At 39.2% G+C, this 72,089-nt stretch overlaps 1 protein-coding gene, 2 non-coding genes and 1 pseudogene across 3 annotated transcripts; 2 read left to right on the forward strand and 2 right to left on the reverse strand.

The window, feature by feature from the left end:
• Positions 1-18,473: 18,473 nt before the first annotated feature.
• On the reverse strand, positions 18,474-19,230 carry LOC145051772 (dehydrodolichyl diphosphate synthase 2 pseudogene; annotated as a pseudogene).
• Positions 19,231-19,377: 147 nt separating this feature from the next.
• TRNAH-GUG (transfer RNA histidin (anticodon GUG)) lies at positions 19,378-19,449 on the reverse strand. Its single transcript has one exon. It is a non-coding gene; the product is annotated as a tRNA-His (tRNA).
• Positions 19,450-19,527: 78 nt separating this feature from the next.
• On the forward strand, positions 19,528-22,044 carry NPU (ATP-dependent helicase/deoxyribonuclease subunit B). Its single transcript, XM_079003115.1, has 9 exons — positions 19,528-19,756; positions 19,875-19,937; positions 20,056-20,111; positions 20,934-21,027; positions 21,131-21,191; positions 21,300-21,381; positions 21,526-21,581; positions 21,710-21,773; positions 21,884-22,044. The coding sequence occupies exons 1-9, from the start codon at positions 19,613-19,615 to the stop codon at positions 21,942-21,944; spliced, it is 681 nt and encodes a 226-aa protein (XP_078859241.1). The 5' UTR covers positions 19,528-19,612; the 3' UTR covers positions 21,945-22,044.
• A 19,290-nt stretch (positions 22,045-41,334) lies between these two features.
• Positions 41,335-41,441, forward strand: LOC145055873 (small nucleolar RNA R71). Its single transcript, XR_013685421.1, has one exon. It is a non-coding gene; the product is annotated as a small nucleolar RNA R71 (small nucleolar RNA).
• The last annotated feature ends 30,648 nt before the right edge of the window (positions 41,442-72,089 follow it).

Consider the following 72,089-nt stretch of genomic DNA (forward strand, 5'->3'; position numbering starts at 1 on the left):
AAGCATAAACAGAACTTACATTTATTTACACTAGTGATCTACATCTTTTTAATCTCTTAGTGGAATGTGACTTCATATCAACACATGTGATATAAATAAACTGAGTGGGTCAGGTTGGGAAACTTGGTGAGTACATAGGGTTTTCAACCGACAATAATATAATTATTATGTTTAAACAATCAACCCAATTACCCATCCCCATTATCTTATTTACTCTTAAGGATATGTCCTAAGAGTCATCTATCCTGCATTCGTTTATTCCGAAGTCCCTTGCTTCCAGGGTTATAGGACTGACACTAAATTCATAACTGCCAATGCTCATTCGTAAAGCACTATTTCCATAGCTGCTATAGTTTATTCATCGGGTACTAAATCCATAGCTACCAGTGTTTATCTAATAGGTACTAAGTCCATAACTACCAATTCCTAACAGGTACTAAGTCCATAGCTACTAGTGTTTGTCCAATAGGCACTAAGTCCATAGCTGCCGATGTTTATTAGGCACTAAGTCTATAGCTGCCAATGTTTACTCACATCATCTTTTATCTCTCATCATTCATCTACCCATGTCATACCCAACATATTAGTATATATAAAATACGTATACAGTTTAAATCTTTTAAAACATGTATAAAATGTTCATTCAGCATAGACAACAAGTATTCAGATAATATGCACATATATCATGTAGTTTATATAAAATACTTCATATCTATGTGTAAGATGAAAGTAACTATGCACTCACTTGAAAGGTGGTGACTCAGCACTCGAACAACGCTTCGATACTCTCAAAACAATTTCCTTCGATAAAACCTGGTATCAATACCACTAGGGTTTAGTCTAACGTTAACCGCGACTAATTAATACTCTAGCTATTATTATTATTATTATTTAAGCGTTAAACAACACTCTATATAACTCATAATAATAGCCCAAATAATTATTTTAAGGACCTAATAACATTACTATAATTATTTGAAAGCTATATTAAAAATTGCGTAAGCGTAGCTCACTTACAGCGCGTTTTAAAGAAAATTGGGCTTTGCTCGGAGCAGCATTTCGAAACCGAAAGACCATTTTTCTCAGGACTCTAGGAGCCTCGGGGCTTCCTTAGGTGCTTGGTAATTTTCCTAGGGCTTAGGGGTGGTTTGTGGAGCTAAATAGAGAAAGAAACTAGAGAGAGAATGAGAAATGGTGCAAGAAAACCGGCTGCCTTCGCAACTTATTTATAGGCGCCCCTCCTCGGAACACTGGGCGTACTCCTCGAAGTACGCTGGGCATAGTGGATGCGTGTCGCAGCTTTGGTGGTGCATCATGGACAGCTTCGGATCGCACAAGTCAGCAAACCGATGGGCGTACGAGCCTTGGTACGCGAGGCGTACTCGGACGCTGGGCATCTTCGGATTACACGGGGCATATGCGAGGACATGTGTCACCCATCCGAAGCGAGGCGTGGGCAACAAGGGACGGCTGAGATTCGGCCATGTCATCAACTTCGCAATCAGCTTCGCAAATTCACACTCCGACTTCTAAAAATCATAACTCTCGCATACGAACTTTGTTTTTGACGTTCTTTATATCCACGCGAAGGCGGGAGCATAATCTACAACTTTCGTTTAGACTTCGTTGGCTAATTTTGACTTTATTTTAAAAGTTATATTTTTAACAGGCCGGGACACGATTGGTCCGTTAAAAATTCATAACTTCTTCATCCAACGTCCGTTTTCGTCAGTCTTTTTCTCGTTATGCTAATATTAACGAGATCTTCGATTCTCGTTTAGGTTGTGTCGGCTAAAAACCGTTCGATCTAATATTCGAATTTCGGGTTGTACACTGTTGAGCCGAAACTTCGAAAAATCATAATTTCCTCATACGAAGTCAGATTTGCGCGTTCTTTTTATGGACGCTCTGAGTTTAACATATTCTATGACTTTCGTTTAGATTGCTAAGGCTAAATATCACTATATCGTAAATTCACTATTTACGTTTCTCGATATTGTGTCGGTTCCGTCGCGAAACATTGACGGGTCATAACTTCTTCGTTATAACTAGGATTTCGACGGTATTTATATGTACGGAAACCTTGTAACATATACTAAAACTTGGTTAAGATTATTTATTCTAAATAATATTTTGCTGAAAAGTCATTTTCGACACTTATTGCCTCTAATTTGACTAGCCCGGATCTACAGACGTTACAATGTAATGGTTATGTTTACTTTGATTACTATAATGCAATTGTTGTGATACTACACATGATGTTATCCACCCCTGAACGTTTCCGCCATTTCGATTTTGGGTGTGACACCATAATTGTTTTAGTTTCATGTAATATTTGGACAAAGAACAATGATCTTGATTGATTAAAACAATTTTTCGTTAGAGCTGGTAAATGAGTGGACCATTCATGTAACGACATAAATTTCAAACATTTTTTCAAATTTTAGAAACACACTTTCATTCATAATTGTTATAAAAATGTCAATGTATCACAGAACAATCCATAACATCACATCCCAAGATCATAACATAAAAACTCCTCATAAGTGTGTATTGATCAAGCTGGCGCCTTCCCACGATCATCACTGGTACCTGAAACACATCACAAAACACTGTAAGCATAAATGCTTAGCGAGTTCCCCACAATACCACATTCAACACATACGCCTTTCCAGGCCATAACTCTGTGGAACCTTCCGGTCCAAGTGTCTCAGGGGACTTCTGTCCTGAATCCCGGTAGACCTTCTGGTCCTACCCGTATCGACCTTCCGGTCCGTAACCTCATGACCTTCCGGTCCATGTCCTCTTGACCTTCCGGTCCATATCATTTTAACCTTCCGGTCCTTATCATACATAGCATAACACATACATATCACATATTAGCATATAGCACATATATCTCATAACATACAAGGCCTTCCAGTCACACATATGTACCCTTCCAGGTACAGTATAATGAGAAGACTCACCTCGGTATCTCGGATAGTCTCGCACTCGATCACACTGGTCTAGCCCCCGCCTAAACACATAACAATACTCTCAAATAAATAACGGCTCTCAAAGGCTAGATCAAATCCATTCTACAAATTCCACAGAAGGGTAAAAGACCATTTTACCCCTCCCTGACCCAAAAGTCCAAAGGTTCACCAAAACCCTAAAAGTCAACGATGGTCAACAGAAGGCAGTACACGGCGCGTACCTTCTCTATACGCGGGGCGTACGCCAGCGAACCAAAATCGGGGCTTCCACCCCTTACGTTGCGCGTACTGAGAGTTACGCCCAGCGTAAGTCCCAGTTCAGCCATTTCACAGATTTTGGTCTTAAACGGTTAAGACGATTCTTCAACTTCCAGATCTGACTTTCTTACAACCTCTTATTCCATAAAGTTAGAACCTTTAAGCCTTTGCATGGCTGTAAAGGTCCCTTCACCCTCAAACACCTTTCCTTTCTCCTCCAAAGGTCTAGATCTCATGCATGGTATCATATTTATTTCAAAGATTGCATTTTTATGAGTACAAAACACTTATAGTCCTGAAATATGACAGATCTAGGCCAATGGAGACCATTTTCTCATAAAGTCTCCATCTTGGGACCAAAAACCCTAGAAATTGGTCCAAGAAGCACACAACACAAATAACAAGACAAGATTTGAGCTTTTTACCTCAGGAAGAAGCTCCAATCTCTGAGAAGCTCATATCTAATCTTTCCCATAAGCTTCTAGCCTCCAAAATAGCCTTCTCTTCTCTTCCACCACCTTGAAATGACACTTAGTAGTTTAGAATACCAATACTCTAGCTAGAAACGAAGGAGAGCACTCTTTTAGGGTTTCACTCTCTGGAATGGAGGATGAGGTCCATGCCATAGAATTCCTTTTAGAGTGCACAAGCCCCAAATTAGGGTTTACACCTGGGCTCGCTACGCCCAGCGTAACCTTGGGTATGCCCAGCATACCCAGGCGAGTCCACGTCCAAAATAAGCGCACAAGTATGCGCATGGTACTCACAAGCCTAATATTTCCCTTAAGGGACTTGGTTTGACAACTTGGGAAAGGAGAAGGGTTAAATGGCTTTACCTGAATTTCAGGATGTTACAATTCTCCCCCACTAGAACCAGACTTCGTCCTCGAAGTCTCATGCTGAAAACAACTCCGGATATTGCTCCCATATTTCCGACTCTGGCTCTCAAGTTAGCTCGGACCCCCTACGATGTTGCCACTGGACCTAAACCAGGGGCACCTTCTTGTTCCTCAGAACCTTGATCTTCCGATCCAAGATTGTGATCGGCCTCTCAAAATAATTCAGACTCGCATCCACCTGGATATCCTCCAACGGTACCATTGTCGACTCGTCGGCTATACACTTCCTCAGCTGAGACACGTGGAAGGTATCATGAATCTGGCTCAACTCCGCAGGTACCTCGAAACGATATGCTACTCTGCCCACCCTCGCGATCACCTTAAACGACCTAATATATCAGGGCCCCAGCTTGCCCCTCTTTCTAAATCGAATCACTCCTTTCCAAGGAGACACTTTCAGGAGTACAAAATGCCTGACCTGAAACTCGAGCTCGGATCATCGCCTATCCGCGTAACTTTTCTGGCGACTCTGAGTTGTCAAAAATCTCTGCCTGACCTAATGTATTTGCTCTGTCCTCTGAAGCACTATCTTAGTGCTTCCCATCACTCATTTTCCTACCTCTCCCCAACAGATGGGAGTCCGACACCTCCTCCCATACAACAACTCAAAGGGAGGTACACCAATGCTCGAATGGTGGCTATTGTTAAAAGAAAATGCAGCCAAAGACAGATACGTGTCCCAACTCCCTCCGAAGTCCAACACACATGCCCGAAGCATGTCTTTGAGCGTCTGAATTGTCCGCTCACTCTGTCTGTCCATTTGCGGGTGGTAAGCGGTACTGAAATGCAGCCTCATACCCAACTCCTCGTGGAACTTCTTCCAGAACCTGGAAGTAAAACGTACATCCCGATCTGATACAATCGAGATCGGCACTCCATGCCGCGATACCACCTCCCTCACATACAGCTCTGCCAGTCTCTCAACAGAAGAGCTCTCACTGATAGCAAGGAAATGAGCGCTCTTCGTCAGTCAGTCGACGATCACCCAAATTGCGTCAACACCCCTCGCGGTACTCGGCAACTTGGTGATGAAATCCATAGAAATATGTTCCCACTTCCATTGGGGAACCTCAAGTGGCTGCAAAAGGCCATGCGGCCACTGGTTCTCGGCCTTAACCCTGCGACAGGTTAAACACCTCTCCACAAACCATGCTACATCCCTCTTCATACATGGCCACCAATAATCCTTCTTCAAATCCAAATACATCTTAGTGGCCACGGGATGGATCGAAAATCTCGACTTATGCGCCTCCTCCATCAAGATGGTGCGCGCTCTGCCTGTATACGGCACCCAAATCCGACCCTGAAGGATCATCAGCCCACGACCATCAGTAATGAACTTCGGCACCTGCCGATCACTCGCTCCCTCTTCCGGTTCTCTGGTTCCACAGCCTCTGCCTGGGCCTCCCGAATGGTGTCCAACACCGGAGTCATCACTTTCAACCACATACAAATATTCCGAATCGGGGCACTCTCCGCCTTACGGCTCAGGGCGTCAGCTACAACATTAGCCTTGCCTAGGTGGTACAGGATCTCACAATCATAATCCTTTACTACATCTAGCCATATTCTCTGCCACATATTTAGATTGGGCTGGTCCATCAAATACTTCAAACTCTTGTGGTCCGTGTAAATGGTACACCGAACCCCATACAAATAGTGACGCCAGATCTTGAGGGCGAACACCACTGCCCCTAACTCCAAATCGTGGGTGGGGTACCTCGTCTCATGAGGCTTCAGCTGCCTCGACGCATACGCTATTACATGCCCCATCTGCATAAGTACTGCACCCAACCCCGATATCGATGCGTCACAATACACTACAAAATCCTCCATCCCTTCCGGGAGGGCTAGCACCGGGGCTTCGCACAATCTCTGGCGAAGTGTCTCAAACGAGGTCTGCAGCTCCGGACCCCATGAAAAAGCAACACCCTTCCGGGTCAACCTGGTGAGAGGCACGACTATCTTGGAGAAATCCCTGATAAATCTCCGATAATAGTCGGCCAACCCTAGAAAGCTTCTAATATCGATGGGCGATCTCGGCACCTCCCATCTCATAACCGCCTCAATCTTGGCCGGATCGACCAATATCCCATCCTGGTTAACGAGGTGTCCTAAGAACTGGACCTATCGTAACCAAAAATCACACTTAGTGAATTTGGCGAAAAGCCTCTCCAATCTCAATACCCCGAAAATCTCTCTTAGATGCTCCTCGTGCTGCTCTCTAGATCTCGAATACACCAAAATATCATCAATGAACACGATCACCGACCGATCCAGCATCGGCCTGCACACCCTGTTCATGAGATCCATGAACCCTGTCGGTGCATTGGTGAGCCTAAAAGGCATCACCACGAACTCGTAATGCCCATAACGAGTTCTGAACGCCGTCTTCCGGATATCTTCATCCCGAACCCTCATCTGATGATATCCTGACCTCTAGTCTATCTTGGAGAACCAAGACGCCCCCTGCAACTAATCGAACAGATCGTTGATCCTCAGTAACAGATAACGGTTCTTGACCGTCAACTTGTTCAACTCTCGGTAATCAATGCACATACGGTGTGAACCATCCTTTTTCTTGACAAAAAGGATCGGCGCTCCCCAAGGTGACCTACTCTGTCTAATGAACCCCTTCCCCAACAGCTCCTGAAGCTGCGAGGATAACTCCTGCATCTCTGGTGGTGCAAGACGATAAGGCGCCTTGGCGATAGGTGCTGCTCCCGGAACCAAATCGATATGGAACTCTACTTGTCTCTCGGGAGGCACACCCTGACAATTCCTCGGAAAAAACATTCGGGAACTCGCACACTATCGGAACCTCATCAATCGAACATGGCCTCTCAACGGCCACTTGTGTGTCCATCACATAGGCTATGAACCCACTGCAACCCTGCTGCAAACTCTGTCTCGCTCTGGCAGCCGAACAAAACGCTGACCCACTTCGGGTACCCTCGCCGTACACCGTAAGTACTCCCCCACTAGGGTATCGTATCGTCACCAACTGATGCTCGCAGTCTATAACAGCTCCAAATCGGCTCAACCAATCCATGCCCACTGTGACACATACGTCCCCCATCGCAATTGGGACTAGATCTATAGGGAACTCCACACCAAAGATCTCAAGTATACATCCTCGAATCACATCCGTAGCATACACCGCTCGCTCGTCAGCTATAGAAACTCGCAAAGGTCGACTCAACGCCCCTCGTCGGATACTACTGTGCTGACTAAATGCCAAGGAAACAAATGACCGACTCGCACCCGAGTCAAATAACACCAAAGCAGGTACAGAATTCACAAGAAAAGTACCTACGCATATCATAATATAAGCACTACACCTCAAGCTCAATCATAAATAAATGAAAGAATACATACCAGCCACGACATCAGGCGCTGCACGGACCTCCTCCGCTGTCAACTGGAAGGCTCTCCCACGAGCCTTCGGTGCCTCGGCCTTCACCGGCCGAACCTCAGTAGCGCGCACGGCGGCAGGGGCAGATCCCTGTTGTGCTCCCTGTGCTGTCCCCCGCAGCTGCGGACACTCAGCCTTCTGATGGCCCGTCTGGTTGCAATGGAAGCAAACCATGAATCCCTTGGGGCAGTCCTTGGCTATATGCCCCTCCTTGCCACATTTGTAGCAAGCACCAGATCAACAAAATCCATCATGTCCCTTGCCGCACTTTCCGCAAGTGCGGCCCTTCTGGCCTCTAGATCTCGAATCGGTGGGTTTTGCCTGCTTGGTTGCCGGCTGAGACTGTGTCGGCCGCCTGTCCATCCCCTGAGACTCGGCCTCCTCCCTGGCCTGCGTCTCCAACTCAATCTCCCTCTTCCGGGCATTTTCCTGAAGCTCTGCAAATGTCCGGTAAGTCGAGTTCGATACGAACTCCCGAAGATCCCTCCTCAAAATGCTCAAATATCGGCTCATGCATGCCTGCTCAGTAGACACTTGATCAGGGCAGAATATCTCCCTCTCATGAAACTTCCTGGTAATCACAGTAACCGAATCAGTACCCTGCTTGAGGGTTAAGAACTCCCATGCCAACCGCTACCTCTCCACAGGGGGAACATGTCACACCCCGAAACCGAAGGCGGAAACGTCTTGGGGCGGAGGTGACTTCATGTGAATCATAACCAATGTACATAGTAAGCGAAGTAAAACACAAAACATTACATTACATAGATTTCATTACATCAGTTGAAAAGTAAAGTAGTACAAGTTTCATAGATATATAGTTTAAACAAAAGAAAGACGATTCTTCTACGCACTCCGTCTTTACCAAAAGAGATCGTCGGGTACCTGTCTAAAGTGGACCTGAGAATACAAGCGGTTTGAAAATCAACATAAAGCTGGTGAGTTCATAAGCGGTTTATTTTATGAAAAGAACGAGTTCCTTTAGTTTCCTGAAAAAGTGGTTAACCAAGAAAATCCCATATTTTCTTAAGTGTTAGATACCAAATCCAAATTGTAATGTAAAAGATGTACAATGAAAACATGATTGTTCTTATGATTTGTAAAGTTTAGTTATTTAACTTATTACACTTATCTGGTTACAAACTACTGTTACTCAGGAAAATCCTATACTTTCTATATGTGTAAGTGTGAACTATTACTGGTTCTGTGTGAGCTAACTGATACTGATTCCGATTATGTTCATTATTATTCATAGGAAAACCCCATGTTTTCCTGAATGTGTGTGTGTGTACTATTACCAATTCGGTGTATGCTAACTGTTACCGATTCTGATTATGTTCATTGTTATCCATAGGAAAACCCCATGTTTTCCTGAATATGTGTGTGTGCATCATTACCGATTTTGGTTATGTTCAGTGTTCTCCCCAGGAAAACCCCATGTTTTCCTGAATGTGTGTATGTGTGTGCCTGTCATCCTTGAACGTACATTAGCTTTACTACGTACATAAAGCTAGAAAATGAGTCTAAAACATTAATAATCTAGATTGCGAGTCCTTAACCATACTCAGACTAGATATGACTCGAGTCGTGGCCAGTATCCTTTTTATGACTTTCGTCACCCTTGAACCTTTCGGTTCGGCTGTAGCTAGCAGCCAAGTGCGGGATTGTCAGTCCCGTATAGATCTATACACTCAATTCACGCTCTCCTACGTTCGGAGATTCTAGTTACAGAGTTAGTCCTCCACTATCTCATGTCGAGGAAGTGTTACAAGGACGTGTCTCCAATCTTTAAAATTTCTCATTACTTCTTGCCTAGGAGAAGTAGTATCTACGACTAACTAAGTTCTAATGAGCCCGTCCATTACACTCGGGCCTAGGTGTTATTATTAAGGACATTACAAATGTTCTATGTTTTCTAATGACGACTATCCATTTACACTCGAGCCGAGGTGCATTATTAAAGACATTACAATGTTCTATATTATCAAATGACTGATGTCCTTTATACTCGAGCCTAGGTGTATTATTAATGACATACCGAAGTTTTATGTGTTCTTTATGGTGTCTGACTTTTATACTCGTTCCTATGGTATTTTATTACAGACTTTACAATGTTTTATGTTTTCTATCAATATAAGTTTGAACAATCAAATGTGAAGTATACAATATGACAGTATATATTAAGCATTGAAAATCGGTTTTTAAACAAATAACTCTGCAAGTTAAAACAGTTTGTTAAAAGGGTTTTCAATCCTTAAAAATGTACAAGTATGAAACCATTTAACTAAAATCATAAGTTTAAGTACAAGATATTCTTGTACTCTTGCTTGTATTCCCCCCTGAAAACATTGAAAAACCATTGAAAAAGGGTAGGGGTATGAACTCACCGGACGCGGAAAGTGTCGAATGGGATGCTAAACGTCGAACCGAGGCTTGAATACGAGCGATGTTCCTATGTAATATTAAATAATACACAATATATATCTAATTAGATTTAAATAACTAATTAGATACACTTGAACATTCTAAGACGCGAAAACACTCCAAAATGAGCGTTTGAAGTGACCCGGGTGGCGTTTCAGGACATGAATGGCTAGGATATAGAGTTTACTCTCCAAGAGTAAACTCTAGGGAGTGTTCACGGCCTTAAACACCTCATCCCCATGAGTTTACGGCCGTAAACTCATGGTGGGGTGTTTTATGTGCTAAATGGCCTTAAATCAAATGAAGGGTGTTGCTAGGTTTGGTTCTAGGGCATTATCAAGGAATTAACTCAACCATAAGGACCAATTTATGAGTTTACGGAAGTAAACTAAGTGTTTACGGCCGTAAACTCTCACCCACATCATTCTTAATTATTTTGAAGGCCAAGGATTAATCACAAGTGATTCAACTAATTTTTACAAGGCTTAGGGTGAGTTTAGGGCTTCAAATGGCATCCATCTAGGAGTTTACGTCCCTGGAGCATATGCTCTGGCCGTAAACTCTCAATTAGAGAGTTTATGATATGATTAAGGCCCCTAAATGATTTTTGGTTGGTTCCATAATTTATTCCAAAGCCTAAGGGGTGTGTAAGTTGCATTTTAACACCCAAAAGAGGAGTTTACCACCCATTTATATGAGTTTACGGCCCAAGCTTGTTCTTGGGTAGTAAACTCTTGTTTACTCCTTAAAATTGACATTCAAGGTGTTCCAAGTCCATTCCAATAATTCCTTAAGCCTTATCTAAGCTCCTATGGTGATTTGGAAGGGTTTTAAGGCTCAAAAACCCCATTTACATGTGTTCACGGCCTAAGGCTGATCCAGGGCTGTAAACACATGTTTATGGTCTTATCCCATTATTTAAACACGAAAATGAAGCCTAAGGATGTTATACTAGGAGCTAGGATGCTTACCTTGGTGTTTTAAGGCTTGAAATGGTTGATTTTGGCTTAACAATATGGATTTGAGGAGAGAGGTTAGAGAGAGAGTGAAAAAGCTTCAAATGAGGCTTAATCCACTTTAAATATGGTTTGAATTGGATACACGGTGGAATTTTACCCGATACCGACGTTAACCGATGCTTTGGGTCGCACCCGATTAAGTTGTCGTTACCTGATATGGTCGAAACTATAATTTTTCAAATTACTAGTTCGGGACGTTTTCGCATGTTTCCAACATGTTTGGATACTTTACCATGTCAAAATAAAGGTTTTGACTTAATTGACCTAGTTCAAGACGAAATCGGAACAATTCGCTTAAGACGAGTTTTGACGGAACGGTTACCGCGAGGAAGCAAAGTTTCGGGTTGTTACAGAACATACTCGTCTTTGAACATGGTGGTGAACCTCTCCCAGGTCACCTCAGAAATCTCCGCAAGAGTGAAGCTCACTGTCACGAACTTCCACCAATCCTTCGCTCCCAAGAGAAACTGGTTCAGCACGAACCGTACCCTCAAATGCTCTGGACAAGAACACGTGTAGAAGCATCCCTCAATATTAGAAATCCATCTCATCGTAGTGATCGGATCCTACGTCCGATCAAACTCTGGTGGCTTCCTGTTGCTGAACTCCCGAAACAACAACGAGTCACCTCCCTGAGGCCTGGCAGCAGCAACGGCGGCAGTAGCTGCAGCAGCCGCAGCCTCAATCATTGCTGTGTACTGCTCATCGAAAGTCTCAATTAATGTGGTCTTGATAGACCCAAACATCTCTGGAATCTCAGATCTGATGGCAGCAGCCACCTCCCCATGAATCAGTCTGCGGATCTCCTCCTCGGTAACACCACTTCTCTCAAGTGTATGGCGTGTCCCAACCATGATGTCTCTATGAAATACAACATAAAATATCAGAGACCCGCTCGAGCATACTCGCACTCGATAACACATCCCTACTTGTTCCCTGGAACCCTAAGGATTCTTACTTGGACTGTGCACTGATACGGTGTCTTCAGTAGTACGGGCCCTTATACTACCGCCCACACCGCATCAGTATTCACCCCAAGTCCTCCTCCTTGGATCCCAGATCACAAGTACTCTACACCTCGCTATCATAGACTACCCTTCGGTAGATCTCTCATAAGCTCCTCACTGCTATCTACTCACTCTCAAGCAGCAGAAATCTTCCTAGGCTAAGGCATCACAAATCAGGCCACTCTAGTCCTAATATGAATACCTAGCCTACTCTAGCATGCATATCATATCATAACATATCTTGTAACATCCCGAGTTCAGGAGTGCAAGTTCAGGGTTCAAATTGTAAATGTGAAAGGGCAACTCAGCGAGTCCATGGTTGGACTCGGCGAGTAGGGACGCGACTCTGATCGCGTGTTAAGTGGCCAACTCGACGAGTCGGCGGCTGGACTCGGCGAGTTGGTGCTGAGTGGAGAAAACCCTAATTTCGGAGGATGAGCCCTATTTAAAGGACATTATACCCTCTCCCCAACCTCTTTACCCTATCTTGAAGTCCAGAAAACCCTAAGGCGCGTTTGTGAGTGGTTTAAGAGCTTTTGAACCTTGGAGAAGAGATTCTGGAAGAGATTTCGGAAAGCTAAGAGGCTTGGAGCAAGGGGCTTTGCAAGGATTTGGATTTCTCTTCTGTTGGAGCTTTCCTTTCAGTGTTGGCGTTGGCTAGTGGTGGAGATCGTGCCAGTGGTCGGAGCATCTTGGTCTTATCTTTTCAGTCGGCAGTTGCGAGGTGAGTTATCCTCACTATATCGATAGGGTCTACGACACCAAGGCCGACCCTTTATCGGATTGTAATCCGGGTATCGTTATTATGTTATTGCTTTGCTATGTTTGCATCCTGGTAGTTAGGATGGTATATGTTAGAGACCTGGTTAAGGTCGGTATCCTGGTATATAGGATGATGCTATGCTAGTGACCGGTTAGGTTGGTATCCTGGTTAGGATGATGTTATGCTATGTGATCTACTAGATCGGTTTGATTGGATGTGAATTGTTATATGATTGAATGTTTATGTGCACATGGTTGTTGGACTGGGGTTGGGGCGGGTCCTACTTTGTGCTGTAGGCCAACATACCCAGGGCGGTCTGGTTATTCCGAAGGCCCAACGAGCGGTTCGGATAGGCTGTAGGCCCCAAGAGGGCGGACCAGACGTGTCGAGGCTCAGAGAGTGGACCAGGCTGACTGAAGGCCCAATGCGGGCGGACCAGTCATACTGTAGACTCAGAGAGTGGACCAGGTGGATTGAAGGCCCGGTGCGGGCGGGCCAATCACACTGTAGACTCGATGTATATGGCTAGACTCGGAGGGTGGACCAGGTGGACTGAAGGCTGGTGCGGCGGACCAGTCACGCAGTAGACCCCAAGTGCATGGCTGTTCTGTGTTCTGTTATGATATGACATGTTGTGTGTGTATGGTATATGTGGTTGGTATTTTGGGGGTATCTCACTAAGCTTTCGGCTTACAGTTGTGGTTTAATGCTTTTCAGGTTCTTCAGGAGACCGTAGCAAGACAAAGGCGTGATCGTACCGCTCCTCATGATTATGTTTTCGATGTGTTTCTAGGAAGACTCTGATAATAATTATATTGAAAACCTTTTTGTAATAACTTAATGAAACTGGGTTGTTTTTGAAAAGTTTAAATTGGTTGAAATTAAGAGAGCGTTACATATCGCATAACACATAATGTAAGGGTATTTTGGGAAATCACTGTTCGGGCGCTGGCTGATCGTACACACTGCTCCGTTCTGCCTTTTTCCAAAATCTTTTACTTTCTTAGAAAAATTGTTTATTTATGAAAAACTTTCTCAAATCGTAAGTTTGAGTTCAGATACATCCAAAGTTGCACCCGAATCCCTCAAAGCAAGGCTCTGATACCAACTTATAACGACGTAAATTTCAAACAATTTTTCAAATTTTAAAAACACACTTTCATTCATAATTGTTATAAAAATGTCAACGTATCACAAAACAATCCATAACATCACATCCCAAGATCATAACATAAAAACTCCTCATAAGTGTGTACGGATCAAGCCGGCGCCTTCCCGCGATCATCACTGGTACCTGAAACACATCACACAACACTGTAAGCATAAATGCTTAGTGAGTTCCCCAAAATACCACATTCCACACATACGCCTTTCCAGGCCATAGCTCTGTGGAACCTTCCGGTCCAAGTGTCTTAGGGGAGTTCCGTCCCGAATCCCGGTAGACCTTCCGGTCCTACCCGTATCGACCTTCCGGTCCGTAACCTCATGACCTTTCGGTCCATGTCCTCTTGACCTTCCGGTCCATATCATTTTGACCTTCCGGTCCTTATCATACATAGCATAAGACATACATATCACATATTAGCATATATCACATATATCTCATAACATACAAGGCCTTCCGGTCACACATAGTTACCCTTGCAGGTACAGTATAGTGAGAAGACTCACCTCGGTATCTCGGATAGTCTCGCACTCGATCACACCGGTCTAGCCCCCGCCTAAACACATAATAATACTCTCAAATAAATAACGGCTCTCAAAGGCTAGATCAAATCCATTCTACAAATTCCACAGAAGGGTAAAAGACCATTTTACCCCTCCCTGACCCAAAAGTCCAAAGGTTCACCAAAACCCTAAAAGTCAACGATGGTCAACAGAAGGCAGTACACGGCACGTACCTTCTCTGTACGTGGGGCGTACGCCAGCGAACCACAATTGGGGCTTCCACCCCTTACGATGCGCGTACTGAGAGTTACGCCCAACGTAAGTCCCAGTTCAGCCATTTCATAGATTTTGGTCTTAAACGGTTAAGACAATCCTTCAACTTCCAGATCTGACTTTCTTACAACCTCTTATTCCATAAAGTCGGAACCTTTAAGCCTTTGCATGGTTGTAAAGGTCCCTTCACCCTCAAACACCTTTCCTTTCTCCTCCAAAGGTCTAGATCTCATGCATGGTACCCTATTTACGTCCAAGATTGCATTTTTATGAGTACACAACACTTATAGTCCTGAAATATGACAGATCTAGGCCAATGGAGACCATTTGCTCATAAAGTCTCCATCTTGGGACCAAAAACCCTAGAAATTGGTCCAAGAAGCACACAACACAAATAACAAGACAAGATTTGAGCTTTTTACCTCAGGAAGAAGCTCCAATCTCTGAGAAGCTCAGATCTAATCTTTCCCACAAGCTTCTAGCCTCCAAAATAGCATCCTCTTCTCTTCCATCACCTTGAAATGACACTTAGAAGCTTAGAATACCAATACTCTAGCTAGAAACGAAGGAGGGCACTCTTTTAGGGTTTCACTCTCTGGAATGGAGGCTGAGGTCCAGGCCATAGCATTCCTTTTATAGTGCACAAGCCCCAAATTAGGGTTTACACTTGGGCTCGCTACGCCCAACGTAACCCTAGGTACGCCCAGCGTAACCAGGCGAGTCCGCGTCCAAAATAAGCGCGCGAGTATGCACAACGTACTCCTCAGTACGCCCAGCGTACTCACAAGCCTAATATTTCCCTTAAGGGACTTAGTTTGACAAATTGGGAAAGGAGAAGGTTTAAATGGCTTTACCTGAATTTCAGGATGTTACAGTTGCTTTCTTCGAAGTGTTCTTTAATTTCAAGCCATAGATCAGGAGCAGTCGTAGAAAAAAAGAACCAATAATTTCTTTTGAAATTGTGTTCAACAACCATAAATGAACCATACAATCATTATTGATCCATTCATCCAACTTGTTTCCTTGTCTCTTTGAGGCACCATCAACAAAATCTAATTTCTTCGTTTCTCTTAATGCGATTTGAATCAAATACTTCCATTGCGGATAGTTCTCATTTCCACAGAGATGGGTAGATACTAGTGGCGAATCTAGAAGCGAAAACCAAATGGTTCCTTATGTAAATGAAACTGAAAAAAATGAAAGAGTAAAAAATACTAATGGTTACGGGTCAAGTCATACGACTTAAAATATTTAAACATAGCTTCAATAGCTATAATAAAGTTCTTATAGTTGAACTTACGAGGTTCTTATATCTTGAAATGTATTCATAATTATATTGTTATCGATACTTTTTAAAACATCTTTTTTCAATATACGACACTAACCTATCATTCAAAAATCGATCACTCTTTTTGTTGTGTATAGGCCATGAGGGCAGAGTAGGTGGCGCCTTGCTGTGGGGCGACGGTAGCTGGTGGACAATGGGAATGACTGACCAGGCGATAAAATACATCAAGCTTTTAATGTTAGGAGATGTCGATCACGATCAAAGTTCATGAATCTTTTCATGAGCTTTTTCTGATTTTTTTTATTTAATTTTAAATGGGTTAGGTTATTGGGCAATGAATAACTTTTAAGTGGATTGAGTCATTAGGCTACGCTAAGTAGACTAGATTATATAAAATATGAGCTTCATACATTGCTCAACATTATAAGGTAGGTCCTTTATAAATTATAACTCATTTTCTATTTTTTTTATATAATCCTTCTATTATTATTAAGAAAAATAGGTGGGTCTTAAGACCCACCTTCAATCATATTAAGAAAAATAGGTGGGTCCTAGGACCCACCTTCAATCAACATAGCTACACCTCTGGTAGATACCAAAAACAAATTCGTATTATTGTTTTTGGAATTATGTGTTGAATTCGTTAAAAGATTAAAAGCAGAATTGGGATTAATGATAGGATCGGTACTCATTTTAGAAAATATGAATCAATTTTGCAAAAAATTAGGATCTTAAGCTCTAATACCATTCAAATTATTGAAAATTGAGGAACATAGTAAAGAGAAATTGTAGATAGAGTAAATTGTAACTGAAATCGTTACTTGTTTATTGAACAATACATGTTACATACGAATACAAGTAGATTGTTATATACGAATACAAGTAGATTGTTATATCTGTACATCTGACAACTATCTTCTAACTAATTGTAACAAATTCAAACTGACTAACTATTTACAACGCTAACGTGTTAGGCTCATAAACTTAATATATTTTCCGAGCTTATTTTTTTATTTTTTTAATGTAAGTCGTAATAAACTAATAAGTTAGAAAATAAGTGAGAAAAAAATAAACTTATAAAAAATAAACCGAAAAAAAAAGTCTTAATAAAAGCTAAAACAAACACCCTTTTAATTATACTTATCCTTGTGGACCTCTATGTTATAATGGTTTATGATAAATGAGTGCTCTTGTAAAAAGTTTTTGGTAGAAGCATGTGATAGTGATACTATCTAGTTATCATGGTTTGCGATGAAAATTACCTTTCCACCCACTAAAAGGAGAAAGCCCACAAGATTATGTCCGACATTAGGTGGCAATTGGGCTTTGCAAACTTTGCATTGTGTCATAATGGCCATGCTTGGAGGATGCCGTAAAAAGGATGGAAAGTCAAAGTCCAATAAGATTAACATCTAAGCAATGGTATAAATAGTAAAATTCATTTATAATGAGAAAAACTTACTTCTCCGCCATTGGCTCACATGCATTAATGTACATATATATTATTTTGGAATTATTATCACTATAGAGGTACACCATTGTTGTAAGATTTTGGCTATTGAATTCTTCATCTATATTTTTTTCTGATAAAGACAGCATGTTCATGATACTACAACGAAATTGAATTAAATATCAACTAGTATTTGGGCATCCCATAAAAATTAAAAGGAGAAAGAAAATATAATGACTTAAAGGGCAATATTGGGAGTTCCTATTGGCATCATGGTGATGCAATCCCCTAGCTGGTTTAATGCCAATCCTCAAAATATATCAAGGTCTATTATATAAGATAACCACAAGTATGATCAAATTAAATAAGTATAATCAAATTAAACACCATTATTGTTCTATTTGTGAATCAATGTTTAACAAGTCGAATATATATCTAGCAATTTTCTACCAGTTTTGAAGTTGAAAATTATTTCTTTTATTGACAAGTCTTTGTCATGAATATCTGGTCACTTTCAACTGAATTAAAACATCCAAAATAAAATACAAATAACAAATTCAACCTCTCTAAATCGACTATGACATAACCCTTTTGCAAAGAAAAAGAATCACAAAATACAAATGAATAACTTTGAGTTTGTATATAATTAAATAAGCAACATTCAAAAAAATAAAAGACAAAACTTCAAAAATGGTCTTATGGTTTCACAAAATCTGAAATTTGGTCCCTAATTTACAAAAACCTCACGGATCGTCCCTATGGTTTCAAAACTTTTAACATTTGGTCTTTCCGGCTCACTCCGTTACCATTTCGCCGTTAAGTAAAGGGCATTTTTGTCATTTCACTACCCATGGACCATTTATGAGGTTTTCTATTACTTTTTAAATAAATAAATAAATAAAATTTAATATGAAAAGGGTCCCACCCCGTCTCTCTCTCTCTCTCTCACACACATTTCAGCTTATGTCTAGGCTTTAACGATTCCACCGTCAATCCACCCTCTGCCCCCTGTTGGCACAGAACACCACCACAAACACCCACCAACTGTTATCCTTTACTCTTGGACCGTGACTAGCAGCCACCAAGAACCACCCATCGCGACTCATGAGTTACCAAGAATAGGGTTCTCACAATGTGTAATGAAATCTCGTAATGATTGTGGAATCATAGATACGTCTCCAATGACAGAAACTCGGATTTCATCCCTGTTATCGGAATTCCATTTTGAAAATGGATTGAAATTGAACGAAAACTTATTCAAAGCGGTGGAAATTAGTCAATTACCTTGACATAGAAGCAACTTCATCTTTTAATGTGTTTTCAAGCAGTCTCATTAAGAAATCGACTTCGACCTACATAAACACAACCAATCAATCGACTGAACCCACACAGGTATGATGAAATTGGAATCCAATTTCGATATTACACATACTTTGGGTCTTAACCAGTTGTTAGATGAGAAGGCGAAGACTGTAAGAACTTGGATTCCCCACTTACGACACAGATCCACCACGAACTTTAATGCTCCGACACCGGTCAAGTAGCCCGCCTGAGGCATCAATCCTCTTGATCGAGCCCATCTTCTGTTTCCATTAATGATGACTGCAACATGCTTCGGCATTAACTCGTGATGGATTCCCACCGGAGTAACAATCAGTTCCTCCGGTGAAGTGATTCTAGCTCCAACATATTGGTCGTTGGTGATTACATGATGACGGGGGTGTTGGTTGAAAGAGAAATAGGGTTTGAAAGGCAAGAGTAAGGAAAAGGGAAAGAGATAGAATTATGAAAGATGGTTTTCGGTTTTAAGGATACATATTGGATGGAGATGAAAGAACAACCCCACAATCATTTTCACAAGATTTGTGTAGGATTCCTAAGAGAGAGAGAGACACAAGTTTTGAAGTTTTGTCAAAAAAAAAGAAATGTGTTTTGTGTGGCTGCTGGGATTCGAGCCCAGGTCTCCACGGCCACAACGTGGAATTCTTACCACTAAACTACAGCCACAAGATGTTAACATTTTAAATAAAAAGCATTAAATATCCGCGAGAGATTCTATTGTTATAAATGCGGGTTTATTTAGCAAAATCCCGGTAGCTAAACTGCTCGGAAAAGGGCGGATCATATTCGTCCCAAACACATTTTAGGGTTTTTCTGGATCATCTTGGAAATGGCGAGAAATTGCAGATTCATCACAATGATCAGCACGTTTAACGTCTTATTCGCATTATTATTATCCTCGTTGATTTTGGATTGTGCGGCTTATAGACCGGGAGATATCGTTCCGATGAGCAAAATGGGTCAATATCACTCTGTACATACTCTCCGTTTCCATAATTTCTCATTGATTTTGTACTATATATATATGTGATAAAACTCCGAAAATCACAGATCTTATTTGTTTTTGCTGATGCTGCTACTTGATTCAACAGTCGCGAACGGTATGGCATGATATGATTGGTCGTCACTGCCCGATCTTTGGTGTAAATCGTGAGGTAATTTTTCCAGTTTCAGTATGTATCGAATTAGTTTTCATTACACAATCGCGAATGCCCTTAGAATTCTTAAACTTCTATAAATTTTCATTGGCGTTATTGTTTGGAATGATTTTAGGTATTGGTTCCTATATCTAAACCAACTGGTTTCACCGGAGCTGATCCTTACAAAATGTGAGATTCCTTTGAATCAATTGTATGGATATGGTATTCTTTCATTTGTGTTGCAAATTTCTTTGACTAGGAGATGATTAGCATATATAAGCAGGGTGTTGAAGAGAACTGTTTGCTCATAGAGTCTTCCATTTTTGAAACTGAGAAAAGTATATATAGGAACACTGGAAAAACTGATATCCAATTAGTAAGGAATGCTATGTGGAGATTACCAGAGGTCTTATGCTTAAAGACATGATATAACCAGAGGAGTAACACATATAAGGCTGCATTTGTTACACTGAATAGGACTGGACTGTGACACTTTCTAGGGCTATTTCCAATGATTTTGATGATGATGAGGGCATTCATGTCTTTTGTCCCTGTCCAACCTTTGTTTCACCTTGTTTGATTTTGATGGACATTTTTGTATCCAAATACATGCATATAGAGAACCTAAACAAGAATTCTTTTATCATTGATTTCATAAACTAAATGAGGCATCCAACTCTCATTTCTATTTCTTTTTCCATTCTTGGCACATTGTAAATCCAGTTTATGCCTCCATTTATCTGCTTTCATTGTCTTTGACTCTTTATTTAATCATTAAACACACACAAGACAATTGGATTATTCCTCTTCATTTTAGTAAAATCATTCAACACTTGTAGCATGAGATTCTCCACTAAGTAATAACATAGTTTTGTTAGTCATATTCATCACAAACCATCTATACAAAAACAGGACAAAATTATCTCGGGTCAACCCGACCCAACCCATTTTGACCCGTTTCAGAAAGTAGAATTACCCGATTTAACCTTTTGAATGAATAAATAAATGCAGATCATTTCAAGTTGGAAAAGAGAAGTATTATATCCCATGGCTACTTGTTATAAACCGTAAAAGTTCTGAGGTCCCAATGATTGATGTGCATTTGGTAAGCTTCTTCTTTAACATGTAATTAAAATATAATAAATAAAACATTATTATTTATCTTTTTTAATATATGATCATGGAATTTTACTTTGCATTTCATTCAGAGGTACTCAGGAAGTGATTTTCTTGGTGTCACAGCTAAAGTTCTAGACATGCCACATAACTGTAAGTTCCCTTCATCTTTTATCTCACATTTTTTATAAAAAATAATATTATTTAAATTTATGTTAAACACAAAACAAGTTGGAATTTACATAGAATGCTTATGAGCAGATGTGGAGCTTCATTCAGACATTGGGAAGCAATTTTGGGATACACAAATATGGCCAAAACATGTGCTTGTTAGATACACATGGTTAGATTTATGTTATTATTATTATTATTATTATTATTATTGTATTTCATTTACTTTTTCCCATTTATTATTTATTTAATAATGGGTCAAATGTTTAGACTATTATTTTAATATCATATTATTATTATTTTTTATTATATTTAGGGAGGAACAATCAGAAATAGATGTTGCTTCTGGGTTCTATGTTCTCTTTGGATCAGGTAAATAAACTTACTTTTAATAACATTAAAATGGCAAAATACATAAAAGCAAAAAATTAATATATGTAAATACATATATTTTTTGCAAAAATCATTAGTTTTATATTGTTTTTGTTGCTGATGAGCAGGGTTACTTATGTCATTTGTCCTTTCTATTTACATTTTGCAATCTTCTCGTGATAAAATAGAAAGGTAAAAAAGTTTCCTTTTTATTTCATCATTTAATAAAATGATATTATTATTATTATTTATTTTCTCATGAGGTGACACAAGTAAAAATGTTTGTCTGGTTTTTGTTGTAGGTTTGTTAGAGAGACTGTAGCGGAAAGTAGTATGCCTGGGGGAGTTGCAAAAGTTGAATGAATCAGTCTTTTATCAGATAGTTAATATGTTGATGAGTAATATTTTGTATGAATTTTTACTAGAATTAAATTTTAATAGCATAAACAATTTTTTTTTTTTTTTTTACGAAAATCAATTATGAAATTAATTGTTTTTGACAAACTATTGTGTGGGCGAAGTTGGGCCAGAAAAGGCCCAATATATAGTTGATTCGGGGTTTGGTTGTGTTCAAAATATCTAATACCAAGATGTAGATAATGATGGTTTTAAAATAAATCTGATACAAAAACTAGTATTTTATAATCAAATCAAATAAAGTAATATATACTTGATTGGAGTGAGGTTTTCAACAATTTTAATAAAAAGTTAGTTATGTTCAAGTTGACTTATTTTGATTCGCTTAGTTGGTGTTTGGATGACATTATGTGCCAAATGCATTTTTGGATTCGTGATGATCAGTCGTTAGATCATCATGAATTTGTTTGATTTTGGATGTGAGGCTTAGGTATTGACGAGGTGCTAGATATAGTGGTATGAATTATGAAATAGTAAATGTTTATGGTCTTAAATAATAATAATAAAAAAGAATGTAGAGATACAAACATGATTCGGTTTAGGTGGTATCTTATGAATGTGATTGTAAGGTCCCCGTTTGATAGTTTCAGCCTGGGAAAGTGCTGTCCGGTAAAGTGCTGTCTGGGAAAGTTTTCTGACTGGAAAAGAAACAATGTTGTTTGATTGTATATCTGATTGACTGTGTTGAATGATGAAAAAAAAAATAATTCAATAAAAAATAAATTTAAAAAAAGTTATTTAAAAAATTAATAATCCAATAAAAAAAAGAAAGAGATGGGGTTTGGTGTATAATTGTCTTTTCAGCCCATTCAGCCAGAAAAATATGATTTTGAGGTTTTCTGGGAAAGACATATCTTACCGGGAAAGACCCCTTCTTTTGTGCAAATCAAACAGTCTTTCCGGTCCGTTCAACCAGAAAGATCTGTTTGGAGCTAAAAAGATGCGTATCAAACGGGGCCTAAGGTGAAACCTGACACCTTGTATTATATGATACAGTAGCATGATTGGCCTTGCTACGATTATATTCTTGTTAGATAATATTTGTACAGTTACATGTTCAATTGTTTTGGATGAGATGTATATTGAGTACATTATTTTTTTTATTTTTTTTAAATGACTAATTTTCAGGATACATATCTTACAAAATATAGTGATGTAGAATGGTTTGAAGTGATTCTAGCCGATGCATGTTATCTTCCTAATATTGTAATAGGAAGAAAATATATTATTATTATTATTAAAACTAATGAATGACTTAGAGATTATTGTTCTCTAGAGTTTTGAGGTATTCATTTTTTTTCAGTTATTTTCTCAAAATATTGTAATTTGAGAAAGTATTTACCAATTAATGGCATTTTAAAATTTATTTACCGGATAATTGTACTTTTGTTAAAATTTATAAAGAAATCCAAATCACATTCACCTCATGAGCCCTTCTTCCTAATCCATCGATTCTTTCAACATCTTTTTCCTCATTTGTCGGTTCCCCCTCCTCCTTTGACATACATGCTCCGTCAATAAGCAACCTATGACCTCCGTCTCCATTTAGGTCAATCTTGTTCTTCAAATCTTCGCTCGAATGCAAGAATTCATTGGTTCACTCTAAAAGTTACAACTAGATCATTGTTGTATTCCCATGATGCCTGCTAAATCATTACTCTCAATTACCTGTAGTAAACAAAAAGGGTAAGATGCACTAAAATGAAAAAACCTTAATGCATCAACCAACCAATAAATCCGAATCATGAGAACAATATTAGTTCAAGTGGAATACGACTAAAATATCAAACCACAATCAATCACATGCAATGAAAAATACCAAGCAAAAGGAAATCAAAGAGGCACAAAGATTTACGTGGAAACCCCAAATCAGGAAAAAACTATGGGTGGATGAAGCCGATAGCCAATCCACTAAAATATTGTAGTGTTAATTGAACTTGATTAAAGAGATTACAATGAGATATAATGATTTGGTGATAAAGGGTTGAAACCCTAGAAAGTGTCAATCCAAAAAGGGGGAAGAAGAAGTCTTCAAACTCTCTCTCTCTCTTTCTCTCTCTCTCTCTCTCCCTCTCTCAATAATGGAATATTTGTATTTCAGGAACAAACCCCCTTTAGATCTGAAAACACCCATTTTAGACTCGATGTCCTTTTTAGACCTGAAACAACCATTTTAGACCTGACACCCTTTTTAGACCCAAAACAACCAAATTAGACGTGGATTGCTGAAAAGACAATATAGCCCTTGAACGAAGCAGAACTTGTCAATTTTGGAAGACATATTTCCACAATCTCCACCCTAACTTCAAAATAGACAATGAAAACTGCAACTTACCCAACAATCACCCAAGAACATTAAACACTAACAACTCATCAAGCTATAAAACTCCATAAGAACTTGCAATCACCATTTAAAGAAAAATTGATTCCGAAAAAGAAAATTACTTCCTCCACCAACGAGTCGTTCAGGCTCAATTGTGACCAGAAACACCCACCAAGTCCAAACATAATTTGAACTTGGCTATAGGAAGATTCTTGGTGAACATATCAGTGGGATTATATTCTATATGAATCTTGTCCACGACACAATCACCTTTTTTAGTGATACCCGTCACAAAATGGAAATGGATATCAATGTCATGAAACATTTGATCTTTACTCAAGAAGATAACACTTTGATTGTCACAAAATACTGTGGAAACCTTTAATGTATCATTGAGTTCACTAAATAAACCCCTCAACGAAATATCTTCCTTAACTGCTTCTGTAATCACCATATACTCTTCCTCGGTAGATAACAAAGCAACTGTAAACTGCAACTGTGCTTTCCAATTAATAGCACAACCATGCAAAGTAAACATGTACCTTGTAATTGATATTTATTTATCCAAGTCTATGCCATAATCTGAATCAACATATCCAAAAACCCCAATGTTAGATTTACCAAAGTGCACACACAAAGAAGACGTACCACGTAGATAACGAAAGATCCATTGCACTGCTTTCCAATGTTCTTTTCCTAGGTTCTCTATATATCTACGGTGGTTGTCGAGGCCAACAAAATAAATAAACCTAACTCTTGTACACTAAAATAGTGTATAGCGGTCAAGGGGTCGAATCCACGGAGATTGTTTTAATTTGTTACTTGATGTAAACCTCTTTGTAAAAATACTTGTAAAATGACAATAAATCTAAAAATGGGGTTTTTTTGGTCTTTTGAACTATTAAAAGAAAACTAGAATTAAGCTAAAATTTTAAAAAAAAATCAACAAAAGTAAGATTTTGATATAAAATTAATAAGAGAATGATGGTTAACCTTGACTTTCATCACATGGACAATTAGTTGATTATCATTAGACATTATGGTGCAAGACTTGTGATTTCATTTTAATTTGGCTATAGTAACCCAAGAAGCTTGAAGTCACCTAGGCTTTTCTTATTTAGTAAAATAGTTAGAGAAGCTCATAACATATTTCCTTAGTTAAAGTCACAATTTTCATTAAGCATGTAATTAGTAAAAATTAACTAGCATTAAGGACTAGAAAGTCACCGAATCCAAGAGTAGTCAAATGCTTTAACTACCATGTTGGAGAAAATGTTTTTATGATTTTGTGAAGTGAAAATTAACGTACGAGTCATTAGTTGCTTGCTAATTTGAGGATTTATTACTTAATCAAAAAATTAGCCAACTAATTACCAAACATACATCTAAACGCATGAATAAAGACATGTAGATGGCAAGATGTTCAAATGCTAAACACTTTCATCAAAATCACCGTAAATTCATTATAGTCTTCAAATAACTAAGCATCTATGGATTTCACCAAAATCAACAATGATTAGTTTAGCCTAGCATGGATATATTTTGAGAAAACAAAATAAAAGTTAGAAGTACCCAACATGTAGTAAGAATCAAGAGCAAAAAGCTGATGTTTTGATGTTATTAAAATGCTCCAAGACCTCCCAAATCTCCAGAGATTTGACAAAAAATTAGATGTGTAGAAGTGTGAAAATGATGTACACCAACCTTCACCATATAGAACAAAAGATGAATTCTGGAAATTGCCTTTTCAGAGTTGTGCACGTGTAACATCCTGTTTCGCATTGTTCCCATTTTGAGTTGGTGATCAAAGGATTGGGTATTAGAAGGCTTCAGATCCTTGAGGAATTGAGTTTTGGACCCAGTTAGAGTTGGATAATGTAATTTGGATGTTTGGGGTATTTGGTCTGTCTTTGGATTCGAAGGGCATTTCGGTAATTTTTTAATTAGGGATTTTATGGAACGTGGATGTCCGTCCAGAATATCTTATGTCCGTTATGATTTGATAGTAGTGTGGAGCGTCTCGATACCTTTTTAGGGATATATAGATTGTTGGAATCGGAGTTGTATCGAGAGAGTTGTGGCCTTCAAAAGAATTAGGGGTTGGGAAAAACTCTTGTACGCGGGGTGTATCAAACTGGTACGCAGGGCGTACCGAGACAAAGGGAGTTATGCAAGGCGTAACTAGAGGAACGCACAATGTAGGTGCGAGGTTGGGTCGGGGTGTGAGTCCTCATACGTTGGGCATACGAGGGGCAGATTGAAAACCCTAATCTTAGGGTTGTACCCTATATAAGCATAATGTTTTCCTCTTTCTTCATTTTCTAAGCCAACCTCCACACTTTAAAACCCTAGAATTCGTCCTTAAGTCTTCATGGTGGTATCTTGAGCTTATGGTGTCCAGTTTTGGTGTTTTGGTCCATTTATATGAAGATGGATCTTGGTGTAAGGATGAGAATCAAGGAAGAGCTTATGGATCTGGCTTATGTATCTCATTTCCAGCTTGTTGGAGGTATAAATCTTTGAACTTGATCATTGATGTCTTAGATCTACCATTTATGAGTTTTGGTTCATTTTAGTCCTAAGTATGAGATCTAATGGTCTTGATTTCATTCCAGGAGCTTTGAGTTGCCCCTCTTAGTGTTTATGTGGTTTAAGGTCAATAAAGTTGGCACCTTTAGGGTTTAAATCAATCCATGCATGAGTTAGAACCATTTCCTTGGTAGTAGAGTGTTATATTTGGAGTTTGGGTTTATTTGAGGCATGAAAAGTCACCAAGTTAGTGACTTTATGGTTCTAGACGTTATTTAGGACTCAGATATGTGGTTTAAACTTATGGGCTCAACATTAAGTGCTTAATGGAAAAAGTGGGATTAAGAAGGGAGTACGCTGGCCGTACAAGCTAGTACATTCGGCGTACAAGCCATTAAGCGAGTACGCACAGTGTACTGTTGAGTACGCCCTGCATACTTAGTCAGAGTGGACTTCGTAATTATTGGCATTGGGTTTGGCAATTTTTTGGACTAATTTGCCATGGGCCTTCGTGGACATCTGGAAAACAGATTTTTGGACCAAGGAAATTATTGGGCATTAGAATAAGGTCCATTTGAGAGGTTTGGGCCCAATTTGGAGAATTAGGCCATGAGTGGGCCATATTTGGGCTTTGAATAGATATGGGCTAATGGGCCATTGGAATGCCAAGTGTTTTGGACTAGAAAGATGGTTGGACCTTAAGGTAAGGCCATGTAGAGGTTTAGGCCTAATTTGGAAAATTGGGCCATTGATTGGTTAATTGGCCTTTTGGGCCTTTCAGATTTCAGTTTGGGCCATATTTTTGGTCAAGGCTTGGTTAGGGGTAAAATGGTATTTTCACCCCAGGTTTGAAGTTATGTTTATGGATTAGAACCCAATTGTTAATTGGTATTCTTTTGTTTTGTTATTAGTAGATTGAGGATTTGTCAGCCAGCAGCCAAGGGTTTTCTATATGATTCAACAGTGCGAGGCGAGTCTCCTCACTATATCCATGGGTCGAATGCACCAATGCCAACCCATTATGTGTTATGTGGTATGCTAGTTATTTCTGTGATATGTGGTATGCTATTTGACTCTGTGTTTCTTTCATGGAAGACCCTGGGGGGAGCCTGAGGCACTTGGATGTCAGACCATGAGGGGGAGCCCATGGCATTCCAGGTCAAGACCATGAGGGGAGCCCATGGAAGTGGGTTAAGAGTATGTGGGGGTTCCCATGGCACCTGGAGTAAGACCATGGAGGGTTTCCATGGCGTCCTTATATGTTTGAATGCATGGCTTTTGTGGTTTTATGTTTGGTATGTGATATTTTGGGAAACTCACTAAGCTTTGTGCTTACGGTTTTCAGTTTATGTTTCAGGTACTTCAGTTTTCAAATGGAAGAGCTTGGGATGATTGCAAAGCACACACCACATGTTTCCGCATTCTGTGAATTACTCTGGTTTAGTGATGTTTTGCTAAATATTGGTTACTCTGGTTTTATGGATGCAATATGTATTAACGATTTATTAATCTAAAAACAAAAAATTTTATGTCGTGATTTTCGGGTTGTTACAGCGCGACCTGCGTGGATGGTGCTGATTTGGGCTCCTTTGTGATTTGGGCTTCCAATGACTTAACCCACTAGCCCAGAACGAGTCCAATCCGTTTATAGTCCATTGTTCTTCAATATTTCTTCAATTTTAGCCCATTTGACTTTCTCCAAGTCATCTATAGCTTGTGTACTCGCCCGATCATTTTAATTTCGAATGCACAAATGTTCCTCCACTTTTCTTTTAAGCACAAGCCTATCTTCTTCAATGCTCCATGATCACAAGCTCATTCCATGCATCGTCTCCTCTAGTTATCAAGCCCATAATCCTTGTTTTCTTCCAAGTCCATTTGCCTCCCAAAGATCCCGCTTCGCTAGTCTCCTTAAAATCGGCAATTATGACCACAAAACTAGAAAGTACCCGAAAAAGTCATAATATAACAAAAAGGAAAGTATGCATGAAGATTAGATAAATTATGAATGAAATATGCTAAAATAAACTATAAAAAGAAGTAAATAAAATGAAACTATCAAATCACCCCAAGCTTGAAGCTTACTTGTCCTCAAGTAAGACAAGACTAAAATGAACTTTGAATAAACTATCCTAAAAAAAAAAGAATGGATAGAATCATAGAACCTAATCACAATTAGTCAACATGGTCAAAGTTGATCTTGCTATTATATCAAGAATTTTCCATCTACTGACATTGGAACCAAAAACCACAGCCCAGAACAACTCCTTCGGGTGAGTAAGGAGGGATGATTAGTCACAACCCCAATGGAACATGCAGACAATGAAAAACCTATGTAGTAAGGAGAAAGCAGATGGATGGGCTCATGTGGATCTCCTCTTTAAGTGTACACTCTTATCATGAAAGTTGCATGATCTCACATCTGACGGCTACTCTCATGTATGATTAGGTTTCATGGCTTGGTGGAGTTGTAGGAATCAGTTCACTTAGTGTTGGCCCGAACCTCCCGTGGTATCTAACTTGACAGACTTCCTAACATCACCAATTTGTGAAAGATAAATTGATCTGTATACAATAAAACATACCTATATGAATGAATATCAATCATCGGGTGAACAAAATATAAGAAAACTTGTTCAATAATTGAACCGGTCACCCATTAAAACAATCAGAGCTTAAAATTACTTGTTTGATAATTGAACCACTCGAAATTTGGTTCCCAAAAGTATGTAAGTGGAACCAAAAGATAGTAATTCGAATGGTCTAAGTGTAAAAATGACCAATGTGTGGAGCATAAAGATGTAGGCTCTTTTTCAAACTTGTGATTTTCAAAACATAGTGAAAATTTATAAGTGTAGACTAAAAGATTCTATAAAAACCAAAGAAAATCGCAAAAAAATATGGTGATGTAAAGAGACCAGATATGGATTCTACTCGGGTACAAGCACTAGTGTTTCACCCTAACGATTCATACATGATCAAGAGTGATCCTCTCAGCGGCATGGACCGCAGGGTAAAAGTATCCATTGTTATAGTATATCCTACAGTTGTTAGTATTGCATGCATAATTCTTCATGAAAACTACCTGACCATGATCACTTATCCCTTTAAGCTCTAGCATTTGATCCCAAGTATGAAGTCCCAAACTGTGGCCTAGTGGTCCCAATTCCATGTGTGAGATAACAACAATATCCTGGACCAATAATGATACAATAACTATGAACCTATTCCATGGCAACTAAGGAGGTAAGAATAAACAAATAACAAAAATGCATGCATGCTAAATTGCTAATGTCCTAAGTTAAAATGTTATGCAAAAATAAAAAGAATAAAAAAGGAAAGTACAATCTTTTTTTGGAATTTTATAAAAAAATGAATGTAAATTAGCTAAAGACTAATATGATATGCAACCTTCTAAAAATGCATGCAAAAGTAAAATTAAAAGGGAATACCCCATCCCAAGCTTAAGAACGAGCACTGTCCTCAATGCTTAAGGTAAGGGTTGTTGAGAGAAAAACTTGTAGACACACTTGAACAAACGTTAGAACAAGTATATTGCGGAATAGTTAATCTCAAAGGATCTAAAAGCTCAACAATAATATAGTTAGATAGTTAGATAGTTAGTTGCGGAAAGTAAAGAAATATAAATGACAGCAATTGTTATATCAAGAATACACTTAAACTGATTCATAACAAGGAATGCATTCACTCCGAGTTAATAAGGAAGATCAAGTTTAGTGATTAAGTCTAAAAGACTTGCTCCGGAAAGAGGTTATAGTTTGATATGTTTTAGTAGCAATTTAGAGTGTGAAGAGTAGTAAGATAGAGAAATGAAGAAGATAACTTGGAGAAATATATTCAGAATAATTCACAAGTCATCGAGTGATAAGAGAGATGGTTGAAGAAGAAATCTTGTGTAGTAAGAAGTTGTTTTTAATACATCATAAAGAGTCTCTATTTATAGAGTCTCAGAAATAAACAACTACTCTATAAGCAGCCGTGCAAGGCATGCTGGATAATAGAGTACATTACATAAAGATAAGAAAAACATAACAATGGACTGCAGATGCTGAAGAAGAACTGACTCCGGGTGCTGAGATGACTGCGGATGGTGAACCGTTGCGGTAGATAGATGGTTGCGGTATCTTAGTTCAAGAGGGTCACTTTTATGTTTCAACAATTTCCCCCTAAGTGACCTCTTTAACTCCGGTTCAGGTATCAAGTTTGAGGAACTTGATCAAAATCCACCAGAATTTCCTGACATTTTCAAGCCAAGTGATTCTTCTAGAAATTTCAAACTTGACTTCAGTAGTAGTATGCCTTGATCTTTCTACTGCGGTCTTGCAGATGTCAAGTTGTTTCTTGGGCAGGCGGTGCATACATTCATCGGAATGAAGTATTTGACGTTGTCAGCCTTCCGTTTGAATATGATCCCAAGTTCAGGAAAGTTTGTTGCGCCTAGTGATCTTTCTTCAAAGCCTTCGGTAGGCATTGGCACAGGTTCAAGTGGGGGGGGGGGGGAGATCAAACTTTCTGATGATGGTGGGGGTGGATATCCGCATCAATCTTCGCGAAGTCACAAACTGTATCCATTAGAAAGGATTTGGCTTTGTCGAGCGCCATTTGCATCTTTGGATGCTTTTCTGCCTTGTTTTGGAATACTCTAGCTATGAGGAATATTTCTTCTGGATTCATGCTTGGGAAATCTGCCTGAGTACGTATGTAGTCATGCTCTCTTCTGGTATGAGTGTACTGAACGAAGTCAGCCTTCATGAACTTTCGCATCTTGTAATTCTTAACTGCGGATGGTCTATCGTTAGACCATATGTTTTCCACATAGGAGCCATGCTTCGCATAAAAGCGATTGAGTCTTTCAAATTCCATAGGCAGTCGTTTGTGATCAGGGAGGCTGCAGTCAAAAGACTTAAAAACTGCAAAATACTTGGCATTGGGAGAGATTGGAATATCCCAATATCCATCAGAGGGAGGTTCAACATATGTGAGATGTGGAGTGTAGTCTTCATCTAGTAGCCTGCGGAGCGGATTGACCCATGAGTTAATCAGCGACTCATCTATCATTGTATCAAATCCGCATTCTCTCCATATGAGTTCAGCAAGCTTGGCCGCTTTCCAATCGTGTTTTATTTGGGCTGTGGCAGGAGAGTATGTGGAGCTTGCTGATGACATATTTTCCTCAAGATTTTTTAGGTGAGGAGGAGTCTCAGGCCTTTGGAGTGTGTTGTTTATAGGTGAAGAGTGAGGAGATGGAATATTGTGGGATGGTGGAGGTGAGGGCTGCGGTGTGGGAATTTTCTTTGTGGTGATGGGAGGGCTCTGATGGATGGAGGTATCCGAGTGGTGGACATCGTCATCACTTCCCCCTCTTGAGGGATGCAACGGAGGTGCTTCCTCAAGCCATTGTTTAAGGCCATCCACCTTGGCACAGACTTCTACAAAGTGAGCTTTCATGGTCTCGGCCAACTGTGAGTTGTTTGGGGTGGAGGAGTTGAAGAACAGCTTGTGTATATCTTTGGTAAGCTGGAGGATCTCAGGGCCATGGAAGTTAGAAGTGAGGGATTTCTGCATTCGGTTGATAGTGGCATGAAGAACAGAGATAGTGGACTCATAGGCAGTATGAGTCTCATCTATCACTTTCTGAGACAGTGAAGCTTGATCCGCAATGGCTGCTTGAAGATCCTGTTTGATTGCAGTCACCTCAGTAATGAGGCGTTCCGCTGCAGCCATAAATTCCTGATGATCGGCCCTGCGGTTGTTTTCAAGGGACCGGATCCCCATTTCGACCTTGAGAGAGATGCGCTCAGCAGCCATACGCTCTCTCGTCTCAAGTCTTTCAACACGTTCAATTAAAGACTGCGGTCCTGGAATATCTTCAGATGGAGATTGGGTAGGTTTAACCGCAGCCAAAATTTGATCAACTTTGGCTTGGAGATTGAGTAATTCCTTCCTGGTGACATCATCCTTCTTCTTCTTCTTTTTCTTTTCTTTGGGCTTAGAAGTGGAATGTTGAGAACCGCTGGACTCTTCTTCTTCTTCTTCAAACATCATAAGGTCGTCATCTGAAGGATTTGGTTTGTTGACCTCTTGGATATCTTCATCATCAAAACCGAAGGTAGGGGCTGAGCTGAGTTCAATTGCCGACTCTTCGTCTTGAGATGGGTTGACTGTGGGAGATGGAACAGGAGTTGGAGTAGGAGGAACTTTCAAGGTAGCTGCGGCTGTGGCTGAAGCTTGAGCTTTCATCACAGTTTCTGCCATTTGATCCATCCAGGTTTGAACCTTTTGGATTGTGGCAGCAGTATGGGCATTGCTGATGGCATTTGCCCAGTACTTGGCCACAGACAGTATTTCATGTTACTTCTGTTGTTGTTGTTTGACCTGTTGCTCCTTGCGGGCTTGGAATACTCTTTTAAAGGCAACATATTTCTTGATTTCGGCATCAGTAGTTGGCTGATACCGACTCCAAGAATCACTTAAATCATCACCGTCAATTCGTTGTGTTCGCACCAAGGTGTCCCTTGGGTTCACGGATCCTTACACATGAGTGCTCACCGTGCCTAAACCACCTGGAAAGAATGGAAGCAGAGTAGGATTTCCTGGGCTTCCTTGGTCTCCTTGACCCGTGGTCAAGTCTGACCTCGGCCCAGTTCTGGCATGGGCGAAAGAGATGCCCTGCGGATGGATTGGTGTTTGAAGTGTTTGGGATACATGCAAAAGGATGGAGTCTAACTCCTCAGAAGAAAAAAATGTGCAGTCGGGAAGCCCTGGAGACCTTAGGGCGATGTCTAGATTTATCTACTTGAGATATAACTAGGGGTCTGTCTCCACGTTTGGATGATGAAGACGATGAAACAATATTACATGATGAGGTTGAGTGGTATTCGAGTGTGGTATTGAATGGATGTGCGGCCATCCCAAGGACTACCGGAGCCTGTTGAGAGGCTACAGTATCAGTCCGGTCACGCATTTGGCCAGAGGTTTCGGTTGTTTTTCTTTTCTTGAGGATAGATATTGGTTGTCTATCTTCCTTAGAGTCATTGCTCGATACAGTGGTGGGTTTGGTTTTGCGTTTCTTTGAGGGTGCAGTTTGTTTTGGGGCATTCTTCTTAGGTGTACTAGATTTCATTTTAGATGCCATCGTTTTTCTACATTGAGAAGGGTTAGATAGTGTAGTAGCAGAGGGGGCTGCGGTACCCTCAGGAAGAATGGTTGTGGAAGGAAGAGGTGGGGTGGAAGGGTATGGGACAATACCCTCTGATGTGCACGAAAGTACCCACTAATTTTAATATTTATAACCTAACAAACTTAAACTAACTATGCACTTATAGGCAGTGTACCTAGTCAGATTACAGTATAGCTTGGGTAAGTCGGGTGTCGATCACAGGGAACGGTGTTACTAATTAATTTACTCACTATTAAATTAACCTAATTATTAACAAGTTTAAAAAGGGGGTTTTATCTGATTTTACAAGATCAGACGAACTTTAATTCAAATTCAATAAGTAAAAACACACTATTGTTTAGTTTGAATCCACTTCTTTCTTATGGCTAGCTAATGTTTATGGATTATCTAGTTGGTTTTAATTATATTAGTAATTTAGTTCTAACTTTACCAATAATTAACTAATTCATGTCAAACCATGTATGTTCACACACAATTAAACACATAACTAATTATGAATGTAAATATGCTATGTAAGATTTGTTATATAAACGCAATTATAGTCACAATACACGTTCTCTAGCACAGCTAAGCTTATTTACTCTAATTACTAACTAAGATTGGTCAATCCTAGCTCTAACAATTCAATGTTCACTAAATCATTAGGTAAACAAGTTGATGCAGTTAATGGTCACTAAGCTACACAGAACATGCAATCAAGCAATTAGAGAAACAAACATAAGCATGCTAGATAATACAAATCAAACACAAGCAATTTTACTAAGTAAATAAATCCATAAAAATTGAGCTATTCATAAGTTAGAAGCTTCATCTAGCTAAACAAGAGTAGCTAGATTCAGCTGCTCATCATAACAACTAACAAGCTAACACAAATTGAAGTGATAGAAAACATGTTCTTAATTAACAAAAATAAACTAAATTATGGACCTTCACTCTTTTTGGTGTTGAAAGCCTCTTCCCAGAACTTTTCTCTCCTCAAAATCGTCTTCTGGAACTCCTCTTTCTAGCCAAAATTCCCCTCTATTCGTAATGGTCAAGGATTTATATAGTTGCCGATATTCATAAATTCACGTCGTGAGTTATAAGATATTCACGTCATGAATTGTAGATAACCTTGCCTGTCAAGGATTCCTTCACCCGCGTACATATCTTCTAGAACCAACTCTTCACGTCGTGAATTCTTTAAGACTCACATCGTGAATAATCTTTTTCCAGATTTTCTTCTCTTTTAATCTTTTAATTCCCAAAGTTTCTTTCTTTAACGCTTTTAGTCCCTTTTCTTCAAAATGTCTTCTTTTTGGCTGCAAATAACATTTAAGCTCATAAGTACCATTATTCTAAATAAATTACCAACTTATTAATAAAAATGTACTTAAATATTGCCTAAAAATAAGTATAAATATGGAAATATCAAAATACCCCACACTTAGACTTTGCTTGCCCTCAAGCAAATTTAAACTTAACCCTTGATTACTAACATCACATAGAACAATCCGACTCCAGCTCAGCCATTATGCCAAGACCTCAACGCATGCATTTGTTTCTAAAATTTTCCTAAAGTACCCCCATACTTTAAATACTCACAATCTTCATAAACACTCGCACACTTTTTCCGAACAATGCTCATTTTATGCAACCCTCCGAATCCATCCGCAGAAAACCTCCTTATCCTCAAGGTATTTTTAGTTGAGCAACCTAAGCATACATAATCTAGAATTACAATCTATGATACCACTATGGAGCTCTTTTGGAATTCTTCACTTCCTTGATAATTTGATCTTTGATTTCTTTGAATTCACCACCTTTGTTGTTTGATTTTTGGTATCTTCAACTTTTTGAATTTCTTGGAATTTTGATCTTTTGATCTTCATTTTATTTGCTCCAAAATTCTTCAAACTTTTCTTGCAATTCTCTCTTTTTTTTCTTTTTTTATCATTACATGTACCTCACTTTTTTCACTCAAAACCTACATGCTTAAGCAGAGGCGCTCAACCTCAACCTTTATTGGTTAATGATAATAATTTTCCTGGATACATTTCAGGTTTAGGCTGCTAAACATATTGCATCCCTCAAACCAAGCGGGGTTATGTTTTTGTTCCATGATTTCACTAAAATAAGGGAGGCCACAAATGCACTATAACGTGTATTGGCTCAACTAAACATTTGAACTTTTATCGGATCATCCCACAAAACACTAGCAACTACAGTTCAAATTATTATTACTAGATTCAATTATTAAAAACTTCATATTCCATCATTATCTAGCAATTTACTTTTTCTACCCCTACCCCACACTTATTTCATACAATGCCCTCATTGTATACATAAAATAAATCAAAATTAAAGAAAAGGGAGAAAAAGGAACAGACTCCCTTGGGATAGTGGCGTAAACATCTCCAAAAGTGTGGAAAACGTGCATCTTGAAATGGACTCTTGAGAAATCGAAACTTGGATCTGGAACTCGCGAAATAAGGAATGTACCGGGAAAACATGAAATCGAGCCTTCAATCGTCTTCAAATGTGGTATAAATCTCCAAAAGTAGAACGACCAACGTGGAAAAGCATACGCCACATTGTATGGTGGTAAAAATGAGCCAAAATAATCGTGAGAATAATGACAAGAAGAATAGCATCAACCCATAGAAGACTAACATGTCAAGGGCCTTGAACTTGTAAAAATCTCATATTTACGACGTGAGTTTAAGACAATTCACGACGTGAAATCATAACTACGCGTGTTCTGAGAACCTCCTGATAACTGACTCACGACGTGAATAATAAAAGTTCACGTCGTGAGAACCGGGCAGTTAGAAAAACATTGCCAATTCTTCTTCTAATGTCTTAATGTATTAAGACTCTTCTAAATTCATCAGTTTATGACTCTTTCACTAACTCTCCACTCTCTTGACTCACCCCACACTTATTTTGAAAATATGGGTCTCGAATCTCGGCTTTAAACACTCCCGGCTAAAAATGTACGCATTCATAACTCGCTATCCTCTCAAGGCGCTCCTAGCAATTTCTGAGAAACAACCAACAACGAAGAATAAAAGTAACATAATATTCAAAGTAGTTCTTACAATCCCATAAAAACAAACTAAAAACAAACTAAAACCAAATCAAACAAAATAAATAACGATCAATCATCCTCCTCATCATCATGCACTCCACTGGTTCCAGCTCCATCACCTCCGCGTCCATCAAACTCCGACCATCGTGGGCAGATCGGGTAATGATACCCTAAATGAGGCGGCTGCTCCACCCCAAGATGCCGGACAACATTCTCCATAGTGCCACCTATCCAATTGACACTCAACGATAACTGGTCAAAGTAACCAGCCATATCACTCCCAAAAGGCATACCAACCATGGAAGCAGGTGGGTGTATTGGCTGCCCGCGGTCTCCCCTTCCTCTCACGTTCCTACGCCGCGGTCTCGGCTTTGGCGCAGGTCGGTCGGCCGGCCTCACCATCTGACGGTACTATGCCCCAATGTGACCCAAAATTTCTGACCACCCGCATAGTTTCCAAATATCCCATACCAAAGTCATGCTCGTCCACACACGTCATGGATCTAGTAATATCAGGAACAACCAAATGATAAGAGCGGGCCAAACGGGTAACAAAATGCCCCCCACAAATGGGGCTCCAGGGCGCGAACTTGCGGCAGACCCGGCCAGAAAACGGGCTAGAAAATACGGGATGTTGCAACAGACACCAGGCTGTAAGATGCACCATAAGAAGAATAAGTTATGTTTAGTCACTTTGTCTCCATGCCTCTTATGGTTGATGGAAAAGGTGGTGAACCGGTGGAGTAAGCGATGGATTGGGGACAGAATACTGCTCTCGGGAGACACTCCGGAATTAAACATTCCGGAGGCAATATTATGCCAAAAAGAATACCCCGTGACACCCTCCGCATAACCTCTAGCAGCCCCACTCAAAAACATGCCAAAATCGGGAGTCATAGCCTCCTGTCGATCATATAGTCCGACTCTCCAAGCAAATTCAACCAGGCTGCACTCCCGGTACTCACCCCCAAACAAAATACCAACGCCTGTGGCCAATGTGGATCTTGAACAGTTTCTTGAAATGTCACCGTTGCGAAAAACTCAACACAAAATTCCTTGTAGACCCGCTCTTGTACCCGGAACATATTCTACCAACCAGAACAGGTAAACGAATACCCATCTCCGATAAATATCTTTGTCAAAAACGGGCCCACCCGGTCTACGAGCCCTACTTCCCTCAATCGTGTCCAATTGACTGTTGGAGCAACTGCAATTTCTCTGTTGTAGAGCCACCCCAATCTTTTGTTCCAACGGGTCAAGACATCGCGGGGTATTGTTGCGGGAAAATTGTAAAACGGGTGCAAACCCGCAACCCAAGCTGGAACTTCTCTTCTTGGAGCCATTCCTGCAAAAACAAGGAAAAACCACAGCCAAAACAATAATCCACAAATTAGACATAAAGGAAACAATGAAAATCCTCAGTTCAGGATTCACGTCGTGAGTTCTTAAGAATTCACATCATGAATTCGTAAACAGGTTCGAAAATGCATTCTGGATTCTGTACGAATCAGCCATGATAGTGCTTGGGGTTTACTCCTATAGCATTTTCAACCATTTATCAACTACATTCCAAAGGTAATTTACGAATCTTAGAGCTATTTCATACAATTTAACATAAGAACAAACCCTAGCCCTAATTTCAACTATTAAAGATAAATGAAGGTTAATAATTAGAAATTGTTACCTTTTGATTGAAGTAGTATGTAAGCACAGAGAAAACGTGTGGATTTGTCGGCTAAAATCGCAGCAATGGGGACCAAGGGGGGACTAATTTCTGCTTCCACTTCGTGAAGAATAAACAAATGAAGGGTTTACTGGTTTCTAGGGATTTATTATGTGGTCCCGTGCTTTCAAAAATTCACGTCGTGAGTTCTTAAGAATTCACGTCGTGAATAGTGTCAGGGCTTAAGTTTGGGCCATGTACTCACAGACTGATCTTGGGCTTGCTAGTCTAATGGGCTAAACCATACCCTGGATTATTTGTCCGGTTCATTCACAATTCACGTCGTGAATTGCTAAAAATTCACGTCGTGAATAAAGTCTGGAAGAGAAAAATCAATTTTGACTTTAAACTATGTTCTCAATTATTACTACTTCCATTTTAAGGTCCCTACATTCAGTGCTTAATTATGTTCTAATAGAGTTGGATGACATGATCTAATTTTTTAAAACTAAAATGCAAAAAGAAAAGAGAGAAAAAAATTTGCAAACCAAACTCTGGTTGCCTCCCGGGAAACGCTTTTTTTTCTTTGAGTCTTGAGCTGGACTCCGTGCCTCCTACGTTGAGTCCTCGGAAGAATCCACCACTAGGATCTTTTGTTCCTTGAATCGCCTCTTGTAAGCTTGAACTCGCCTTTTGTATGCCTTCTTTGAATTCTCTTTTTTAACTTTCACATCTTCTTCAAGCTTGCGTTTGGTCCCTTTAGTTTCTTCCTTGCACTCCATAGCATCCTCCTCCTCTTTCACCACCGGTTTTTTCACTCTTGAAGTGACCTCCTCTTCTTCACTTATCATCTCCTCATCCTCTTTGCTCACCCAAGAAGGTGGACTCTTGTAAGCTATGACTTCTACCAAAAATGGAACAGATGCTCTTGGTTTTCTTCTTTTGACTTGATGAACTGCCTTGATCTCTTCTTCCATAAGCTTTTCCAGTTCTTCAAGTTCAGTATCTTCATTGATTGTGAACACCTCTTCTTGAACATGTTCCTTTGGAAAGCCATCTTCTATCCCAAAAACTTCTTTTTCATCACCAACCCTCAAGGTGAGCTTAGACTCGCACATATCAACCAAAGCTCCAGCAATGTTAAGCAATGGACGACCAAGGATAATTGGAACATCGGGATCTTCCTTCATATCCAAAAGTACACAATCTATTGGAAAAACAAATTTTCCAATTTTCACCAAAATATCCTCCACGATGCCCTGGGGTTGTGTCACTGAACGGTTCGCCATGTGAATCGTCATTTTTGTAGCCTTCATCTTCTGAATTTCCAATTTTTGATAAAATGAAAAAGGCATCAAATTAATGCTAGCCCCAGAATCGGCTAAAGCATTAACCTTCATTTTATTACCAAACTCACACAGAAGAGTGAGGCGTCCAGGATCCCCCATCTTCTCTGGTGTCTCTCCCAACACAACTTTTGAGCTTTTTTCACTTAGAACCACCTTAGAATGTTTCTTCAATTGCTTGCGAGTGTCTATCAAATCTTGCAGTAATTTCTGATGCTCGGGAATTTTGGATAAGGACTCGACAAAGGGAGTAGTAATCGGGATCCCCTTCACATGCTTGACAAACTCTCTATGCTCTCTTTCCAGTGGACTAAGGGTAGCTTGGGAAGGAAAAGGCAAAGGCGGCCGATAAACCGACCCAATTACAGAATTTTTCTGTTCATGACGGGCCCACGTCGTGAACTTATATGGTTCACGTCGTGAATTCTGGAGTTCAGCAGTTTCATGATTTTTGAGCTTGGTCTTCTTCAGCTTTGGATCGGGCTTCTGTGGTTCTTCTTCCAATGCCTCCAGGAACTCATAGATGGCTTCTTCTTCAATGTCTATGGCCATTAGATGAGATTCGGTCTTCGTTTCAGTATTTTTCGGGGATAACTTCTCATGAACTAGAGTGGCTAGTTGACCAACTTGTACTTCAAGGTTATGGATGGAGGCTTGCTGATTCTTTATTAAAGTTTGTTGTTCCATAATAGCAGAATCAGTGGCATCGTGTCTCCTTTTGATAGAAGCCTCGACCTGTCTGCCTATACTTCTCTTCTTTTTTCTTCTTATACTCTTCATATGGCAGCCACTCCTTCTTTGGTTTCCTCCAGTCTTCATCAAACCTGTCCCCACTCGAGTAGCACACTTGAGCTTTTCTGTGCCCAAACTCATCTAAATTGCAGTCTTTGGTCAAGTGTGGACCTCTACATCTTTCGCAACCCACTCTTATGGCATGTATTGACTGGTCCATTTGTGTTATCCTTCGATCCAAATTATTCAACATAGCCATCACATCTGCTATTTCTTCAGTTTGGGCCCCTCCACTGCCTTTGATTCCATCTTGCCTAGGGTTATGGTATTCGCGAGAGTGCTTCGCGAATTCTTCAATCAGCTCCTTAACCTCCCGTAGATTTTTCTTTGTCAAAGGTCCTTGAGAGTCAAGGAGTTGTCTCGTCATAACGTTGACCCATCATAGAAGATCGACATCTCTTGTTGCACATTTAGATCATGCTGAGGGCAATTTCTGAGCAAGCCCTTGTACCGCTCCCATGCTTCGTATAATGACTCCCCCGGCTGTTGCTCAAAGTTGGCTATTGCCTTCTTGAGTTTGGCTATCTTGGATGGTGGGCAAAACTGGTCCAGTAATTGCTCACGCATTTGAGCCCAAGTGGTAATTGTACCCGGTGGAAGTGACTTTAACCACTCCTTAGCAGCTCCTTTGAAAGTGATGGGAAGCATCCTAAGCAAGATGGTGTTCCTGTTGACATTTGGGACATTGAAGTAATCCGCAATGTCGTTGACTTCATCTAGATGCTTAAAAGCATCCTCATGATCTTTACCAAAAAATGGGATATCCTTTAGTGCAGTCACGATGTGCCCCTTTAACTCGAATGTGGCAGTGGTAGGTATTGCAGGTTGGACTAAACCGGGACCCGTATCTTCTCGGATCCGCTTCTTGTAAGCTCCCATGGACATCTCTTCAATTGCTGCCATCTCGTTCCTTGGCTTGTTCTCGGGTTCGCTCGTATGTTCTTCAAATTCCGGCTCAGTATCGTATCCGGACTCGGTTTGGACGGGTGTTTGATCCAAGTGCTCAAAATTGCTCTTGTGCCTCGCGGATGAACTTGACTCTCCTGTCTTCTTTCCCGACTTCCTTGAAAAAGCTGACTTTAATTCTTGTAAGCGCGTCTTTTTCTTGTGAATAGCAGACTCGGGATCTTCAAGTGGTGGCACCAAGGGTGTGTTTGAGCCTCTGGTCATGAACTCCTGCAACTTGCTAAACTAAAAACGTAAAACTGAACTAAAATAAGAAAATACTAAAAACTGGAATTGTAGCTTTCATGTCGTGAGTTTATTCAAACTCACGTCATGAATTCTGTGACAGAGACAGAAAAAATAAATAACCAATTAACCTTTTTGCATATTTTATTCCACAAAAAGGGGTCGATTAATCTAAGGCAACTAAATAAACTAATAATCTAAGCTGTTCCCCGGCAACGGCGCCAAAAACTTGATGTGCACGAAGGTACCCGCTAATTTTAATATTTATAACCTAACAAACTTAAACTAACTATGCACTTATAGGCAGTGTACCTAGTCAGATTACAGTATAGCTTGGGTAAGTCGGGTGTCGATCACAGGGAACGGTGTTACTAATTAATTTACTCACTATTAAATTAACCTAATTATTAACAAGTTTAAAAGGGGGTTTTATCTGATTTTACAAGATCAGACGAACTTTAATTCAAATTCAATAAGTAAAAACACACTATTGTTTAGTTTGAATCCACTTCTTTCTTATGGCTAGCTAATGTTTATGGATTATCTAGTTGGTTTTAATTATATTAGTAATTTAGTTCTAACTTTACCAATAATTAACTAATTCATGTCAAACCATGTATGTTCACACACAATTAAACACAGAACTAATTATGAATGTAAATATGCTATGTAAGATTTGTTATATAAACGCAATTATAGTCACAATACACGTTCTCTAGCACAGCTAAGCTTATTTACTCTAATTACTAACTAAGATTGGTCAATCCTAGCTCTAACAATTCAATGTTCACTAAATCATTAGGTAAACAAGTTGATGCAGTTAATGGTCACTAAGCTACACAGAACATGCAATCAAGCAATTAGAGAAACAAACATAAGCATGCTAGGTAATACAAATCAAACACAAGCAATTTTACTAAGTAAATAAATCCATAAAAATTGAGCTATTCATAAGTTAGAAGCTTCATCTAGCTAAACAAGAGTAGCTAGATTCAGCTGCTCATCATAACAACTAACAAGCTAACACAAATTGAAGTGATAGAAAACATGTTCTTAATTAACAAAAATAAACTAAATTATGGACCTTCACTCTTTTTGGTGTTGAAAGCCTCTTCCCAGAACTTTTCTCTCCTCAAAATCGTCTTCTGGAACTCCTCTTTCTAGCCAAAATTCCCCTCTATTCGTAATGGTCAAGGATTTATATAGTTGCCGATATCCATAAATTCACGTCGTGAGTTATAAGATATTCACGTCATGAATTGTAGATAACCTTGCCTGTCAAGGATTCCTTCACCCGCGTACATATCTTCTAGAACCAACTCTTCACGTCGTGAATTCTTTAAGACTCACATCGTGAATAATCTTTTTCCAGATTTTCTTCTCTTTTAATCTTTTAATTCCCAAAGTTTCTTTCTTTAACGCTTTTAGTCCCTTTTCTTCAAAATGTATTCTTTTTTGCTGCAAATAACATTTAAGCTCATAGGTACCATTATTCTAAATAAATTACCAACTTATTAATAAAAATATACTTATATATTGCCTAAAAATAAATATAAATATGGCAATATCACCCTCCTTGGCCTCTATATGATCTGAGACATTAGCAGTCTCAAGACCAAGCAAAGTAAGAATGTGAATGGGAAGCCTGCGGATAGGAACAAATAAAGTTTGATCAGAAGAGGGATTGTACCTTTTGAGATCCTTAGTGACAAAGAAGTTGATGTCACTGCCCATGTTGATACCAGCATCCGCATGTAGTTCAGATATGCATAAGGACCAGAACCGAGCAAATATGAGCTCGGTTGGGTTCTCCCTTGGGTGCTCTTTGGGGATATATTGGAGGAAATCATCCCAAAGAATCTGGCCATAATTGACATCGTGGCCGGTGTAGATGCTTCACACTAGTTCAAGGAGCTTCAAACCCATGTTGTCGATGCCTCCGGTTCTGCCAGATAGACAGCGGATGACGAAATGGCATACGAACTGCCAAACCGCAGGCAGTTGATTCTTCTTAAACTCACCAATCCCTCAGATCGGTTTCTGATAACCCATTTGGTAGAGTGCGGTGGTGATGTCAGATAACGACGGTGTGAAGATCTTGATGGAGGGATGAATCAAAAGATTTATGGCAGACAAGAACTTCTCTTTGGTCAAGATGAACAAAGAATCATTGATAAGGTTGAGATGCACTTCTTGTGGGTTCTCCAATGGTCGGTATGCAGAAAAGGCACACTTGAAGAGTGTAGAAACAGGACAACGTCAGTGAATGCGTCAAATGGACCAAACAAAATATGGTTCTTGAGAAACTTGATCATAAACTTTGTTGGGGCATTATACGATGGATGATCTTCAAAAACTGCTCTGAAGTTGCTTGAAGCTAACGTTGGAGATGTGGAACCAGTTGGATTCATGGAGCCTGAAGCCTTGGATTGCTTCTTTGATGCACCTGATTTCGCCATTGAGAGATAAGAGAATGGTGTTCTTGAGAGTTATGGGAGTTTTGGAGAGTTGAGAGAGAACAATCGATTAAACAGAGAGTGTAAACGATTTTAGGGAAGAAGACGGGTTTATAAAGGAGGTAAAAAGGATTTTAACCCTAGGTAAAAGATAGAAGAGGGTAAGAAGTCAAATGGGGTTTTTTGGGGGGAATCAATGATTTTGGGATTAAATCTTAGCCACACGAAGATGAAACGGGTTTTGGAAAGATTTTGAGAGATTGCAAAAAGGGTTTGCATTTAATGGAGGATTTGACGCATGGAAATACGTCAGGTAAACGTGGGGTGATGAGAGAGAAAGTTGTAACTGATGGGACGTAGTTGGGAGAGGAAAGGACAAGTTGAGGATGGATCTATTTGGGAATCGTTCTTTTTGTCATCATCCCTAAAATAAGTCTGATACGGGGTTTATTCAGAAAGGAACAGTTTCTAAAGGGAATGTTTGTATTTTATTTAATGAAGGATCATTAAATAGCACACAAAGATTCGAGAGTTAATGAAACTGTTGGAATTTATTTAAGATGATTGCGGATGGAATCATTATTGCGGTTGAGAAACTTCATCGCGGATGAACATAGAAAGATTTCAGAGAGAATCTGTGAGAAAAAAACTTATACAAAAGTTAGAAATAAAAGATTATTAGAACCCATGAGAGGTACGTATGACATATGGCTGCGGTACCTAGACTGCGGTACCAAAACCATCTATCATATGTAATTCTCAGTTAGAACCGCAATGGAGACCAATGATGGTCTACGGTAGCTAACACTTCAGAAAGAATTGCGGGTCTGGATTCATCATTCCCAACATTTGTAAGAATGCATTGAGTTTTGTAGAGTCAAGTGTTTTTGTAAAAACATCAGCAATCTCTTCATGAGTAGGAACAAAGATGAGTTCAATATTACCTTTCAGAATATGATCTTTGATGAAGAATATTACCGTAAATCAATATGTTTTGTCTTGGAGTGCTGAATAGGATTATGAGAGATCGATATAGCACTTTCAGAGTCACAATGAATTGGTATCCGCAGCATTTTGTACCCGTAGTCTAGCAATTGTGTCTTCATCCAAAGAACTTGGGAACAACAGTTGGCTGCGACCACATACTCGGCTTCTGCAGTAGATAGAGAGACACACGTTTGCTTCCTTGAAGACCAACTGACAAGTCTTCCTCCTTGGAATTGGCATCCACCTGATGTACTTTTTCTATCGAGCTTGCATCCCGCATGATCCGCATCGGTGAAGGCTTGAAGACTGAAGTCGTTGCCTGCGGGATACCATAAACCCATTGATTTGCTTCCTTTAAGATACCGAAGAATTTGTTTGGCTGCGGTCATGTGAGACACTTTTGGATCAGCTTGGTATCTTGCACATACACCAGTTGCAAAGACAATGTCAGGTCTGCTTGCGGTGAGGTACATCAGTGAACCAATGATACCTCTATAAGTCTTGTGATCCACAAATTCACCGGAGGGATCAGCAGAGATCTTAGAACCGAATGCCATAGGGACCTTAGCAGAAGAACAGTTGTCCATTGAATATTTCTTCAGAAGTTCAGTGGTGTATTTTTCTTGATGAATGAAAATTCCTTGCTGAATTTGTTTGACTTGAAGACCTAGAAAGAAATTAATCTCTCTATTCATGCTTATTTTGAATTTGTTGGTCATGAGCTTAGCAAATCCATCTACCATGTCTTGATCAGTCGACCCGAAAATGATATCATCCACATATATTTGTACCATCATCAGGTGGTCACCATTTGCTTTTCTGAATAATGTGGGATCAATCACTACTCTTTTGTATCCGGATGAGACAAGGAATTGAGAGAGTGTCTCATACCAAGCTCTTGGGGCTTATTTCAGACCATAGACTGCTTTTTCAAGCTTGTAGCAGTGGTCTGGAAATTCAATATTTTCAAATCCTGGAGATTGCTGAAGATAAACCTCTTCTTTTAGTTCCCCATTGAGAAAAGCACTCTTAACGTCCATCTGGTGTACCTTGACATTTTTGTGGGCTGTGTATGCTAGAAAGATCCGGATGGATTCCATGCGTGCTACCGGAGCATACGTTTCATCATATTCAATTCCTTCTAGTTGACTATAGCCCTTGGTAACAAGTCTTGCCTTGTTTCTGATGACTGAGCCAGATTCATCTAGCTTATTCTTGAAAACCCATCTTATACCAACAATAGTATGACCTTGTGGAAGAGGAACAAGTTGCCATACTTTGTTTCTTTAAAATTCTTCTAATTCTTCTTGCATTGCGGCTATCCAGTCCGGTTCAAGCAATGCTTCTTTGATCGTTCTAGGTTCTACCGAAGACATAAATGCTGCATAGTGGCAGTGATCAGATAAGTCCTTGGAAGACCGAGTCTGGATACATGCGGATGGGTTGCCAATAATTTGACCTGGTGGGTGGACTTTCGTCCATACATGAAGACGTGGCATCAGATGATCAGCAGCTGCGGTAGAAGGGATATCTTGGATGTCAGAGGAATCTGCGGTTAGAGATGGCAGTTCCCCCTGGATTTGAGAACACCCTGCTAAATCATCTTGATCTATTGGAGCAGAATTTTCTTGAGTAATCGGCAGAGGTTGAGGTTCCCCCTCGATTGCGGATGGGAGTTCCTCTGGAACCTGAGAACGTTCCCCCTGGAATGCAGATGGGAGAGTGACAATTCTAGGATCGGTTCTAGTGTCAATATTCTCTATGAATTCATCATCTGAGTCCGAAGGTTCGTTTGATGGTGAAACTTCATCTCGGACAGGAATGTAAGCAGCATCAAGTACTGGAACCTCAGCGGTTGCGACAAGATCCGGAGTAGAGCTTTCCCCCTCAACCGGAGAGGTGGAAGTATTGAACGATACTACGTCAGATAGAGATGGTCCAGATATGTCAGCATGTTGTTGTTGAGCTGCGGGTGACACCAAAACTTCGGATAGTTTCGCCGTTTCAATGGGATCAAAAAGATCATCATAGTTGACTTCAAATAGATTCAGAGGTCCGGAAGCGACTAGAATGTCACTTTCCATGATTGTAGTGGTTTCAGTGGACGGAGGTGCGATGTGGATGTGAGAATCATCAAATTTCACATCAAAGCTTTCAATGATCAATCTTGTTCGTCTGATGAGCACTCGATATGCAACCTTGTTAGTGGAATAACCAAGGAAGATACCTTCGTCAGACTTTGGTGCAAACTTGTTGAGTTGGTCTCTATTGTTGATCACGAAGCATCTACATCCAAAGATATGAAAGAAACGAACATTGGGTTTGCGATTGTTGAGACCTTCATATGGTCTTTTATTGAGACCCTTGCACACGATACTTTGGTTTTGAACAAAGCATGCAGTTGCTACTGCTTCAGCCCAGAAGTAAAGAGGAAGTTGGGCGAACTTAAGCATGGATCTGGCTGCTTCAACGAGTGTGCGGTTCCTTCTTTCTACTACACCATTTTGTTGCAGTGTATAAGGTGCTGAAAAGTTGTGAGAGATGCCTTTGGAAACCAGGAAACTGTTGAGAAGATGGTTAGTGAACTCAGTTCCATTATCACTGCGGATGCGTCTGACTAGAAGCTTGATTTGAAGTTCGATTTCTTTGTTGAAGTTAATGAAGATTTGCGATGTCTCTGATTTGAGTATGAGAAAGAAGACCCATTTGAAGCGTGTATAGTCATCAACAATAACCAGTATATACTTTTTGTGGTGAAGACTGGCTACGGTTGAGGGACCGCAGAGATCAATGTGTAATATCTCCAGTGGTTCAGAGATGGAAGAATCCATTATCAGAGGATGGCTTGCTTTTTATTGTTTACCGCATTCACAAGCTGGACAAAGGGTATCGTTGCTGAATTTGAGAATGGGGAGACCGTGGACTAGTTCTCCAGTGACGAGGTTGTTGATGTACCGAAAGTTGAGATGAGCTAGCTTGCGATGCCATAGCCAGCAGACTTCGGATACAGCTTTGGACAGAAAGCACAACTGCAGTTTACCAATGATGAGAGAAACATCCAGAGGATACATCGTGCCTTCGGAGCGAGATTTGATTAAGCAAGTGCTTCGATCACTCGTCATTATGTAACAGAATTGATCGTTAAATTCTACACGATGTCCTGCTTTACATAGTTGGTCAACACTGATAAGATTGTGTTTAAGGCTTTCTACATAAGCAACCTTCTGAATGGAAAAGTTCCCCGTAGTGAGAACACCGTAACCTCGGATGACACCGTTTGCATTGTTGCCAAATGTGACATTTCCACCATTGCATATAGGCCTGAAATCGCGAAGGTACTCTAACCTTCCGGTCATGTGCAAGGAGCAAGCACTGTCAATTAACCATTCTTCTTCTTGTTCCTCCTTGCATAAAGCCTGAGAATTACACGATTAGTTTAGGCATCCAAACAAGTTTGGAGCCAGGGACAATTGATATATTTTTAAATGATGCATAGTCCGAGGTTACATGGACAGGTCTTTTGTCAACTTTTAGACCTAGTCCTGGGTGTTTGTTCAGATTTGGATTGTTGCGAGTTTTTTGAAAAGTACAAGGTTTCTGACTTTGATTTGACTTGACATGAGATAAAACTTTTTGACATCTGCACTGACATTTACAAAAAGAGAGTTTGTAATTGAATCTGACATTATGCTTGGTCAACGGTTTATAGAGTGAATTGGACTAGGTATTGGTCCGAGGTGGGTAACTTCTGAAAGATTTGACATTTGATCTCTAAAAAGTTTGTTTTGAACGAAGTTTTGGACTGTGAGACTTGACATGCATGTTATTTGGTTTCTGAAAAGTTTGTTTTGAATGAGGTTTAGCACATGTAAATCTTTGAGTCCCTTTAGGTGGATTTGATAAGATTCCCTTCCACTTGTTTTGACGTGATTTTAAAAGTGTTGGAGTGGGTAAAATTCCTTTCCAATTAGGGTCTTTTGAGGAATAGACCTGAAAAACGTAGTTTCTTACAAGTTTGACACCTTTTTGGGTTATGTCAGAAGTAGCAGGAATGACTTTTGAAACTGAACTTCCTTTTTTGCTTGTTATCATGAAAGAAGAGTTTTTTGAAATGTAGTTTGTGAAAACAAAATTTTCTCACATGTTTCTTATTTTTTGAAAAACTATGTCTGCTTGTGCTTCGAGATCTAATTTCTTCTTTGAAAGCCCTTTTTGCCAAGGATTTTGGTGAACCGCAGTCATTGTTATTCAACTGCGGTTTCCTGGAACCTTTTGAACGATTTTGAAAACGTGGGCTAGAATCATCAGAACTTGAGGATTTTGGAATTTGAGAGCATTGGCCTACTTCAAAATTTTCTATAGGTAACTTATGAAAACTTGGCTGAAGAGTTGTGGTTCCTTGAACAGATGGTTTTGGTAGAGATGATTTGACTACCGCAGAGTAGGTTTTAGATGAAATTGCGGTTGGACACTTCTGCGACATTTGACTGCAGTGTGGAACACTGTGGTTTGAGGACAAATATAGAAAGTCCTTTGAGACTTCGGGGCCTTCAACAACAATTTCTTCATCAACTACAGATGAAGTTTGATTATTTGAATGGGTGGTGCCACAGATGGGAGTTTAATCACATGTGTGACCAGAATCCTCGGGCACAATTTCCTCATTGACATAATTATTGCTCAAATTGTGTAATCTACCGAAGTGAGTTTTGATATCTTCGGGAAAAGTCTTATCATTGACAGGGAAATGAAATTCTCTATCAGGAGGGACATACACTCTGTCTTTGTTGAACCAGGGTGAGGAATCCATTGCGGTAGGATACCCATTTGACCAACCCCAATTATATGTATTCTCCACGGTTCCATTGTTTACCAAATTTTCAATAGCCTCACTTTCATTAAATAATTTTTCAATTAAGAGATTTCGGCATACAATTTCTCTTTGAGCTAAATCTCTCTGGTTCAAAGCTATCTCTAATTAGGTTTCACTTAGCATTCTAGCATCTTTCTCTAACTATAAATCCTTCTCTAACATTGCCATCTTAAGTCTCTTGTTATCCAGTCTTCCTCTCACATGGAACATCTCTTGGGATGCAATGTTCTTCTCATCTAAGGCTTTGTTATAGTCTGTAAGGACAGCAACACAAGTGTCATTAAGATCATCTATGTAGGGTTGACAGTCATGCATACTATAATTTAAAGTTTGGATCATGAGTTTTACCTGTTCAACGATGCTTAGAGTCCCATACTTTTCCATGTAGCAGTAGTTTTTGTTCAACATTGATGACCCATCATCATCCGTAGTGGCCATCATGCAGATTTTCCCTTTTCCTTTAACATTGCTGGTGGTCTCTTCTTCATCTCCTGATGACCAAACTTGGTGGTCTCTTTTAACTTGGGCCACATATGCCCTTGCCTTTTCTTTTTCTTCCAACTATTGAGCCATTCTAAGATAGAATGCTCTGTCCTTGACTACATTGGCCTTATAGTCTTTTGCGAAGTGATTTTCTTTATTGTATTTGTGACAAATCACAACTTCAGTCTTGTCTTCTGATTGAGTTCCAGAGTCATTGTTTTGAGGAGACTTCGGTACCTCCTTTGGTTGATTGTTCTGAGAGCCTTTAGGATATCGAGAATGGTTGTTCTGAGAACTGAAGTTACGGTTGAATGGAGATTTGTTGAATTGTTGATTCTTACGGAAAGAAGGTGGTATGCGGTTGAATTGTAGGCTAACTAGAGCAATAGCCTTCTGAAATTCTTCTTCATCATCATACTCAGAATCCGCTTCGTATGACTGTGGTGGGGTATCATACGATGAAGAGTAGGGTAACTGCGGTGGAGCTTGTGCTATGAGAGCAAGTGGTCCTCCGAAGTCAGCACAGTCTTTGAGTACAGCGGATTCTTGTGCTTGGAGCTCTCCATAGAGTTTGTAGAGTGATAAAGAGTGAATCTTCCTGTCGCCTTGGACTGTCATCTTAGTTGTAGTCCAATGTCTTCCTAAGCCATTAAGGAACTGGGGATTGGTTTCATGGTTGTTGCGGATGGTACCAGCATTTGATAACTTTGTGACTATCAGGTTGAATCTCTTGAAGGAGTCTTCCAAACTTTCACCCGTATGAGCTTTGAAGTTGTTGAAGTCGTTGAGTGCGGTAGTGAGCTTCTTATATTGTGCTTGTTCTGAGCCTTCGTATAGGTTCTTGAGTACATCCCAGATCTCTTTTGCTGACTTGCAGTTTATGATAATATCAAAGTTGTCAGGAGCAACATCACAAGAAATTTCATAAAAAGCAACAACATCATTTTCCATTTTATCGAGATCATCCTTGGTGGGACGACTCATGGTTGGTTGACCTCCTCCTAGCCTGGTTGCCGCGCCGTCAGTTTGGACTGGTGTAAGGACTGGAACATGTGGTCCTTCTTCCACGGATCGCCATACATCTCTACCCAGTCTTCTTAAGTACCTCTCCATTCTTTGTGACCAGTGATGATATTCATTGCTACCAGTATTGGAGCTCGGTTAGAACCACCAACACTATTGGAGACATTCAGAGATAACGATTGTGCCATTTTGTTTTTTTTTTGTTTTTTTTTTTGAGAAATGAGCTTTAGTGGTATAGAAGGCCTAATGAGAAAATCAGAGTTCCGATATTCAAAAAGCAACCACTTTGGCTCTGATACCAATTGTTGAGAGAAAAACTTGGAGACACACTTGAATAAACGTTAGAACAAGTATATTGCGGAATAGTTAATCTCAAAGGATCTAAAAGCTCAACAATAATATAGTTAGATAGTTAGATAGTTAGTTGCGGAAAGTAAAGCAATATAAATGACAACAATTGTTACATCAAGAATACACTTAAACTGATTCATAACAAGGAATGCATTCACTCCGAGTTAATAAGGAAGATCAAGTTTAGTGATTAAGTCTAAAAGACTTGCTCTGGAGAGAGGTTATAGTTTGATATGTTTCAGTAGCAATTTAGAGTGTAAAGAGTAGTAAGATAGAGAAATGAAGAAGATAACTTGGAGAAATATATTCAGAATAATTCACAAGTCATCGAGTGATAAGAGAGATGGTTGAAGAAGAAATCTTGTGTAGTAAGAAGTTGTTTTTAATACATCAAAAAGAGTCTCTATTTATAGAGTCTCAGAAATAAACAACTACTCTATAAGTAGCCGTGCAAGGCATGCTGGATAATAGAGTACATTACATAAAGATAAGAAAAACATAACAATGGACTGCGGATGTTGAAGAAGAACTGACTCCGGGTGCTGAGATGACTGCGGATGGTGAACCGTTGCGGTATATAGATGGTTGCGGTATCTTAGTTCAAGAGGGTCACTTTTATGTTTCAACAAGGGTAAAAATGACCTAGTTCGGAGGATCGAATGGCCTTGCTTGGGTGGGTTATCGACGGGCACGTACTCGGGAGAAGGGAAGTCTAGGCTGATGGATCGACCTATGATTGTGATAAGTCCCTCAATGAAAATCCCCCCTATAGCTCTTTGACGTATGGAATCACATTATGGAGGGACCTGAAAGTGGTCCTAATACATTGGTTGCTGCATCGGTGGTGCCTAGATGTCGAAGTGGTCCTTAGACTTAGGTATCTCTTCATCATCTTCTTCACTTCCTATCTCTATTTCTTTACCCTCATCATTGCCAGAGTCTGGAAATACAATCGATTGGGTCAACTGATCTGGAGGAAGCCATGTTTCAGGTTCATCCTCGTCGAATGAAGCACTGATGTAACATCCTGTTTTGAGAAGTTTCTTATTTAGGGATTGTGGACAATAAATGGATCTGTTAAATTCATTGGGCTTCATGGGAATGGTGCTAAGACCTTATTGGATGATAATAATGTTGGATACATGATTAAATCCTTGGTTTGTGTCTTGGAGCCAAAGGGTAAAATAGGGAAAAATGGTGTTTCATTATTCTTTCATGAATTATGGTTTTTAGTTTGACATGTGTGTAACATCCCGTTTTAAGTAGAGTAATTAAACAATAAATTAGGAACCCCGAGAAGTAATTAGTATGATTATTTTATATTATTATAGTCCAGAATCAATTAATAATTATTGGAATGTTAGTTCCAGAGATTAAAGTGTAATTTTGTGATTTATTATGCAAGGGATTTTGAAGACAAGGGTTGTTTAGTAAATGTTGGGCTTAGATTGAAAAGATTTATGGGAGCATGGGTTAAAAAGTAAATTATGGATCTAATATGAAAGGATTTTAAAAAGGCGGGGTCTAATTGGTAAATTTGAGATTTGTTTTGAAAAGAATATGGAAAGGAGGGACCATTTGTGTTATTATGGGGAGAGCTAGTGGGAACCGGGTATATAGCCTCATTTCAGTTCAAACCCTAACCCTAAGACTCCTTTCATCAGCCGCAACCACCTTATGCCTCCCTCCACACTGGCTGATGCCCCTCCCTCACCCATCTCCGGCGCTGCCTCCAAAAACGCTCTAGTGGGCCAGTGATCGACTACCATCACGACTCCGACCATGGGATAGAAGTTCGACAATGTAACTGATGTAGTTGTTTTTCTCAACCGTCGCCGCCGCCACCGATGAAGCATCTGCCACCGTCGTTTGGTTCTTCCTCTTCTTCTTCGATCATCATCCGCCGCCCACAGGAGGCTGTCTTGGCGAGTGTATGTGTTTTTCGACCAGAAAACTCGAGCAAACCACCATGGCTGCCAACCATGGTGGCCGTCGCAGGTGAAACTGTTGTTTCCACCCCTATGAGTCACTACCACTGCCGCCATGTTGCTTCAAGCGACCACCAGGTCTACTCCTCGGCTGTTGTGCTATTATTCGAAACAACCTTTGATGTGGGGAAGTTCTGCCGTCACTAGCCGCTGCTTATTGCCACAGAGTGGCTGTATAGGGTGCGTGGTTCAGTTTAGATCGACGTTTGGGTGCGTGTTTTTGTAGCGGGGTGTCATTGTGTGTGATGCTCGCCAGTGATCGAGGAAAAGAGCCACCATGGCCGCCAACCATGGTGGCCGCCGCCTTCTGTCATGGTTTTGTCGCCACCAGCCACCATGGAAGGTGACTGTGTGTGTGATTTATGTATTCATTAAGTAGGTGTATTGTAGTGTGTATTGCAGTGAGTGGGTGTGAAAACATTTGGCTGAAAACTGGAAAAGAAGCCTCCACCACCACCATGAGGTGGTGGCTGCCGCCATGAACAACCATCTGCTGCCATTAGGTGGCTATGTTATGTGTGGGTGTGTATTTTTTAGATTGTATTGTAAGTTGTAATCAATTGGAATAATGAAATGAAACCCTAACCGCCACCGTAAGGTCGTGGTTGCCGCCACCGGCCGCTTTGTCAGGTGGCGGTGTGCTTGCCTTGTGAGTTTGATTCGTTTGGGGTGCTTGAAACCCTAATGGGCCTTGTAGGCCTTAATGGGTCCAATGAAGCCTAATGGGCTTAGTGAAAACCCTAATTGGTCCAATAAAGCCCTAATTGACCTAAAAGCCCAACAAATTGATTAATGGGCTAGTATTGGGTTGGAAACCCTAATTAGGGTTTGGAAAAATCCTAATGCCATGAAACCCTAATTTTGGGAATTGATCGGGACACACATGGGAATTCTTTAATAACTTGAAAAATTAAATAATAATCATTGGCAAATTAACCTAAGTCAATATTAGATTTATTGGATTAAGTCCTTAGTGGGTTAAGTAAAAAACACTTGACCCTAATCATCATTTCATGTGAAAACCCTAATTTTGGGATTAGGGGCTTGGACTTATCGGGACCCACATTTGGGCCATTAGAATGGAATTGTGTATTAAGCCTAATCACACCATATGACTTATTTAGTAAAGTGAGAGACTTAATGGATTAAGTCCTTAATGGGTTAAGTTGGAAACACTTAACCCTAATTGTCATTTTATATGAAACCCTAATTTCGCTTGGGATTTGTGTCGGGCCTTTCTTTTGGGCTTTGGTAATCGGATTATTAATGGGCCATCCAAAAATAATCATATGGACTAGAATATGTTGATGGGCTTAGGGTAAGGCCCATATGAGGGTGTGGGCCCAATTTAAAAAAGTGGGCCATATGTTGGGCTTTGGCCCATTACTTGACTATTGAGCCTTTAGTGTGTGAGTTGGAATTTGGGCTTGGAACCCAATTATTAATTGGGTGTTGTTTGATGTTGACAGTTCGAAAATCTGTCAACCAGCAGCTGGAGTTTTATCGGTGGGACTTCAGTAGTGCCAGGTGAGTTCTCCTCACTATATCAACAAGGTCTAAGGCACCAAGGCCGGCCCTTTATGGGTTGTATTCAGATTATTGCATGTTATGCTTACTGATTTATATCTTGGTAGTTAGGATGGTGATGCTATGTTGGTGACCTGTTAGGTCGATATCCTGGTTATAGGATTGTGGCTATGCTTTGTGATCTGTTAGATCGGTTTGACTGTTATATATATACATGCTAGTGTTATATGATGTCTATGTGCACATGATTATCCCGATTATTGGGATGTTGCTATGATTGGTGATCTGTTAGATCGGTTTGACTGTTATATGAAATGAGCTAGAGTATGATATTTATGTGCACATGTTTGTTTGATTGGGGATTGGGTTTAGGTGGTCCTGCTTTGTGTTGTAGGCCAACATACCCGGCGAGCGGTCCGGATAGGCTGGAGGCCCTGCGTGGTGGTCCAGACGTGCCAAAGGCTCGAAGAGCAGTCCAGATAGACTGAAGGCTTGTGAGGCGGTCCAATCAGGCTGATGACTCATTATGCATGTTGTTATGTATTTGTATTGATATGATATTTGTTCTGGTTAGTATGGGTTGGTATTTTGGGGGAAAATCACTAAGCTTCGGGCTTACAGTTGTTGATTTTATTTCAGGTATTTCTGAAGATCGCAGGAAGGCGAATGCGTGATCGTGCACCTCCTTATATTTTCATGATTGATTCTGGGGATACTCTGATGTCTGAACCATTTTGAAAACAAACTGTAATAACTTAATGGTTTTAACATGTATTAAAAAGTTTAAATTTGGCTTGAATTTTATGGGTGTTACAATGTGTTAAGCCACAATTAACAAGATAGAAGTATGGGGCTCGTCAATACCTTTCTGTGGATATAAAGATCGCCGGAAACGAAGTTGAAATGAAGAAGTTATGACTATTTGAAGTTTGAGTGAAATTGGGTGAAAACCCGTTCTCACAGGGTGAGAAGTAATTCTCACGTCGTGAGAGCTCACGAGGTGAGAATATATTCTCATGAAATGAGAACTATGCAGCCCAAAGCCTAAATTTATTTAGGGTTTTCAAGGTATTTAAAGGTAAGGATTCATGTTTTAGGGTATTTTCTTAGCCTCCATCATATCTAGAACCCCTTAGGAGAAACCTAGCCTCCATTTTAAGGATTTGAGCCTCCCTTCTCCTCTCTCATCCATTTTTGGTGATTTTGGAGCACTGTTTTCATGAAATAATGATCCTTGAAGCTTGGTAGTTGAAGATCTCAACTTTCATATACTTTATAGACCTTTGTATTAAGTTCCATGCTTTATTGCATATTCATGTTGGATATAAGTATATTTGGTGTTTTGGTCCATTTTAATGAGTTCTAAGTGAGAGTTGAGAATAAGGTGTGCAACTTTATTACTCTACTAGGTCCCAAGAACGTTTTATGTTTCATATATGGACTCCAACACCTTTTGATCAGTTTAGAATGTTTTCCTGGACATCATGGACTAAGAAAGTTTTGATCTTTTGCCTTCCCTTGCACCCATGCAAGTTATCTTGGTCATTTATGTTATTTTGGTGTATTAAAGGCCAGATCTTGAAATATTGAGACTATACTATGGATAAAGTTGGAAACTTTATCCATCTAACATCCTGTTGATTCAGATCTGAAGGTTGGAGTCTTGGACTTAACGGATTTAGCTGAGAAAGATGCATTCTTGGTCCATTTGAGACGTAAAGACTAGATCTTGGTTATTTGGACCATCCTAATGGATATAGTTGGAAAATTTATCCATTATGAAGCTATTTAGGATCTAGATATGAGGTTATGAGCCTTGTTTTGAAAAGATTAAGCACTTAATGAAGATTTTTTCCTTATGGCCAGAAGTCATGACGTGACATAGGATGTGTCACGACGTGACGGTGCCTAGAATCAAGATCTTTTTGTTGTTTCATTCTCACGACGTGACCAAGGAATGGTCACGACGTGACATTGACTTTGACCATTAACGTTTTGACCAGTTTTACTTTTGGTCAAACTTAGGTAGAATTGATGTATTTGACTAAGGATTGGTCTCGGTTTGGTTTAAGGAAGTTTGGATTGGCTATTCTGATGTTGCGATGGCCGTTGGGCTTCTGTCGAGTGGTTCATGTGAGTTTTCCTCATTGTACTTGTGTAACGACCCAAATTTTAAGTCCAAAAATTTCTTTTTAAATTAACTGATTCATAAAAACGTTCATGAGGAAATACTATGAGATTACATCGTCTCGTAAAACAATATATCATGTCTGAAAACCCAAATCACAAAATAATAACATGTCAGAGTACAATCTCAGAATATCCATAGTGCGGAAAACAAAGAGTGTGTGTATGATGTGCCGCTACCGCACCAGCTCCTTCCCCTTCGCTGAACAGGTACCTGAAACCAAAACTGTAAACTGTAAGCATGAAGCTTAGTGAGTTCCCCCATCGTACCACATACCATTCAATCACATAGCATACATACTGCCAAGCAATTCTGGGGTGCCCGACCTACCCGTACGGCCATTCTGAGGTGCCTACCTACCCATGCAGCCATTCTGGGGTGCCGTCCTACCTGTGTCAAGCCATTCTGGAGTGCCAACCTACCCATGCGGCCATTTTGGGATGCCAACCTACCCATGCGACCATTCTGGGGTGCCGTCCTACCCGTGTCAAGCCATTTTGGGGTGCTGACCTGCCCGTCGGTCCTAACAACCAACCCTCGGGGACTATTCCACCCCCTACTGCTACTATCACATATATCATAACATAAACATACTATCAGACATATCTGGGGTGTCCGAACTACCCTTCAGTCCTAATAACCGAACTTGGGGACTATTCCCCTCCTACTACCACTATTACATATAACATATCATGCCAGCATATAAACATATCATCACGTACTGTCAGACATATCTGGGGTGTATGGCCTACCCTTCGGTCCTAACAACCGAACTCTACTACTATCACATATAACATATCATGCCAACATATAACATATCAGGTAGTAGCAAACCTAGATGATATAACAAAGACAATCATCTAACATACAACTCCTACTGGTGGGCCGGCATTGTGGTCGTAGACCCACCGCTACTGGAAGGTAACTCACCTTGAATAGGTAGCTGCTGATAATCCGTGTGGGAAGTCTCTGTCTGCTGCTGCTCCGGAAATCCTCTGGCTACAATCCCCACAAACACTTAGTCAGAAACTGACATCTACTCTTAGGGTAAAATGACTATTCTACCCCCAATCAAGTCCAAGTCAAAGTCAACTTCAAGTTGACCCGACTCGCTGAGTTGGGCCGTCATATCATTGCTTAAATAGGGTGCAAACCCTCAGATTAGGGTTTTTGTCCGAACAGTACCTACTCGCCGAGTCCGGGACCCGACTCGCCGAGTTCGTTACTTAAGTCCCGCATTCCGTCCCGTTTCTACTCGGCAATTTGGTCCTTCAACTCGCCGAGTCCAAGGCCAAGATGCAAAAAATACTTAGAAAGAATTACGTACCAAGAACCAGGTGTTACCACTTGTGGGTCAAAGGCACTAATGCTGGACTACTACCTTATGTATCCTGGTATATAGGATGTTGTTATGTTGTAATGATTTGTTAGATCTGTATCCTAGTATATAGAATGCTGCTATGCGGTAGTGATTTGTAGATCTGCCTATTTGTCTGTTGACTGATTATATGTTTATCTGATGCATATGTTGATATAGTGTGGTTGGGTTGTGACTGTACTGCTTTCTGCTACTATTCAACAAACCCGAGACAATCCAATCGGGAGGTTGTGGGCCAAGGGTAATCCAACCGGGAGGTTGTGGACCCAGTATGTAGTATGTATGGCAATCCAACTGGGAGGTTGTGGGCTAGGGAAATCCAATTGGGAGGTTGTTGGCCAAGGTAATCCAACCAGGAGGTTATGGACCCGAGTGTATTCCAGTCCGATGACTGATTGGACCCAACATGCATGATTGTATATGTTATACATTGTGTAGTGGTACTTTGGGGGGGGGGGGGGACTCACTAAGCTTCGTGCTTACAATTTCAGTTTATTGTTTTAGGTACTTCAAATAATCGAGGCAAGGCGAAGGCTTGATGGTGCACATCCTTCAAATTGTTTTGATATTCGATCTTGGGATACTCTGATTTGTAATTATAACTTTCGGAAACAATGTAAACAATTATAGTCATTGGGTTGTTTTTGAAAAATGAGAATTTTACCGTGATTTTTGGGATGTTACAACTGATCCAACTTAGGAGGATAAAAACCACATGCTTGTCACAGTTAAGCCAACTGTACTTGTCAATTCCCTGATCTAGCAACATCTTCATCCGTATGAGAGCATCACAGTCTAGAATGGTATATAGTGGTAAAGGGTCGAATCCACGGAGATTGCTTCAATTAACATCATTCTTCCTCGATGAAAATTTACCCCGAGGGGTCGAATCCATGAAGATTGGTTCAATTAACAGCTCAACCTATGATTGTGATAAGTCCCCCGATGAAAATTTCCTTCACGACTCTCTAACATACGAAATCACACTTATCGAGGAAGAATGCTGAGAAGCTAGGGGAGTATGCCTCTTTCATGCATTGGAGGAAAAAAGTTCACATCTGTTAATTTGATTGGGCTCGAAGCACTCAAAGATGCTTGTTCTGAGGATCTGGTGTGCAATTCGCCAACATGGGTGAACAATATGCTTGGCTCGCTGCCGGCTTGGGTTGAAGGAATCAAGATCGAGAATTTGCATCCAAAGGCATGCGTCCGGGCAACATAGCAAATCTTGGTATTCTTGATGGTGGACGTAAATGTGGGCTGGATAGCGGATACCCATGATTAAAGCAAGCTTTTCGTATGTGAGCCTATGGTGTCCCCCTTGCAACTGGAATGTAAGGACTCATTCCGCATCGTCTCAAGCATACATGCTAAGAAATTCCACGGTGGGCTCCTCGTAAGTTCTGTCATGGAACTTCAGAAAATCACGCCAACCCATATTTATGAACAAATTTTTTATACCATCATGCACCCCAAACTTCATCATGGACTTTTTGTGGTAGAATTTCATTGGCTAGATTGCACGATCCTAAAGGTTGGGGTGATATTTTTTTTTATTTTCGCGCTGGTGAAGGAAGGTGTAACACCCTGTTCTGAAAGTATCCGTTATTTGGATTTCATAGGCCCAGGTTAAGGGCATTACAGTCTTTTATGGGTCTTGAAGTTTTGATTCGAGAGATTTGGGGCCGGGTTGTGTTGCTAGAAGCGTAGGGCTTCTTGCCACCTTTTCGTGGATATAAAGTTCGTCGGAAATGGACTTAGAATGAAGGAGTTATAGCACTTTGAAGTTATTGACATTAATGGCCCCTTAATGGAAAAAGTGGCAAGGAAAGGTGGCCAGCATGAGTACGCCCAGCGTAATAGGGCAAAGTGATCGCGGGTGCGGAGAGGCGTACGCCCAGAGTCCTTAAACCCAAACTTTTAGGGTGAGCCACTATATAAGGAACATAATGGCTCAAACCCTAGCTTCCTTATCTACCTCCCAAACTCAAAGAAACCCTAGAACGCCTCATCTCTTCATCCTTGGGTGATTTTGACTTCAAGAAGCTCATTTTGGTGGTGTAAGCTTGGAAGAAGAAAAAAGGAAGTTGGAAAGGAAGAACTTGGGAAGTTGGATCTTATAGATCTGGAATAGCATCATCATTTGGAACTCTTTGGAGGTATAAAGTTCATAACTTTACTTAAGAGTGCTTAGATCTAGTGTAGTGTGGTTTTGGAGTTATTTTGTCCCAAGAATGGATCTTTATGATGAAATCTCATTTGTGAGCCTAGGGTTGCCACCCTCAGAGCTAAAAGGGTCCCTTAAGCGGTAAAGTTGCCATCTTTGAGGTCTTAATGGGTTCGTGCATGAGTTAAGACCATTTCCATGGAAGTAGAAAGCCATTTTTGGAGTTTGGACTTGTTTGGGCCAAGTTAAGTCACCAGGTCAGTGACTTTATGGATTAAGACATGGAAAAGGACTTGGATCTGTGTTTGTAGCTCCTAGAGTAGAGTATTAAGCACTTAATGAGAAAAGGGCTTAACAGAGGGGTTACGCTGAGCGTACGTGCAGGTACGTACTCACCATCTTGCCTGTACGCTTAGCGTACATAGACGTACGCCCTGCGTACTCTGGCAGTTTGGGCTTCGAGTATTGGGCCTCGGATTGGGCCATGCTTTGGACTTTGGGCCTTAGTGGGCCAGCAGAAGTCAGATGATGTGGGCCAAGTAGATGTTTGTGCTTAGAGTAAGGCCCATTAAAGGTTTTGGGCCCGATTTAGCAAATTGGGCCATCAGTGGGCGATTAGTGGGCTTAGGAAGCTTACTTAGTATTGGGCTATAGTTTTGGGCTTTAGATGTGGATCAAGTTGGACTAGGGGTAGAATGGTCATTTTACGCTAAGAAGGATTATTGTATAGGACTAAGTGATGTTTGGTATTGGTAGTTCGGGAAGCCAAAGGGTCAGCAATTCGGGAAGTGCCAGTCAGCAGCCAGAGGAGTATCAGCAAGGTTCAACAGTGCGAGGTGAGTCTCCTCATTGTGTGAATGGGTCTACGGCCACAATGCCGGCCCATGTAGTTTATGAGTAGGAAGACCCGGGGGTTAGCCCTAGGCACTGTATGCTAGTATGTGATTCCAGATCAAGGTCTGATGTCGGGCGGGTGCCCGAGGAATGTTTATATGATAGTTTATACTTGTTTTCTGTGTGATACTCGTATGTGCTTGGTAGGGAGGTGAGTGTGGGCGAGGTCCCATATCTCACCAATATCAGAGTATGGACGGGATTCCATATCTTATTAGTAGTAGAGTCGGGGCGAGGCCTGAGATAGGAGAGAGGTGGGTATGTGTGGGGGCCCGTATCTCACTACTAGCAGGAGCATGGACGGGATTCCATGACTCACCAGTAGCAGGACAGGGGTGGGGCCCAGGATAGGCAAGGCCTTAGTACATGAATACAGTAGAGTGTGATTAGCTTATGTATTATGTGTTATGTTATATGTTTGTATATGTTTAGCGGGCGAGGCCCAGAGATAGGCAAGGGTTAAGAGAAACATATCTGTATACCGAGCGGGGCCTGGATCAGGCGAGGCCTGATGTCGCCCGGAGCCGGGCGAGCCCCGATGTAGCGGGCGAGGCCCGGTGCTTGTGGTATGTGGTTATGTATGTGGTATGTGGTAGGTTGGGGAACTCACTAAGCTTCGTGCTTACGGTTTTTAGTTTTGGTTTCAGGCACTTCCGGTAGCGGAGGGACGAGCTCGGGGTGAGCGCATGACACACACCATTGTTTGTTTAGCCTGGGATGTTATACTCTGATAAAATAAAATAATGTTTTAAACATGATACTCTGATGTGATATGTTTTGAATGAATGGTTGACACTTGTGGTTTTATTATTAAATTAAAAACGAAATTTTTGGTCATGATTTTTCGGATGTTACAGAAGGATCGCCTCCCTCTTCTCAACCTTTCTTTTGATGGGTTTTGATACGAAATATAAGTTTGTTTTTCCTAAAAATGGAAACGGAAGTCTTTAAAATAACTAGCTTATTTTTATTTTATAACAAAACCACACCATCATGGATCCATTTATAGAGGTTAGTATGAAATAAAAAACAACCAAAGAGTGTTTAGCATGATAACCTTTGAAGCCTTTGAACCCACTTGGTTTTGGGGTGTTGATGAAGATAGAAAAATCAAAGAGTATGATTTTCTCTACAAGTATCCACCATCTAGATTAAGGCACTTGGAATGCTAGTTCCTTCTTGTATAAAGTACTTCTTAAGCCTTTAAGTGCTTAACTAAAATAGGCACTATAAGGCTGCACTTAAGCCACCAAAAGACTTGAATAATCTTCAAAAGAATGAGAGCTCCAAGCCCTTTTCATGCCCACAATGTTAAGAGAGAAAAAGAGAAGAAGAAGAAGTGCTTGTTTCTCATGTATAAGGCACTCTTTATATACTCCATGCAAGGTAATGGCTTTACATTAAATACTCTAAAGTATTTATAGCCTTTAGAAACATGGGAGACAAAGCATGGAGGTTGAAAAGCAACCTCCATTTTTGTTTAATATTTTTGGGCATACCTTTAATTATAAGAAAGATTCTTCAATTTTTATAAACTCAAAGTTTATAAAATATAAACTTTGTCTTTAGGTAAAAGACAAAGGAATCCATCTAGTCCAAAAGGTTGTTCTTGACTTATTAATTCATATCATCTGAAATAATAACTAGTTATACTCTTTTATAATTATTATTTTCACAAAACAATAATTATTCCCTAATTAAATACAAAAATTGATATTATTTATTAATAATCATATTAATAATAAATATATAAAATGTGCCAACTTGACAAAGATGTGACCCTATAGGATCATATATTATTAGCAATATCACTCCATAATGATTCTTGGGCATATAGATTCAACATCTTTTGTTTACCGACTGGTTTGCGCGATGGACCGACATCATTCTTTTTTGGTTTTGGATCAACGGTTGATACATGGGTGTGTGCGCGCGTCTGGGTTTTACCCATTGTAAAGACCCGCAAAAACAAAACCAATCCACACAGTAATCCCTCTTCTCACCACACTCAAAATTGACATGACAATGTTTAGACCAAACAAAAACAATTCCAATAAATAATTGCACCAACTTTTGACAATTCAAAACAGTTTTAAACAATAGCCACTGATTCCATTTGACAATTCTAGCTAAAATTATGCAATAATTCTAGTTAAGTTCAACAAATTCCAACCAAAGTATAGACAATTTTCAATCGAATTTCCAAACAATGTCAACCAATTTATCAATTCTCAAACCACGATTTTTAAACAATCCGAGTACTAACTAACAATCCTAGGCAATTTTCAAAGCATATTCGGTTGCAATTATCATATTAGAGCATGCAATGTAAGTAAACCCAAGGAAAGAGTATACCCGATTTGATTTTTGTCCTCGAAATTTGAAGCTTGAACCCGAAATCTGCTCACTTGTACCCCAAGATTAATGGTTGTTCATGTTGGATTAGTGTCTAAGTCCATAACTATTTTGGTATGTACTTGACCCTATTATGATCATGGTCCTTTTGGGTTGCCTTCACCATAACAATTTGTAGGATGAATTAAGGAGAGAAGGTTTAATTATGATTTATTAATATATTATGAGAATAATATATCAAAGGAGAAATCATATTGTTTAATTAATATTAGTCAAGAATTAATAAAGAATTAATTTTGTGGCTAAAAGAGATTAATTAAACTTAGGAGACTGGAATATTAATTATAAGATAATTGCAATTAGGCTATGGATCACCTTGGAATAATAGGTTGGACGAATTCGATGGGAAGCCCATTAGAAATCATCCAAGGCATGTTCCAGAAGGGGTCCATGGGCTGCTTAGGGCTTAAGCAGTCAAATTAGGGTTTCCTTGTTAGATAACCCTAATTGCCTACCTATTTAAGGAGCCCTAAGCCCCAAAAACGTGGTGATTGAATCCTTAGGGTTTCCTGGACGTTTTGGAGCCTCCTTTCTCTTCTCTTCTTCATCTTGTTGCTTAGTGGTGCTTGTGACTCCATTAGAGGTGTAACACTTGAGGCACTAAGCTTACTAAAGCCAAGAATTAGATTGTTATTGCTATATAATAATCAAAGGTGATTACTAAACCCTTATTTCAGTTCTTATATGATAAATCTAGGGTTTATAGCTTTGGATATTCAATTGCATGTTCATTAGACAAACTAGATCCAAAAGCTATTAGGGTTTGCATGTACACCATAGGAATGATGTATTGCTTGAAACCCATCAGTGGTATCAGAGCCTAGGGTTGTTTGTTTGATGTATTTGATGCTATATCTGATTATTCAAGCTTAAAATCGAAAAAATTTGAGTTTCCGGGGGCTGGACTCACCGAGTCCATGGCTGAAGTCGCCGAGTCCACTGTGAACTCGACAAGTCCAGTGCTGACTCGACGAGTCTGAGTCGCAGAATGCTGTTTTTGCGGGATTTTGACCTGTTTTGGCTGTGGATAATTACCTAAAACGGTTTTTATTAATAAAATCCGAATTTTATCAATATTTAGAAATTATCCTTGCCAAAATAGAAGATAATTATCAAAATTTAGATAATCTTTTGTTTTATTAGATAAAGATTGATTATTTGTAATTTAGATTTGATTATCTTGTGAAAAAAATTCATTTTTTTCCCCTTAAGGTTTTATAGTTTAAATTTGAACTTAAAAGTTTTGTTTTTGAAATTTAAATAGTTAAACCCTATTGTTTTTGAAAAGTTTCAAAACTTGCCCTCAAGTTTTGGAATTTAAAATTTTGATTAAAAGTTTAATTTTGAAATATTTAAATTCTAAACCCTAATGTTTTGAAATATTTAAATTATATGGTTAGGTTATTTTGTTTTGACTATCTATTGTGTGCATGTATAATTGATTCTGGACCAATCATTTTATTTATTTTAAGAAAGTAATTAATGCATATTACATGTTGAAGATATAATGGGTATTAATTACATCTTCAGCATTTAATATGCATTAATTACTTTCTTAAAATAATTAAAATGATTTGTCCATAATCAAGTATACATGCACACAATAGATAGTGAAAACATTTGAACCTAACTCTCTCTCTCTCTCTCTCTCTCTCTCTTTCTATATATATATATATATATATATATATATATATATATATATATATATATATATATATATATGAGTAAAGTGTCAGTCATACCGTTAGTAGGCCTCATTCATGAAGTTGGTCTATAAGGGGTGTTTAAGAAAATTGCCTATAAAATGGTGATTGAATGGGTATCCACTCTTACCCACCGCACTCTTGACTAGTGGAGGGTCGTTAGCCGAACGGGTAGGATAAGACAGAAACTTTCCATTATAAGTATAATGAAGTACAAAGTAACTACATGCTTTTACAAATTCCCAAATCATAGTTGCTTTATTAATAATTAATAAATTAATTTCTAGTTAGTTATTAGGCATACAATAAATAATAAAACAATTTTACTCTTTTATTTATTATCTCGCTCTTACATTTCATATTGGTTCAAATGTGTAACCCATATAGGTACATGCAAACCAATTCGTGTGTTACCATTATGTTGTGATGAAACTTATCTATAAACAGCCTCCAATTCGCCATTCTTAACATGCTACCACTTATCAAAGTTCCAAGATAGGTGAAGGGTAGGTAACCCTCAATACAACCTATCAAGGATGCCAAATCCTTAGCCTCTTCCTTTTGAACTCCAAATACCTATAACTTTACTCTTTAACAAGTTGACTTTGAGCCTATTGCTAATGTGGAAACACCTTGAAAGCTGCATGGATTTAAGACATTAAAACAATATCACTCGCACAAAAAAAGAGTGTCGTCTATGAATTGGAATATGGAAAGGTTAGGCCTATTTTTAGGAAGGCTAACCCCTTTGTCAAGGCCCTTTTCTAAGGCATCCTCCATAGCCACATCTAATGGTCACTTTAAGTTTAAAATTCTTCAATATGCTTTCTACATTCCCACTTTCTAAACATTGCTTGTGATGCTTCTGATACTAGGAGCCTTACCGAAAAAGTTTGTGTGCAACAAAACAAAATGTTTCGTCCTTGATTATGCGAGGTGTCACAATCTTGCGGGGTGAACAAATTCCCAAAAAACCATGTCGGATTAAAGATCATTTGTTCCAATTTTTGCGTCCTCATGGCTAAAAAATTGTGTAATTAACCCTTTAGCAAACATGTAAATTCTAATCTTCTTCTAATTAACTTCTAGATAGTTTTAAATCTATTTTCTATTAGAATTAGAGTTTTCGAATAACAATAAAACTTGGACAATTTATTGGATCACGTATAAATACTTTTCGAAATCTGTAACTTGACTATATTCCTATGATTGCAAAAAATCAGATTGTAGGGTAATACAAGGAAAAAAAATCAGATTACAAGACATCATATCTTTGTTGTGTTTTTTGTTTTTGTGAGACAAAATTTCAGTAGAACAACGATGCAATTTTCCTACTAGTTTTTTCCATGACATCATCAACATATAAAGAAGATGGTAGTTTAATTTAGTTATTTTTGGAAGGAAAAGTCACAATTGTTCCCAATAGTATTGATGATTGATTTTGGCAGGAAATCTTGTTCGGGTCAATGCTTTAAGATAACGATTTGGCTTCAGGCAGGGGCATTGCCCCTTCGACCCTGCTAACGGTGATTCCCCATGGAACCCCACTATTCCGAGTTTGTATTTGTCACATCCCCTATTTTTCAGAACCGAAAAAAAAACTTTTCTTTACGCTTTCAATAACCGCAACATCTTTGTTCACGGAAAATCCCAGTATAATTAATAAAATATTTTGCAAAAATTATTTCGTTTTATAAAAATATTTTGAGTAAAGGTGTTGTTTCAAAATACAAAAACTCTAAGGATGTCATAATCAATATACAACATATGTTATAGCATAAAGACCTACAACTTTGAACACTATTGCAGATCTTCTCTTTAATCATTGAGAATCCTATTCAAATCTACAATAGTCTTAACACTGCTACCTGTGATGCATGTAAATGGTTGCAGGTTGGGAAATCTGGTGAGATACATAGGGTTTTTAATCCCACCATGTTATTATGGTAATAACCTATAATCAATAAACCTACAAAACCAACTGTTATCTAACAACACAATATAAATGCCTATAAGGCATTTTACCCTTAGTTACTCATCCAGTCAATCCTCATATATTAATCATATAACAATGATCTTATAAGATCTATCCTGAAGGATCACTATAAGCAACGAGTTAACAATACTACTTTAGGGAGTCCTTGGCAGCAGGTGTTAGTCAATAAAGGAATCCATGGGGGGATAGAATACACGAATGAACCAACGATCCTTTTTCGTTGGGTAAGTATGATTCATGAACACCATAAGACTGAGTTTAGTCAGGGGTGGCCATCTATAATCCGTTGGATGACTCAGACATACCTAGCAGCGGTCTAACACATACACATCCTCTCTGGCTATCTAAAAGGAAGGGGAATACTAATATAGAACTCAGTATGCACCCGTACCCCACAAAATCATCAATATCCTCAAACAAAGTTCTACTCTCTGTTCCCACCTCATACATACCCTTGATATGATGCTACCCAATATCCAAAATTAATTGAACTAAGCATCATGTTTAGGTCGCAGGGTATAACTAAAAAATTTAACAATATTCGTAATTAACACAAATGCCATGAATATATAATATCTTTACAATACATGCTATAACTAACATCCTTTTAACATATCTTCAACTAAACTTTCTTTACAAGCCTTTAGTATATAACTAGACCATATTACAATGCTCATAATCAACACAAATCTCCTCCCTATGTAATATCTCTACAATACAGGGTATAACTAATATTCTCCAAACTTAACTCAAACTAAATATTTTTTATAAGTTTTATTTCATCACTATGCAAGAATATAATGTTATATATATATATATATATATATATATATATATATATATATATATATATATATATATATATATATATATATTAAAACCGTTTTCTTATTTATAGCATAATATCACAATACACTATAGGACTATAGTTTTATCCAACTTAACGGGATCTAAAAATCCTTTATACCTCTTAGATTAAAACATGATGTGACTATAATCCCTATAATCATAATTTCAATACTAACCATATCCAGACAACATTGTCATAATTCAATGTATATATCTAACACAAAATATCAGGTATTTAATACGCATTTATCTTTTTAAGTAATAATATTTTTCTTAAGATTATCATATAGTAATATCATATATTCACTTAACACGTGTATAACCATATTTGGTTCAAACAATGCATTTTATCAAATATTTGTTTAACATATATTCCAGATAATAACACATTATTTTATGTATAAACTTTCAACAAATATTTAATACTTTTAACAAATACTTTTATTAAAATCCTGTTAATGAAAGTAATTATGCACTCACCAGATATAGGTGAAAGACTCGTGGGAAAGTCAGCTCTTTGACTGACACTTTAGATTTTCCTTTAAAATGACCTAAACACGAATATTACTAAGTCTTAGTATTCATTCGTATTTATAAAGTTTAATCGTTATAATGTTTTTCTAAGATTTATTAATAATCCCAAAAGAAATATTGACTTATAGCTAATAAGAGTCAACCGTGTAAGATCGTATCAGAGGCAAGATCCGTTTGGCATATAAAAGATACACTATTTGGAAAATCCACTTTAAACACTTCACAGATCTGGCCTCGATATCATTCCCATAAGTAGATCGACCTGTATAACGACTGGTATTATTGATAAATCTTGTTTATAAATTCATAATAATGACTATGGACATAAATATAAGTTGTACTTAAAGCGTAATTGCAACTTAACTTACCTGATTTTCTGACAGAAGTTCAGAAAGTTCGCGGGCAGAACTTTGACACCAAATACTTCTTTTTGACGCTCTTTCTTTCATCGCAACACTTCGTCGCAAACATTTCAGGACTCAAAAGGCCAGAACTTTAGAGAGAGAAAGAGTTTCTAGAGAGAGGAACTCGGATGAGCAAGGAAATGAGAAGAATGTCACTCTATTTATAGGAGGTTGAACATCCACGTCCTTTGAGTATGGACCAAGTTTTGTCTGTATCTTCCGCGTACGAGCTCCATGTTTGACTTTCTTTATATCACTAACTTTGTATCAATGAGACTACAACTTTCATTTAGACTCATTGGCTAATTCTCATTCTATCTTAACTTTACAAATCTATATCGAATTTGCTACATCTGAAGAGTAGGGACCAAGTTTCATCCATATCTTTCGTGAACAAGCTCCGTTCTCGACGTTATCTATATCGAAGGATTCGTAATTTCATGGACTCCAACTTTCGTGTAGATAATTTTGTCTAACAAGTGACCGATCTTTATTCTGTACTTTGTGACACATACTTTTGTACTGTATCGTTATGAAAAATTATAATTTCCTCATACGAAGTCAGATTTACACGTTCTTTATATACACACTTTCCTTTTTACGGTTTCTACTACTTTCGTTTAGATCACTTAGACTGATAAGGAACCTATTTCTGATTCACTTTTTATGAAACAGATAGTCATATCTGTTTGAACAAGAAACTTAAGAAAAATCATAACTTTCTCATACAAAATCAGATTTAGGTTTTTTTATACTTATAGAATTGTTATTACGACTACTACAAATTTTGTTAATATTATTTATCATAAATAATTTTTTATTTTTAATGTTGTTTTATCGTTTAACGATAAATTTTATATTAAGATTTTCTACAAATATTATACACTAATAATATTTGTTTACGTATCGAGTAAACGATAAATATTATTAGTTCGTAACACCTATGAAGAACAATTAATATAATCAATTATTTAATTGTTTGATAAAATATATTATTATTATTATTATTATTATTATACTCTAAACGTTTAACCCGAATTTGTAGGCATTACAGTATTAGTTATATGTTAGGGTTAAGAAGGGTTTAGGGTGGAAATATGGATTCCCTATGGATCACTCAGGTTTGCTTTCCGAATTGATATTTCTACCATATGTCCGAGTTACAAGAAATTCAGTCTAATATAATCAAGAGGGACACTTACGAATCTAGGCACAAAAATATAAGCCAAATCCCTAAAAGAATTATGAGTTCGTCAGAAAAGATAGAAAGCTGAGAAAAGTGTGTTGCGGCTCAAAGAGAAGAGATGTATTTGTACTTGACAATTATGATTCTGGTCTTTGCAATTAGTCAAGTAATACGAGAATTAATGGTATGATCAATAGTTTCCAAAACTAATGAAGTTCACCAATTTTACCATAATCATGCAATGGAATTTTACGATAATCACCCTTTAAAATTCAGATTTTCCAAAACTAAATTAGTCGTATCTATACTTCACAGCATGACCACCGCTAGGGGTTCTACTCCTTGGACCCTGCAAGGGGGTGCAATCCCCTTGACCTACATCATTTTGTTGTACAGACTTATAATTCAATCTTATATATGTGTGCCCTCCGCATACACCAAACATATAACATAACGTACAAACTATAAACCCTTGGTCACATATTAGTTCCAATTCATAAAATGTCTGGTCTCACTAAAAACTTCAACAACCCGAGTGTGCACTTCGCACCCCTGTCTCAAAATACAGCTAAAT

The sequence above is a fragment of the Lactuca serriola genome, chromosome 5 (genome assembly GCF_051521515.1).
Source record: "Lactuca serriola cultivar US96UC23 chromosome 5, Lser_US96UC23_V15, whole genome shotgun sequence".
NCBI lineage: Eukaryota > Viridiplantae > Streptophyta > Magnoliopsida > Asterales > Asteraceae > Lactuca > Lactuca serriola.

Bases quoted from the DNA above. Each gene is read 5' to 3' on its own strand.
- NPU (XM_079003115.1), top strand. From the start codon at position 19,613: ATGGCGAGAAATTGCAGATTCATCACAATGATCAGCACGTTTAACGTC. The intron at 19,757-19,874 runs GTACATACTCTC...TTGATTCAACAG, and splicing joins AAATGGGTCAATATCACTCT to TCGCGAACGGTATGGCATGA. The intron at 21,582-21,709 runs GTAAATAAACTT...GCTGATGAGCAG, and splicing joins CTATGTTCTCTTTGGATCAG to GGTTACTTATGTCATTTGTC.